General features: G+C 38.5%; 1 protein-coding gene across 5 annotated transcripts; it reads left to right on the plus strand.

Moving 5' to 3' along the window:
- The first annotated feature begins 832 nt into the window (after positions 1-832).
- On the plus strand, positions 833-46,829 carry PRRC1 (proline rich coiled-coil 1). Of its 5 annotated transcripts, none has more exons than XM_060093304.1 (9): positions 833-883; positions 8,447-8,582; positions 9,684-10,073; positions 12,350-12,510; positions 15,076-15,178; positions 18,159-18,322; positions 25,166-25,269; positions 32,339-32,441; positions 45,581-46,829. In XM_060093304.1, exons 2-9 carry the CDS (start codon positions 8,468-8,470, stop codon positions 45,788-45,790), a joined length of 1,350 nt encoding a protein of 449 aa, XP_059949287.1. In that variant the 5' UTR covers positions 833-883; positions 8,447-8,467; the 3' UTR covers positions 45,791-46,829. The 5 variants fall into 5 exon arrangements, with proteins under 5 accessions (XP_059949287.1, XP_059949290.1, XP_059949286.1 ...); XM_060093307.1 differs by having other exon boundaries at positions 846-865; XM_060093303.1 differs by lacking the exon at positions 833-883 and adding an exon at positions 1,140-1,205.
- Positions 46,830-72,089: the final 25,260 nt, after the last annotated feature.

Genomic DNA, 72,089 nt, shown 5'->3' on the forward strand with positions numbered 1-72,089 from the left:
AGGATAGAGATGGTAACTATTTTCAAAACCAACCCAAACAGCACTTTCTGGAGAGTAACCTAGATAGCCATCTACACACATTCTCAGTGGGTGGGATAAGAGTCACTGCCAAAGGGAACAACCCACTGCAGCTGCAAATCATTTTGTCTGAAGTTAGGGCATAGTTAAATAGTATTAACAGTTCAGTGAGGTATTGGTATTTTTAAATGCTTTCAGCTGTCAAGTCCGGGATATTATATTAATGCTAAATCTACAAATGAGTTCCTGAAGGAATTTGGGAACAACAAAAACAAGTTTTTCATGTGTTTACCGCTCAGTTTAAAAAGTGCTTTCCTATGTCTTATTTTAACTCTGTTACCTGCTTGATTAGAGATGGCAAACAATATTATTCCTATCTTACAGATGGAATATGGAGACTTAGGGAGAATAAGTGACCTATACAAGGTCCCATGACTGCTCAAGTGGCATTAGGGCACTCCTGGACCTAAACAGGACTTCTGATTGCAAATTCTTTATATTCCTCCATTGCACTCTATTCATTGATATATTTAGTGTACATTATTGAGCACCGACTTTCAGGAACTGTTTTAAGTGCAGCACGTAAGGTTAAGAAAGTGGATAATCTTTGGTTTTCCATTTAAAAAAAAAAAGAATGTGTAATACATGAACTTTGGGGGGGAAATCAGTATGGTAGCTGCCACCCTGCTATCTCTCTTTCTTGATGCAACCGCTATTATCTGGAAATCTTTGAAAATACATAGGATAAGTCTCCTGTTTCCGGAGCGAGGTCCTTCCTGGAGGCGGGGACTGGACTGGAAGACCCGGGCTGGTTCATCGTCATCCCCGCGGGCGGCCACGGGACAGAGTGAGCGAGCTACACCCGGTAACAAGGGTTCCGTTCTCGCGTACGGAGGTTGCGGCGTGAAAAGTTGGGCAGTCCTGCTGGAGAATGCTCCTAGAGCTGGGCAGCACCCAGCCCTGCGGGCAGGAGGATCTTTGGCCCCACGTACTCCTGCAGGTTTAATTTGAGGCCACGGGTCAGGGCTCAGGGCAAGCGAGACGGGGCGGGGCGCGGGGCGGGGCGCGGGGCGGGGCGCGGGGCGGGGCGGGGCGCGGGGCGGGGCGGGGCGGGGCGGGGCGCAGCATACGTGGCAGCGCAGGGACGTGCACCTACGGTGGCCATCTTGGAGGCGGGGGCGTGCGCGGTGAGTGCTTCTCTGCGTCTTGCTCGTTTTCTCGTAGTCGTAGTCCTACAGCTCAGCTTCCCTAGTCCCCACTTTTCACTGCCACGCAGACACTCTCTCCGGCCCGCAGGTGAGCGTCAGTCTGGCAGTAACGCGGGTGCGTGCGGGCGGCTGGGCTCCCAAACCGGCGCCCAGGGGCGCCGTAGTGCGAGGTGGGCGGGCCGGCAGGCGCCCCGAGAACGAGGGTAGTTTGGGAGTTCCGTCGTCGTGCAGTCCGGGCGCGGGCCGTGGGTGCATGCAGGGTTCAGGGTGCGCTTCGAGAGGCAAGCCGTTCCCGCCGCGGTTTACACGGTGGGTGCGGCCCGGGGGTCTTATCCAGCACTTTGCTCCAGTTCCGGGACCGACGCCGGCGCCCCGGGCTGTTTGGCTCCACCTTCCGCCGCGCTGGCCGGAGGGGAGATAACGAGGCAGGAGCCCATTGACCTTAGCTCGGCCCAGCCCGGCCTGGAGACGTGGCAGAGCTTGGGGGGAGGCTGTTACCGCCTGGGAGACTCCTAGGTCAACAAATGGGGGCGGGCAGTGGGATGTAGCTTCCTTTCCCGTGGGTTCCCCCATCGGTGCCTAGCGCCGCTCCAGAGGGCTTTTGCACTCTGCTGTCTCTTTGTTCGTTCCTGGGAACTGCTTCGGGCAAGTTTACCGGATAGCCTGTTCTCTAGATTGGCAGAATTTGTCTAATCCAAGAGAGTTTTTGTCATTCCAAGTAGTTATTTTAAGAGACAACATGTACATTTCTGCGAACGTGACACATTTTGGCATTCCAGTCTTTTCCCTGTACAGCTGCTATTTTGTCAGTGAACATTTATGGAAGTTATTTTGGGATAAGAAGTGGGAATGCAGAGACAAAACTCAGACCTTCCTGTAGCAGTGCTCACTAAAGGGTAGTAGAGGTTATCTTTTGAACCGGTAATCAACAATAATAACCGCTTTTAACGAGCTTTTACGTTTATCAAACCTTTCCTTGTATCTTTATAAGTAGCCACCTACTTTTTAACTGAAGAACCAAGACACAAGCAAATTGGAAGATCAGGGTCGGTCCAGAGACTGAGGACTCAATTTTCCAAGCCATTTCCATCACTTTTTCTTTAATGCTGATACATTAATATCCTTTTTGTGTCGAGAATGAGCACTAGAACCTTTACCAACTCTGACACTTTGCTGTTACTTTAATCACAGGAGCTTTTCTTTAGTAGAAGGTATTATGTTTATGCATCCAAAACTTACCCAATATTGTCATTAAGCCGATTCTCAAATAGTATGGCTTTTAAAGACAGAAAGAAATTGACCAATTATTCCATTTTCCGGGTTGTATTCATTGTTTAGGTTCTTTTGCAAATGCATTCATTAATATTTATCTTTAAATATGATTTCTACTAATTACTATGAGAATTGGTAGCATCTGTAGGAGGAAGATGAATAACCAGTGGAAAAATGAGATGAAGAAAAGAGGTAGCTTTGTCAGGGAGTAATAAAGTCCCCAGAAGGCCATTCTGTCCCTGATTATCTTCGTCTGTAGGTATTGAATGAAAGGATTTTGCTTCCCTGGATACCTGTTTTCTACTTACTGCCATAGATCTTTCCTCTACATTCACAACAGAACTTTTTGAAAGTGTTGTACATATTTGCTTCACCTCACACCTCAGTCCGGTTGAAATTGGCTTCTATCCCCACTCCTTTTGTTTTTTTTTTTTTTACATCTTTATTGGAGTATAATTGCTTAACTATGGTGTGTTAGTTTCTGCTTTATAACAAAGTGAATCAGTTATACATTGTTCCCATATCCCCTCCCTCTTGCGTCTCCCTCCCACCCTCCCTATCCCACCCCCCCAGGTGGTCACAAAGCACCCAGCTGATCTCCCTGTGCTATGCAGCTGCTTCCCTCTAGCTATCTACCTTACGTTTGGTAGTGTATGTATGTCCATGCCTCTCTTGCGCTTTGTCACAGCTTACCCTTCCCCCTCCCATATCCTCAAGTCCATTCTCTAGTAGGTCTGTGTCTTTATTCCTGTCTTACCCCTAAGTTCTTCTTTTTTTTTTTTTTTTTACAGCAAGAAAAATGGGGGTTATATCCAGATGAAAACATTAATTCATTCATCCAAGGTTCTTATTATCACAGTTTCTCACCTTCCCAAACTCAAGACCTCTAAGCAAAGTTTCTAGAATTATACCAAATAATCAAATGCTCCTTCTAGATTCTGTAAGCATTTTTTTTAAAGAAAGAATTTGTATTTCACTTCTATGAAGTGGAAGGAACTCTATGTATTTTTTTCTTTATTTTTTTTATTAGTTTCTGCTTTATAAGAAAGTGAATCAGTCATGCATATACATCTGTTCCCCCATCCCTTCCCTCTTGCGTCTCCCTCCCTCCCACCCTCCCTATCCCACCCCTCCAGGCGGTCACAGAGCTCCGAGCTGATCTCCCTGTGCTATGGGGCTGCTTCCCACTATCTATCTACATTACGTTTGGTACTGTATATATGTCCATGCCTCTCTTTCGCTTTGTCACAGCTTACCCTTCTCCCTCCCCATATCCTCAAGTCCATTCTCAAGTAGGTCTGTGTCTTTATTCCTGTTTTACCCCTAGGTTCTTCATGACATTTTTTTCTTCTTAAATTCCATACATACGTGTTAGCATACGGTATTTGTCTTTCTCTTTCTGACTTACTTCACTCTGTATGACAGACTCTAGGTGTATCCACCTCATTACAAATAGCTCAATTTCGTTTCTTTTTATGGCTGAGTAATATTCCATTGTATATATGTGCCACATCTTCTTTATCCATTCATCCGATGATGGACACTTCGGTTGTTTCCATCTCTGGGCTATTGTAAATAGGGCTTCAATGAACATTTTGGTACATGACGCTTTTTTTTTTTTTTTTTTTTTTAATGTATTTATTTATTTATTTTTGGGTGTGTTGGATCTTCGTTTCTGTGCGAGGGCTTTCTCTAGTTGCGGGGAGCGGGGGCTACTCTTCATCGCAGTGCGCGGGCCTCTCACTGTCGCAGCCTCTTGTTGCGGAGCACAGGCTCCAGATGCACAGGCTCAGTAGTTGTGGCTCACGGGCCTAGTCGCTCCGCGGCATGTGGGATCTTCCCAGACCAGGGCTCGAACCCATGTCCCCTGCACTGGCAGGCAGACTCTCAACCACTGCGCCACCAGGGAAGCCCACATGACTCTTTTTGAATTATGGTTTTCTCAGGGTATATGCCCAGTAGTGGGATTGCTGGGTCATATGGTAGTTCTATTTGTAGTTTCTTAAGGAACCTCCATACTGTTCTCCATAGTGGCTGTACCAATTCACATTCCCACCAGCAGTGCAAGAGTGTTCCCTTTTTTCCACACCCTCTCCAGCATTTATTGTTTGTAGATTTTTTGATGATGGCCATTCTGACTGGTGTGAGATGATATCTCATTGTAGTTTTGATTTGCATTTCTCTAATGATTAGTGATGTTGAGCATTCTTTCATATGTTTGTTGGCAATATGTATATCTTCTTTGGAGAAGTGTCTATTTAGGTCTTCTGCCCATTTTTGGATTGGGTTGTTTGTTTTTTTGTTATTGAGCTGCATGAGCTGCTTATATATTTTGGAGATTAATCCTTTGTCAGTTGCTTCATTTGCAAATATTTTCTCCCATTCTGCGGGTTGTCTTTTGTTCTTGTTTATGGTTTCCTTTGCTGTGCAAAAGCTTTTAAGTTTCATTAGGTCCCATTTGTTTATTTTTGTCTTTATTTCCATTTCTCTAGGAGGTGGGTCAACAAGGATCTTGCTGTGATTTATGTCATAGAGTGTTCTGCCTATGTTTTCCTCTAAGAGTTTGATAGTTTCTGGCCTTACATTTAGGTCTTTAATCCATTTTGAGCTTATTTTTGTGTATGGTGTTAGGGAATGATCTGAGCTCATAATTTTACATGTCCCTGTCCAGTTTTCCCAGCACCACTTATTGAAGAGGCTGTCCTTTCTCCACTGTACATTCCTGCCTCCTTTATCAAAGATAAGGTGACCATATGTGCGTGGGTTTATCTCTGGGCTTTCTATCCTGTTCCATTGATCTATCTTTCTGTTTTTGTGCCAGTACCATATTGTCTTGATTACTGTAGCTTTATAGTATAGTCTGAAGTCAGGGAGCCTGATTCCTCCAGCTCCATTTTTCGTTCTCAAGATTGCTTTGGCTATTCGGGGTCTTTTGTGTTTCCATACAAATTGTGAAATTTTTTGTTCTAGTTCTGTGAAAAATGCCAGTGGTAGTTGGATAGGGATTGCATTGAATCTGTAGATTGCTTTGGGTAGTATAGTCATTTTCACAATGTTGATTCTTCCAATCCAAGAACATGGTATATCTCTCCACCTATTTGTATCATCTCTAATTTCTTTCATCAGTGTCTTATTATCCCCACTCCTTCTGTGGAAACGGCTCTCACTAAGTTTTATCTCCAGTTTGGCAAATCTATTGACTTTTTCATATATCATCCTATTTGTCTTTTCTGTAGCATTTGATACTGTTGCCCATTCCTACCTTGAAACCCTCTTCTCTGGCTTTTGGACACCACAGCCTCCTGGTTTTCTTCCTGTCTTTCTGGTCTTTCATTCTTCTCTTCAGGCTTTTTTTTTTTCCTCCTGGGCTCTTCTTCAAGGGTTCGTTGGGCCATCTTCTTTTTTCTCTTGGTCTTCTCAGGTAATCTCTTTCCAGCACATGACTTTAGAGACTATCAGTAAGCTGATGAAGCCCACATTTATGTGGTTGCTGAGCTGCATACCAAGTCACCGGTACTTGGACGTTTCGAGGAGCTTGAACTTAGCATGTCCAGTATTAAATACTGCATAATCCCTCCTTTCCCAAGATGTCAGACATACACCTTGACCTCCTCCAGTGTTCCCTGTCTTACTGAATGGCACCACCATCTCTCCAGTTGTGCAAGTCATGCCTCTCCCCCTCCTGGACCCCATATCCAGTCTATCACTGAGTGTTAACCACCTAAACATTTCTTGAGCCTGTCCACTCTCTCCATCTCCACTATCATCACCTTAGTCTGGGGCCAGATAACTCTTTCTTGTGGGGCCCATCCTGTGCATTGTAGGATTTTTAGCAGTATTCCCAGCCTTTACCTACTAGATGCCAGTAATACCCCCTAGTTCTGACAACCAAATATGTCTCCAGACATTGCCAAATGACCCTTGCAGGGGAGAGGGGCAGAATCACCCTCCTCCACTCCCCATTTGAGAATCACTAACCTAGGGTGTTATTTGAACTACTTCTATAGCCTTCTTAATGGTCTCTCTGCATCTACTCTGACTGCCCTATGGCACAAACTGCATACTGTGGTCAGAGGAATTTTTCCAAAACACAAATATGAATTGCTAAAAGCTGGAACCAGCCTAAATGTCCTTCAACAAATAAATGGATAAACACAGTGGTACAACTATAAAATGGAATACTCTTCAGCAATAAAGAACCAACCATTGATATATCCAACAATTTGGATGGATCTTAAGAGCATTCTGTTGAGTGAAAAAAACCAATCTCAAAAAGTTGTGTGCTGTATGATTCTATTTACGTAACATTCATGAAATGAGAAAATGGTAGAGAACAGTTGGTTGCCAGAGCTTATGGTTGATGAGAGGGTGTGACCAAGGAGCAGCATGTGGGAGTTTCTTTGAGGGGGTGATGGAACAGTTCTGTGTCCTGATTGTGGTGGTAGCTACACGAGTCAGTGCATATGATGAAACTTCATAGAACTACACACACACACACACGTGAATGTAAAAACAGGTGAAATCCAAATAAGGTCTGTAGTTCAGTTACTCGCATTGTACCAATGTTAATTTCCTGGGTTTTATCACCGTAGTCTAGTTACATAGGATGCCATCGTTGGCAGAAACTGGGTTTAAGGTACTCATGAAGTCGGCTCTATTTTGGCATCTTCTTGTGAATCTGAAATTTCTTCAAAAAAGTGAGAAGACCCAATATGTCATTCCCAGTTTGAATGCCCCACAGTGACTTTCTGTTCTCAAAAGAGCCATCTCTTTAATTTGGCTTATACGTGTCAGCATGGTCTGAGCTCCTCTCCATGTCTCCAGTCCTCATTATTCCTTTCTGCTGCATGCGTTTTCTTGAATGTGTCAATGTCCCTCAACCTTCCAGGGCCTTTATACCTTCTCTGTATTCACTTTTTCTGGCATGTGCCCTCTTTAGCTCCTTTCCCTTGCCTAATTAAATTCTGATCGTCCCTCAGATCTCAGCTTATATGTGACTTCCTTGGGGAACCCTTTTCTGTTCACCAGTCAAAACCGTATTCCCAGCGAGCAGAATTGTTCTTGCTCTCAGAGCACATCATTCAGGCTGTGGTTCATTGTTATGTTGCTGTTATTGTTTGACTGTCTCCCGAACTGGACTTTAAGTATCCCATTTGTTTTGCTTACACTATATTTCTAGAGGCACCAGTACAGTGCTTGGCAAGTGGTTGACCGTCACTGACTGTTTGTTAAATGAGTAAAAACTTCAAAAACTTATTTGGTAGGTTTAGAAGTTTCGATTTTATACTTGAGGCAGGCTTGAAAATTTATAATTTTTAAGGAAGTTTTCCCACATTTTGTAACCCGTTTTTGACTGTTAGGTCGAAATGCTATCTAGTGGCATTTTTGCTACAGCTAACTTTTCTAAAACCTGAGACATATCATTTAGCCATTATGGGGCACATTTTAGAATGTAAACTAAGAAAACCTGGGAATCGAGCACAGTAAAAAATTTTTTTTTACTGTTAACAGGAGTAGCCCTCGTACACTGCTTAATGAGAGAGGAAGTGTTTCAAGAATACTTTAAATAATTTATTTTTATTTTAAAAGTAATAGTGACTGGAATCTAGATATAAATCTCCCATGCATTCATGTGGCAGAAATTAAATTAGTAATTTACTATTTGAAATATATTGGGTAATTAATTACTTAGTTAATGTAAAATTATTTCTCAGTAATGGAGTAGGTGTATGAAAATGTCTCAGATTGTTTGCACATTAAATATTCTCACAGACTATTTTCTTAGGAATTTTGACAAACCCTTCACCTGGAGATAAGTGGCATTATAAACAGTAAAGACAGACATCTGTCTGTTGATTATTTTAAAAAACTATTCTCTAACTATACAAGGTTTAAAAATATACTTTTTATTACTGTGTAATATTTATTACATTTTAATATTTTTACAGTTTTACCGTAATTGAAGAAAAATGATGGAAGAGAGTGGAATAGAGACAACACCACCTGGGACTCCTCCACCAAGTTCAGCGGAACTGGCTGTCGCTGCCACAGCGGCACAGCCGTCTTCCCCCCCAGCCCCTTTAGGTACGTGCAGTTGTCTAGCATCAGTATGTTTTGAGGATAGTCAAGATACTGTTATCTTTTCTCAGAGTCATTTAAAAAAAGCATAGAGGCATACCTCAGAGATACTGAGAGTTCAGTTCTAGACCACTACAGTAAAGTGAATATTGCAATAAAGTGAGTCACATGAATTTTTTTGTTTCCCAGTGCATATAAAAATTATGGTTACACTATACTGTAGTCTGTTAAGTTTGCAATGTATTACGTCTAAAAAAAGAATGTACGTACCTTAAGTAAAAACTTTGCTAAAGTATTGCTTAAAAATGCTGATCATCATCTGAGCTTTTAGCGAGTTGTCATCTTTTTGCATTAGTAACATCAAAGATCACGGATCACCATAACAAATACAATAATAATGAAAAAGTTTGAAATGTTGTGAGAGTTACCAAAATGTCACACAGAGACACGAAGAACAAATGCTGTTGGGAAAAATGGTGCTGATAGACTTGCTTAACACAAGGGTTGCCACAACCCTTCAATTTGTAAAGCGGAGCAAAATAAAATGAGGTGTTCCTGTATATTAAAAATTCTGTAATCTTTGCCAGGATGAAGGGAGATAGCCTTTTTTAATTTAAGCCTGAAGACAGAAAACATCTATGTTTTGCTTTATCTTAACTTTCGTTCTTTATGTTCATACTGACTAGAAATCATCTTTGTTATGACAGAGATATCCTAAAAAGTATGTATTAGCTTTGTCTAATGTTCTGTGACTGTGGTGATTAACGTTCTGACCTTCTGACTTTGAGCCTTAAATTGTGAGGTTTTATGCTCATATCAGCAGGGATGAAAAACGGCTTTATTTTATTAAAAGCACATCAAAACAAAAACACAAAGGTCTGCAATACCATAACTTAATTTTACATAGCTGCTGCTTTTACTGACGGGAGTTGAAAGTCATTTGCACTCAGTCATAGTCGTATAGTTCAAATCACACATTTAAAAATAACTCCTGGGATAGGGTCTGTTAAATTTTAAAATTTTCCAAGAAGACAGTAATGAGACACTTTGAAAACTAAGTGAAAAACATTTTACTGACGCATTTTTTTCGTGCCCTCCTTTTTCTAGCTGCAGCCAGCGCTTTCTCTTCTCCAAGCGTGTCCTCTGTGCATCCCCTGCCGCCACACACGTACTCCACCCCTCAGCAGTCCCTGCCTCCTGTGAGGCCTTCGCCACCCTTGCCCTTTGTGCCTCCTTCACCGGTTCCTTCTGGTCCTGCACTCATTACGTCTTTACCACCTCATGTTTCTCCACCAACTGCTGCTGCCTTCAGTAACCCTCCTTCATCCCACTTCCCACCTTCCACTTCTGCCCCAAACACTCTCTTATCTGCCCCTGCTTCGGGTCCTCCCACATCAGGATTCTCTGTCGGCTCAGCCTATGACATTACACGAGGACATGCAGGAAGAGCTCCCCAGACACCCCTGATGCCGTCTTTTTCTGCACCTCCGGTGACAGGTAATTCTGTCTCTCACTGATACTTTGAAACAAGTGGTTATGGTGAATGTTTTATTTATTTTTAAAGCAGCTTTATTGAGGTATAATTCACATACAATTCAACCCTTTCATGTGTACAGTTTAATAGTTATTACTGTATCAAGTTGTGCAGCCATCACCAAAATCAATTTTAGAACCTTTTAATCACCCCAAAAGAAACCCCATACCTATTAGCTGTCACTCCCTACTTCCTCCCAATCCTCATGGCCCTCAGAACCACTAATCTACTTTCTGCTTCTATGAATTTGCTTATTTTGAACAGTTCGTATAAATGGACTCATAATATGTGTCTTCTGTGACTTAGTGTAATATTTTCAAGATTCATCCATGTTGTAGAATGCGTCAGAACTTCCTTTTTAAGACTGAATAATATTCCATTGTATGGATATACCACATTTTGTTTATTCATTTCATCAGTTGATAAACTGTTGGGTTGTTTGCACTTTTTGCCTATTGTGAATACTGATTTTATGAACCTTTGTGTGCAAGGTTTTATGTGAACATGTTTTCATTTCTCTTGGGTTTATACCTAGGTGCAGAATTGCTGACTTTTTTTTTTCCTGGAGGGTTTTTTTTTTTTAATTGAAGTATAGCTGCTTTATAATATTGTGTTAGTTTCAGGTGTACAGCGTAGTTATTCAGTTATACATATATCTATATCTATTCTTTTTCAGATTCTTTTCCATTATAGGTTATTACAAGATATTGAGTAGAGTTCATGTGCTATACAGTAGGTCCTTGTTGTTTATCTGTTTTATATATAGTAGTGTGTATCTGTTAACCCCAACCTCCTAATTTATCCCCTCCTTCTCCTTTGAAAACCATAAGGTTTTTTTGTATGTCTGTGAGTCTATTTCTGTTTTGTAAATAAGTTCATTTGCACCATTTTTTAGATTCCACATATAAGTGATATCATATGATACTTGTCTTTGATTTACTTCACTTAGTATGATCATCTCTAGGTACATCCATGTTGCTGCAAATGGCATTATTTCATTCTTTTTTATGGCTGAGTAACGTTCCATTGTATATGTGTGTGTATATATATATATATATATATATATATATCCATTCATTTGTCGATGGACATTTAGGTTGCTTCCATGTCTTGGCTGTTGTAAATAGTGCTGTGCTGTGAACACTGGGGTGCATGTCAGAATTGCTGACTTTTGAACAACTACCAGACTATTTTCCAAAGCAGCTGCACCATTTTACTTTCTCACCAGCAGTGTATGAGGGGTCCGGTTACTGTGCATGAATGTTTCATTCCCTTTTCCTTGATCTCCAGAGCTTCCTATTTTCATTTAAATTATTAAAATAAAGCTGATGTTACTTAATATATGATTTTTATATGGTATAAAACTTAGTACATGATTAGTATGTGGAATGTCAGCCAGAATTAGAAAATTTTGTCCTAACATTTGTGCCGTTATAGAGAAACATCAAGGTGAAGTCTGAGAGTTTTTTTTAAAGCTTTACTTAAAAAATTATCAGGACTGAATGGTCCAAGGAGTAGTTTTATTTAGCCAGGTAAAAGTTCAAAAACAAATAAGTGTATGTGCCATAAGATGGTGGAATTGGACTATTTTATTTTCTAGGTCAGTTACACCTACTTTTTCGACTTCCCTGGAATGGTTATTGGATATCAATATCAAAACTTCATCCTGTCATATTCTGCCTATTGTTTCTCATTATAGGAAAAGAAACAATTTTGTTGTGATTTTATAATCCAACTTGGCTTGTCTACCTTAACAAATAAAATTTTTTCAAGAGTACAAGTATGACACCCATGTGTATGTATATGTGAATTTTTTTTTGAGTTAAAATAGGGTATATGGATATGTTTACTAATTTTTACATGTTTTTTGTATGATGGGCTTGAGTGCTCGTATCAGTTATTTTTATGCTTTAAAGAGATTCAAACTATAGCTGTCTGCATCCAAGTGCTCATAGGGCAAACATGAAGTACTTTTGGATGTATATTTTCTGTCTATTTTCAGGGCACTTGGTTGGTGTAAGCTTATGAAGAGGGAAAGAAATTTCTTCTTTGGAATTTTGTATATTTTATAAAGGTTTAGGTGATTCTTTGAGCTCATATCTCAGTGTTGAAATGCCTGAGTATATAGTTACATTATTAAAGCTGTTTTGAACTACTCATCTCATATGTTGTATCTTCTTTTTATAGGAAATAGTTTATGGAATAAATTACATATATTAACATTTTTGCCATTAACTAGGTATTTTGCCAACTCCCATTACTCAGCAAGCTGGTTTGACATCTCTGGCACAGGGAACTGGAACCACATCAGCCATAACTTTTCCAGAGGAGCAAGAAGATCCTAGAATTGTTAGAGGGCAGGATGAAGCATCTGCTGGTGGACTCTGGGGTTTTATTAAGGTAAGGGGTGTTTACTTTAAAAATCACGTTTAATTTTTTTAGTTATAAAACTAACATATTCATTAGAGAGAATTTTGAAAATAGAATAAGAGGTGTAAGGAAAAATTAAAATACCTTTTATTCTTATTACACTTTTTCTATAGTTCCTCTGTCTTTTGGATGCACATATCTGTGTAAATGTATCTCTTTTTTAGTGAAAAGCAAACTGGAGTAGTGACACATGGACACAATTTTGTGTCTTCTGTTTGTCTTTACCTAGCGTGTATCATGAACATCTTCCCAGCTATAATTCTTCAGGCTACTTTGCCCAACCTGTCATTGTATTTATTTCCCATGTTTTATTTCACTTACCTGTTATTGGCATTTTCTAATTGTAATTCTTATTAATTAAATTATTATGAGCACTCTTGTATGCCAATCTTTATGTGCATCTCTGTTTTATCAGAGTTAATTCTTGGTAAATGTCAGTGTGGACATTTTAAAAATTACTGATACATATTGCTCTCCAAGAAGGTTATATACCAAGATCACTGTCATAACATCATTCATTTGCCAGCAGTGATTTTATTAATTGAAATATAGTATTTTCTAATTTGATAGGCAAAAAAATAATACCTTGTTTAAATTTGCATTTCTTTGTTACTCAATTTGAATTTTTTTTAATGTGATTTTTGGCCATTTGTATTTTTATTTTGTTAAGTCTGTATTCATGTTCTTTGCTCAGTTTTGAATTGGGATGATTTTCTTTTTTAATGAATTGATAAAAACTCTTAATGTAAGAAGAATATTATATGCTATCATATGCTGCAGTAGCCTCCATTTTTATCTTACATTTCAATTTTATTATGCTTTATTGACACAAAGCCTTCTAAATTTTGGGGAGTCATTTCTATCAATTTTTTTTTCAATTTTTTTAAATGTTAAAAATGACATTTACCTACTGTATTATATGATAATTGTTTTTTTATGATTTCTTCTGATTTTCTTGTGGTTTCATTTTTTTTACTTCCCAAGTTGATATAGCTGATACTTACTTTACTATATTATATGAGATAGAAGTCAAATTTAATTTTTTTCCAACCACTTAATCAACTGTTCCAAAATCATATCCCAGTGATTTGATATGTTACCTTTACCTTAGTTACTAAATTGTGTGTTAACCTCAGTTTCTGCGCTCTGTATTTTATTTCACTGCTTTGCCTGTCCTTGCAACAGTACCACACTATTTTAATTATTATAACTTTATTACACTAATATTTATTGAAAGCCTACTCTGTGCTGAGGTGCGGATGAAGAGTATTCATAGATGAGTCAGATAGAAAAGTCAGTTCTGAGTCTCTGCATTCATAAAGGCAGATCAGCATTTGGTTGTGTAAGTTTGCTGTTTTCTCTTCAAAATTTTTCTTTGCTAGTCTTTTCTATTTAATTTTCTTAATGAATTTTAGAATCGCTTTGTCAAGTTCCCCTCAATATTCTGAGGGTTTGGCTGCAATTTAATTACATATTAAATGCATTTTTAAATTGGTAGCTGGTTAAACTGATTTACAGCGTTTGAGTTTTATGTATCAGAAAGATGGCATTTTTCTAAGCCTGCTTCTTTATATCACTTTGTGCTTTTTAAAGGTCTTCTTTATGTAGAGACTCACTTCTTTTCCTCCTTAAGAGCATGTGTCAGCATGTCAGTTACCAGTTGTAATACTCAGTTCAACCCTACAGATCTTGTAAATAACTCTTCTAATATTCAGCATAAGATGGGTGGACAGTCTTAAATATCAGTGTTATGAACTCATCTGTTTTTCTGAATCACCTTAGTTTAATGGTAGGTTGGGACAGGTGGAATCATGGCCTGTTAGCCAGATGCCATCTCTAAGTTTCTTCGACTGTGGGAGAAGCATAGATGGAAGGAAATACTCAGATCTGGTTCCTTCTGTCTAATAGTGTGGTTTTAGGAATTCAGAGGACTAGGTCTGGCTTTATTAAAAGGGAGAATTTGGGAACAAAACAAATAGGAAGTAGGAAAAAAGAAACTTTCATAGAACAGAGTATTATATATTAAGGTAATAAGTAACTGTTCTGGGAAATAAAGATAAAAATTTTTTAACTGTTTTTATTTTTATATTAGGGAACAAAATGTGAGTCTTCAGAGTCATCCAATTACAGTCTTTATTTGGGACCTTGATGGACAAGTTTTGCCTAGTCTTTTTTATAGATAAATAGTAATGAAATGAAATAAAAATATAGGTATACATAGAAATGAAATAAACATATATACATACACACATACATATATGTACAATAAACATACTTCCCAGGCCAGTGTTGCTCGAAGTGGGGTCAGTAGATTGCTGTCAATCTATGATGAGATGAGAAGAGAAATTGAGAGGAAGCATTTTGAAATTTCATAGCAATTTGACATCGCCATAACCTTAGTTTTCTTATATTTTACAAGAGTATAGGTCTGCAATGCATTGGAAACTTAAAAACAATTTTTTTTTCCTCACCATCCGGTAATCATGGTGTTCTTTGCTTAGAATGAGTATTTACATGTGAATTTGTTCTGTGCAGGGTGTGGCTGGGAACCCTATGGTGAAATCTGTGCTTGATAAAACAAAACATTCAGTAGAAAGCATGATTACAACGCTGGACCCTGGCATGGCTCCATATATCAGTATGTACTTAAAATAGAGCAGCATCTGCCATATAAAGTATGTGCTCGTGTCAGCCACTGAGTGTAATCCCACAGGTCTTGTAATTAGTGAAAATCCTCCTATATTCTTACATTGATTGTCAGTCTTGGTTTTGATACTTTTTTTTTTTTTTTTTTTTTTTTTTGCGGTATGCGGGCCTCTCACCGTTGTGGCCTCCCCCGTTGCGGAGCACAGGCTCCGGACGCGCAGGCTCCAGACGCGCAGGCTCAGCGGCCATGGCTCACGGGCCCAGCCGCCCCGCGGCATATGGGATCCTCCCAGACCGGGGCACGAACCCGTATCCCCTGCATCGGCAGGCGGACTCTCAACCACTTGCGCCACCAGGGAGGCCCGGTTTTGATACTTTTAATTCATCTTTTTCTTAGTCACCATTAAATAAATTTTGAAAACTTCCCAGATTGAACTTTGGAGGAGTAAAAATGATTTGAATTATTAGTATACTTACTGATTTTAATTATGAATATGGTTAGTATTGCTTTATATGAATTTTACCGTTCATTGTTGACATTTGAAGTGTTGCTTTGTTCATATTTGATTTTGACATTTCTCCAGTTATCTATTTTAATTAAATGTGTTTATGTGTAACTCAGGAATAAAATTTGTTTTTTGGGGGGTGGCGTACGCGGGCCTCTCACTGTTTTAGCCTCTCCCGCTGCGGAGCACAGGCTCCGGACGTGCAGGCTCAGCGGCCATGGCTCACAGGCCCAGCCGCTCCGCGGCATGTGGGATCTTCCTGGACCGGGGCACGAACCCATGTCTCCTCCATCGGCAGGTGGACTCTCAACCACTGCGCCACCAGGGAAGCCCAGAAATAAAATTTTTATAGGCTGTTAATCTGTTTACTAATAATACATCATTGCTAGATTTGTTGGGAAAGCTATTTTAATCACCTTTGAACCCTCATTACCAAGAATCCTCCAGACAGTTAACTGGAGGATTAATTTTTTATGTACATAGCCAGTAAGTGAAATAACATAATCTCTTAGCAGGATTTGTGACCAATTATTAGTAATTCTGTTAAAGATAACAATTTAGCGGCCATAGCTATGCACCAGGTACTTGAACAGATTTTCAGTAGCAATAAAAAGTCAGTAGCTTTCATGGGCTTCCCTGGTGGCGCAGTGGTTGAGAGTCCGCCTGCCGATGCAGGGGACACGGGTTCGTGCCCCGATCCCGGAGGATCCCACATGCCGCGGAGCGGCTGGGCCCGCGAGCCATGGCCGCGGAGCCTGTGTGTCCGGAGCCTGTGCTCCGCAATGGGAGAGGCCGCAGCAGTGAGAGGCCCGCGTACAACAACAACAACAACAACAACAACAAAAAAAAAAAAGTCAGTAGCTTTCATAAGTCTTGAGTCTGTTGGTAATTGTCTAGTAAATGTCAAAGGGCAAGACCTAATAATGATAATAAGTACCATTTATTAAACACTTGATCTGCCAGATACTAATTCCCGTAAGAGCTCTGCAAGCTAGGTGTTATTTTCCTCAGGTTTTAGATGAGGAACTTGTGTTCAGAGAGCTTTATTATTATCCTAGGTTACACAACTTGATGGAGCTAACACTTAGCTACTTTGCTTCCCTTTAAGTGCAAAATTGAATCAAAGAATTAACTCAGCTGAATTGTTCTCTGTGTTTGTAATTGCCAGGGTTTAGAAATTGGACCCTACCATATATACTGATTTCATATATTCATAATAATCAAGTTTGACATAATGAATGCAGTATATATGTTATTCTCTTCACAAGCTCTTATTTTTAGTGAGAAAAAGAAAGGAATTAGTATTTTTGGAGCTGTTGTTGTTTTAATGGATGTTGTGTTAGATGGTGAAATCAATTACCTTATTTAATCCTTAGAGCCAGCCCTGTGAGGTGGCAGGAATTTTTCTGTGAGGAAACAAGCTCCGTGACTCCCCCAAGGTAATGAGCTAGTAAGTGATAAAATCAGGATTCAAACCAAAGACTTTTCTCAGGCCAGTACTCTGCGTGACATCCAGATAAAGGAAAATAAAACGGGGAGAGAAAGATACAAAATGAAATTTCTATTATTAGAAGATATAATAACATATAATCTTAATCACCTATAAAAAGCAATAATAGTGTGAAAAAGCTATTGACAGGCAGCAAAAATGAGACCATTTGGATCTAACAAAACTAGTAAAACTTACCATGTTTTTATATAAATATTTTAGAAATCACCATAACAATTTCAAATGTATCAAGAAAGCACAAGAACTATTAGAAATGGACTTTAACACAGTTTCAACATTTTTTTGATTAGCTCTCCCTTTATAATCATTAAAAGTGGCCTGAGTCATCACAAAAAACTGAAAAGCTTTTTGAGCTGAAGCCTAATGGAACAGTACTTAGCTAGATAGGGTTAAGAGATATGTCCCACATGGAGGAAAAAAAAAAGAAAAACATATAGTCTTCCTCCTCTTTCCTATGGTAACCCTTGCTTTTAGGTTTTAATAATTTAAGAAATTCCAGTAAAGATGGGATCTGTGGAACATTGTTTCAATCAGGAAAAAAGAAATCCATAATAAAAAGCCTAAATATTTGGAAAATATTTTCAGCTGTTCCAAAAGATACTTAGGAAAAGCATTGTTTCTAGGGCAGAATATTTCACAGTACAAACAGCTCTCTTGAGAAATCTCAGAGTAAGATGCCATTAGATGACAGGGTGAAATGTGTCTGCTTGCATCAGGCAGTGTAGTGAAAAGATGCAGACCTAGATTTGAGTCCTGACATCATCGCTAAGTAGCTGTGTTACCTTGGGTGAGACCTTATCAGCCTCAGTTTCCTCAGCCAGTAAAAAGGTAATCTATAGCTTGCATTGTTTTGCCAGGTTAAGAGTAATTATGTAATAAAATGTTAGTGCATGGTAGTAATTATGATAATTTCATTATTTTAATTTGGAATTGAAATTTTCTTCTGGTCTTTGTAGAATCTGGAGGTGAACTGGACATTGTAGTGACGTCAAATAAAGAAGTAAAAGTTGCCGCTGTCCGAGATGCCTTCCAGGAGGTTTTTGGCTTAGCTGTGGTGATAGGGGAAGCTGGGCAGTCCAGCATTGCCCCACAACCAGTGGGCTATGCAGCTGGATTAAAAGTGAGTAATAGAGCATCTTTTTCAGGATATAGTAGCTGGCAGTTCATTTTTTTAAATTTCTGATGATAATCCTATGGTCTATATGGAGCTTTTGGGTTTTTACATACTGAAATATTGATTTGGTTTTTAATTAGACAATTCTGTAGTGTTAGGAAGATACAGTGAAGTTTTAATTTAAAGAAACCTAAAGTAGGTTTTGATTTTCGGGGGAGGGGAGGAACCACATGCCAAGAGCACAGAAAGAAGGCAGTTTTAGTCCTGAAAGAGATCTTCTTAACCCAGTATTAACGTTTAAATCCATTACTGAAATTATAATATCCCTTGAATCCTGTAAGCTTTTTATTACTATCACTATTAATAATACTTTACACTTTATGTATTTCTTCGTGGTTTATGGGATTCTCATATATTTGGAAGTTTCCAGAGTAGTAATGGGGTTCTAGTAAGCAGGTTGTAAACACACCTGGCAAAGTTCCCCTCTTCCCTTGTATTTTCCGTTACGGAAAAACCCGAACAAACTTTGGCTAACCCAGTACTTGGTGAGGGGACTTGGCACTCATCCAGAAAGTTTTCTTAACTTACTTTCTTTGAATATTCCCTTTCCCTGTCCTTTTAACTACCTTGCCTTAGAGACCCGACTAGCTGGCATGTTATAGGCACAAAGCCTGTATATAACCAGAGTGTGCCAAGGTCTCATCAGCATATAGAGACCTATTAAATTACATTACCAGTAGTAATGCACTTACCAAAGGAAGACACTGCCATAGTTTTTGGTGGTGAGGGAAGAAGAATTTGTGATTAAGTCTATAGATACCTATATAATCCCTACGTAATAGTGGCAGATAATAGAATGGCTTATTTTGAAAACAAATTTCACACACTTGCATACTCACACCACCACTTGAATATCGTATACTTTGTCTTCTGGACTGTTACCATTAAAAAATTTGTCACATACTCAAGCCAATCCCATTACCATAGTAGACCTGGCCCCCTCTTGCATGCTAAGTGGTAAAGTTCCAAGAGTTCTGCCCTTCCTGTCATACACTTTTTACCATCAGTATACAAACACGCAAAAACAAATGAACAGTTCATCGGCATGTAAACACTGCTCCCACCTTAAAAAACAAAAATAAACCAAAGAAAACCTTAACAAGTTTTTTTACCTTACTTTTCCCATCACCTCCAACCCTAGGTTTTCACTTCGTTTTGCAGCAAAACTTGCAAAGAGTTGCCAACACTTTTATCTCTAGTTCTTCTCTTCAGTCTCTTAAACCCACCCCAGCCAGGCTCTCACCCTCACCCCTCCACCGAGAATGCTTTCAAGGTCGCCAGTGTTGTGCATCTTGTTTGACCTACCACTGGCTTTGAGACTCCTCTGTAATGTCTTTTACGCTTGCCTTTGGGGATGCCACACTTGGTTTCTTCCCTGCCTCACTAATTCCTCTGTGCTTCCTTTGCTGGCTCCTCCTTTTCCCCCAACCTCCTGATGGTCTCCTTCCCTTCATCTAACCTTCACTCTCTCGGTGATCTCAACCAGTCTCACGGCTTTGAGCACCAGCTGTGTGCTGACAGTTCTAGTTTGTATCTCCAGCAGAGACCTCTCAACGTAAACTAGGTTAATATAAAAGTTGCCTTTTTTTTTTTTTTTTTTTTGTGGTACGCGGGCCTCTCACTGTTGTGGCCTCTCCCGTCGCGGAGCATGGGCTCCGGACGCGCAGGCTCTGCGGCATGTGGGATCTTCCCGGACCGGGGCACGAACCCGTGTCCCCTGCATCGGCCGGTGGACTCTCAACCACTGCGCCACCAGGGAAGCCCTAAAAGTTGCCTTTTTAATACCTTTACTTGAATGTCTCAAACTTATCATGTCTAGTATTCAAGTGCTTTTCTTTCCTTCCAACCTGTCCCCCGCCGCAGCTTTCTCCATCTCAATTGATGATGGCTCTGTCCTTCCATTTTCTCAGATGAGAAACCTTGGAGTCATCCTTGACTTCTCTCGTTATCCATGTCCAGTTCATCAAGAAATCTTGCTCACTGTACCTTCAGAATACATCCAGCATCTGACTGCTTGTCACTGTCTCCATTGCTCCCACCCTGGGTGAAGCCACCACAAAGCCTTGCTGGAATCTTGGGTTCACCTCCTAATAGGTCATCTCATTTCTACCCTTGTGGCCCTATATGTTATCCTCAACAGAGTAGCCTGGGTAATTCTTTCAGCACACAAGATCAAACCATTTCACTGTTCTTCTCAGAACTTTATATTTCACTGAGTGTAAAATCCAAATTCCTTACCAAGGCTTCCACAGCCCCACATGGCCTGGCTGAACTGGCCTTCTATTTTTTTTTTTTTTAATTGGAGTATAGTTGATTTTCATTGTTTCAGGTATACAGCAGAGTGATTCAGTTATACCATATATATATATACATATATGTGTATATATATATCCTTTCTCAGATTCTTTTGCTTTATAGGTTATTACAGGATACTGAGTGTAGTTCCTTGTGCTATACAGTAGGTCCTTGTTGTTTATCTTTTATATGTAGTAGTGTGTATCTGTTAATCTCAGATTCCTAATTTATCCCCCTACCCTTTTTCCTTTGGTAACTGTAAGTTTTCTATGTCTGTGAGTCTGTTTCTGTTTTGTAAATAAGTTCATTTGTACTATCTTTTTAGATCCCACATATAAGTAATATCATATAATATTTGTCTTTCTCTGATTTACTTCACTTAGTGTGATAATCTTTAGGTCCATCCATGTTGCTGCAAATGGCATGATTTCATTCTTTTTTATGGCTGAGTAATATTCCATCGTATATACACACCATATCTTCTTTATCCATTCATCTGTTGATGGACACTTAGGTTGCTTCCATGAGCTGACTATTGTAAATAGTGCTGCTGTGAACAGTGGGGTGCATGTATCTTTTCGGACTAGGGTTTTCATCTTTTCCAGGTATGTGCCCAGGAGTGGGACTGCTGGATCATATGGCAGCTCTATTTTTGGTTTTTAGGAAACCTCCATGCTGTTCTCAACAGTGGCTGCACCAGCGGCCTTCTGCTTTTCTCTGGTCTTCCCCCTTGCTCACTCCACGCCAGCCACATTGGCCTCCTTACAGGTCTTTGTACTTGTCTGACAGGCTGCTCTCTTCTCACAGCCTTTTCACAGCTCTCTCTGAGCCACTCTTTCCTCAGATATCTACTTGGTTGACTCTCTGACCTCCTTCAAGTCTTCACTAAAATCTTCCCTCCACAGTGGGGCCTGTCCTGACCGCCCTGTTCAATACTGCAGTCTGCACCTACCTGCCCTGCACTCCTGATCCCTCTAGCCCTCCTCTGATCTTTCTTCTATAGCAGCCAGCATCTCTTGATTTACCATATAATTTACATTTATGTTATTTTTATTTTTTAATGCTTTTTTCCCACTAGAATTAAGTTCTACAAGAGCAGAGATCTTTGTTTCGTTTATAGATATAAACCTTTAGAATAGTGCTTCATGTTCTTTAAAATGAATATCTAGCAGTCCTATTGAGATATCATGGTATAAAACCCCAAACAATAGAATTTAAAGTGCTAGGGTAAGCTTTTTAAATTAATAATTTATTTCCTCAAGTAAGCAGTCTAATTCAGAAGATGTTTTCACTCTGGGATCTGTTTTGAATTTTGGTTTAACAACATGTCAGCCATATGAGAATAGAGATTTTTCCCTTACCAGAGCTCTAGCTGCCCACCTGTTGCTATACTTTGATAGTACCTTTACCATCAAACAGTGGTCTTCAGACTTGTGTATAAGTACCTCTGGTGACATGCAAAGATTTTACAAGGTCCAGGTAGACCCAGATAGTTTTCAGGAACTCAGCTTCTTCTTCCTCAACTTCCATATGTATTCTTTCCTAAAATTTTCTGCCTGAATACATACTTGTAATGGATGCAACGTGCCATCTCCTTTCTCATCTCCTCTTCATAAGCTCTGACCTCTCCCATTAGAAAATAAAGATACACTGCTCACCCACTGATTGCCTCGGAACCTAAAATCCTCCTGAGTGTCATATGAAGGGACAATTCAAAATAATGTTTTAGATGTTAAGAATGCAAATGATGTAATGACTCGGTAAAATCTTCTTGCAAGTCCTGTGGTTTCTAATTGTTCTCAAAAAAACTGATAATAAAACTGATAGAGTTGTCATTCATAATTTCTGATGATAGATCACCACATTTTTGGAACATAACTCAGAATTTCATGGTTTTTAAAACATGAGTCTTAAATATTTTATGTTAAATATCATTGCATAAAAGATACTTCAGATCGGTATAAACTGAACTTGGAAGGCTGATGGAGATTTTTTTCTGTAAGAAATATCTTATTTTCTGAATATTAATAGTTCAGCTTATATTGTGATTTTATTAGTATTTGACAGATTTGTTTTAGTATTGGTTTTTGCCCTTCAAATTTAGAAAAGTGTTCCTTTTCCACAATCTTCAATACAAGCTTAAAATTAAAATTCATTGAAATTGATATATATATAGGAAAGTGATTTGTAATTTTCCCAGCTGTTTGTTTTTTTTTTTTTTCAGAAACAGTAGAGGGAACTAACAAAAAGAAAATAATGTAGAATATTAAATTTTCAACCCAGATTTTTTTCTCCCCATCAGATTTTATTTGAAGTGAATGTCTTTTTTGACTAAACTTAAGTTTTCCTTTAAACATATAAAATTGTTTAAGGAAATAAATCAGCTGTAGTTAAAGTTAGGAAGCTTCTGAAACTTCTCCAATGCCAAGTATTAATTTTACTGAAAAGCCGATTATATTTATGACCATCGTTTTATAGCTTATAGTCAAGAAAAATGTAGTTAATAGCTGTAAGAATTTATGAAGAAGCATGGAATTTTGATTATCTGAACCAAGTTGCTTAGTATAAGCTCTCAGAGTACAGTATAAGCTCTAGAGGCATTTCTGCATCTTACTTCAGTTCTGAGACAGTTACTTCAGTGTGGCCTCTAAACTACCTAATTTTTGATCCCCTACACTGCTGAAAAATAAAGTTAAAATTCCCTTCTCAAAACATTGGTAGTGACTAATGTCAAAGTGTCTCTGTGACGCCAAAAGATGCCACATTTAAGTAATGTTGTGGTCAGAGGAGCAAAGAGGCTGATTTACCCCCTCTTCATTTTCTCTTCTGGATTCCATAAAAACAAGCATTACACTTGTCTACCTAACTCATTATCCTATCTTTTATAGGTGCTAATTAATTTCAGTTCAATATTTTGTGAACCCTATGAAGTATCAAGCCCTGTGCTGTAGGATAGTAAAAAATGAACCAACTTAGTTTCTGTTTCCTGGGAGCATAAAATCTAGGAATATTTTGTTGTAGTGTGTAGCTGAGATAGCACCTTTGAAGAGTTGCGGATGAATCTCTAAACATCCCACTAATCCCCTAATAGTTTTTTACTGAATTAACATTTATTTAAACTTCTTTATAGTAAAAATTAGACATAACTACCTTTTGGGAGGAGGGAATTTTACTCCTCCCAAATTTCAGAGCAGATTTACATTATCCAGTACAAAGAATTAAGTTCATCTTAGCTATTGTATTTTCTTTCAGATTCAACAGTGTCCTCCTCATTCACTATTAGATTTGGTGATGCCATATTTACACTCTTTAGATTCCTAATATTAGCCATATAGGCCTTCAGAAGCCCTTAGTTTTTCCCTTGTTCACTTTTTCGTGTAGTAAGTTCTCACTGGCTGCCTATTAGGTTAGACACTACTCTAGGTACCAGAGATACAAGAGTAAGCAAAAATACAGCTTGATTTTATTGTAGTTTAACTCATATCTTCTTTCATCTTTCATGTTTCTAAGCTAATGACAAATTGGCCTACATGTTCTCATACAGTTGTCACTTCTTTATTTTACTTGTCTCTGAAATAAATTCAGTTGTCTCTAGAAGTATCCTAGCTTTCTTAATTTTCATTTGAAGAAGAATTGACCCCTTAATCTCATTCACTGCTTAGCTCTGCTGTTCATAATAAAAAATAGGGGTATTATCCATGACTAGTTTTATTCAGAAATAGTTTTATCTTGCTTTTTGAACACATTCTTATCATATCATTCATGATCACTTTTATGAAGTGATTCAAATAAAAGTAGTAAACAACAGCCTTGTCCTCATTAATCCAGCTTTTAGTTTTCTGCCATAAGTATATATTTAATTCATGATTTTGAGTTATCTATATAGTGTTCTCAGCCCCTCAATTTTGTTTCATAAATGGTAAGCTTTGATGTAATGCATACATTTGAAGTTAAAATAATGTCATTTTGGTGCAGACTTTAAAGGCTATATATAAAAGGAATCAGAAGAAAGAGAAAAAACATATTTGCTATTGATATGATTGCCTGCCTAGAAAAATTCGAGAGAATCAACTAAAAAACTACTAGAATTGATAAATGATTTTTATTTAGTAACATGGCCTCTTGCCAGATCAACATTAAAAAGCACATAGTTTCCTTATATTAGTAATAACCAATTAGAACATGTAATATAAAAATTATCCATTTCATGATAGCAACCAAAATAATAATGCATATAGGAATAATTTGGAAGATGCACTGCAGACTCTTAATACTGAGGGGAATACAGTGGGGCTTTTTCACTTTTTACTCTCTATGCTATATTGTTTTCATGTTTACAATGAGTATATATGTGTGCTTCTGTATTGTTTTCATGTTTACAGTGAGTATATATGTGTTTGTGTATAAATGTATATGCATATTACTTATACAGTCATAAGTTAGTATGTTTAAAACCAAATAATTTAAAATAGTTTCTAATGTACACTGTTTCAGGGTGCCCAGGAACGGATAGATAGCTTACGTCGAACTGGAGTGATCCATGAAAAACAAACTGCTGTATCAGTAGAAAACTTCATTGCAGAATTGCTTCCTGACAAGTAAGAGGATTTTTTTTAACATAGTTATAATTTTTTTAGAGAACTTACAAGACAAGATCTATTCTCTTAGCAACTTTCAAATGTACAAAAAGTATTATTAACTATAGTCACCATGCTGTACATTATATTCTCATGACTTACTTATTTTATAACTGGAAGTTTGTACCTTTTAATCCCCTTTATCCATTTTACTCCCCCTCCCACCCCTGCCTCTGCATCCACCAATCTGTCTCTTGTATCTGTGAGTTTGCTTTTCCCCCCACATGTGAGATCATACAGTATTTGTCTTTCTCTATTTGATGTACTTAGCTTAGCTTAATGACTTCAGTGTCCACACACGTTGCTGCAAATGGCAAGGTTTTCCTTCCTTTTCAATGGAATAATATTTCATTGTATATATACATATATATGTGTGACTGTGTGTATAAATCACATTTTCTTTATCATCAGCAGACATTTAAGTTGCTTCCATGCCTCGGTTGTTGGAAATAATGCTGTAGTGAACAGGGGGATGCATATGTCTTGTTGAGTTAGTATTTTTGTTTCCTTTGGATAAATACCCAGAAGTGAAATTTATGGATTATTTGGTAGTTCAGTTTGTGAGGAACCTCCATACTGTTTTCCATAGTGGTTGTACCAATTTACAGTCCCACCAACAGTGCACAAGGGTTCCCTTTTCTCCACCTCTTCGTCAACACTTGTTATTTCTTGTTTTTTGATAATAGCTGTTCTAACAGTGTGAGGTGCTATCTTATTGTGGTTTTGATTAGCATTTCCCTGGAGGATTAGTGATGTTGAGCACCTTTTCACATATGGCCATCTATATGTCATCTTTGGAAAAGGAGGCTAATCAGATCTTCTCCCCATTTTTTTATTGAATTGTTTGTTTTTTGCTGTTGATTAGTATGAGTTCTTTATATATTTTGGATATTAGCCCCATATCAGATATATGATTTGCAGGTATTGTCTGACATTTGGTAGGTTTCCTTTTCATTTTGTTGATAGTTTCCTTTGCTGTGCAGAAACTTTTTAGTTTGATGTAGTCCCACTTGTTTTTGATTTTGTTGCGTTTGCTTTCGGTGTCAAATCCAAAAAACATGATTGCCACAACAGATATCAAGGAGCTTACTGCTTATGTTTTCTTCTAGGAGTTTTTTATGGTTTCAGATGCTATGCTCAAGTATTTAATCCATTTTGGTTAATTTTTATGTCTGGTGTAAAATTGTGGTCCAGTTTTCCCAACACCTTTTATTGAAGAGACTGTCCTTTCCCCATTGCATATTCCTGGCTGTTTTGTCATAAATTAATTGGCCATAAATGCATGGGTTTATTTCTGGGCTCTATTGCATTGATCTATATTTTTGTTTTTTATGCAAGTACCATACTGTTTTGATTACTGTTGCTGTGTATTATAATTTGACATCAGGGAGCATGTTGCCTCCAGCTTTGCTCTGCTTTCTCAAGATTGCTTTGGCTATTCAGGGTCTTGTGGTTGCATACAAATTTTAGGATTGTTTGTTCTATTTCTGTGGAAAATATCATTGGAATTTTGATAGGGATTGCATTGAGTCTGTAGCTTCCTTTGGGTAATAGGAACATTTTAACAATGTTCATTCTGCTAGTCCATGAGTATGGAATATATTTCCATTTATTTGTGTCTTTAGTTTCTTTCATCAATGTCTTACAGTTTTCAGAGTAGACATCTTTCACCTGCTTGGTTAAATATATTCCTAACTATTTTATTCTTTTTGATGTAATTGTAAATGGTATTTAAAATTTTTTTCTTCTGATAGTTTGCTGTTAGTGTATAGAAATACAACAAATTTTGGGGTATTGAATTTGTATCTTGCAACTTTACTGAATTTACTAGTTTTAACAGTTTTTTGGTGGTAGCTTTAGGTTTTTCTATATATAGTATGTCATGTACAAATAGTGACAGTTTTACTTCTTCCTTTCTGATTTGGATGCATTTTTTTTCTTGCCTAATTACTCTGACTAGGACTTCCAATACCATGCTGAATAAAAGTGGGAAGAGTGGACATTCTTGTCTTGATCTTAGAGGTAAAGCTTTTTAGCTTTTCACTGTTGAGTATATTAGCTATGGGCTTGCCATATATGACTTTGATTATGTTGAGGTATGTTCCTTCTGTATCCACTCTGTTGAGAGTTTTTGTCATTAATGGGTGTTGAATTTTGTCCAATACTTTTTATAGCTCTGTTGACATGATCATATGATTTTATCTTTCATTTTGTTAATGTGGTGTATCACATTGATTGATTGGCACATTTTGAACCATCCTTGCATCCCTGGAGTAAATCCCACTTGATTATGGTATAGATCCTTTTAATGCATTGTAGAATTCGGTTTCCTAGTATTTCATTGAGGATTTTTACATCTCTGTTTTTCAGGGATATTGGGCCTTTAATTTTCTTCTGTGTAGTGTCCTTTTCTGGGCTTGGTATCAGGGTAATGCTGGCCTTGTAAAATGAGTTTGGAAGTGTGTCTCATCTTCTATTTTTTGGAAGCGTTTGAGAAAGATTGGTATTAATTCTTCTCTAAATCTTTGGTAGAATTCACCAGTGACACCATCTGGTTCTGGACTTTTGTGTGTTGGGAGGTTTTTGATTACTGAGTTGGTCTCCTTACAAGTAATCCATTTGTTTAGATTTTCTGTTTCTTTTGATTCAGTCTTAGTAGGTTGTGTGTTTTTAGGAATTTATGCATTTCTTCTAGGTTGTCCAGTTTGTTGGCGTATAATGGTTCAGTAAGAGGCTTATTATGTTTCTCTTAGGAGCAAAATATGATTGCTTACACTGAATATCTAGTAAAAAAAAATGTATCCTATTTTAGAACCAGAGAGAAAATTACGTTCTGATCTAGCTATGTGACCTGTGTAGCTCAGCTCACATTTCTACTCTTATTTCTCCTTTTTAATTATAAAATGGACATTGTATTCCCTGCATGCTAAGATTGTATTAATAATCAATTACATATGATACAGTGGTTTAGTTATTGGCTTGGATATTGACCTCCAGTAACAATCATTTACACAGTCATTCACAGTAATGGAAGGTATGGCAAGAGGGCCTGGAGGCAGTCACTAGGTTTGAGTTCTGTTGAACACTACCTCTCATCTATTTAGTTTGGAAAAAACCTCCAGCAACATAATTCATCATTTTTTAAAAAATATCTTTTCACACTGATTGATAGGTATCACCAAACACCTGTCAATAGAGGAACTTATTTTTTAAATTCTTGGCTGCATTGGGTCTTCGTTGCTGCACGTGGGCTGTACATAAAATGCTATGTGCATTTTCAGTGGAATTAACTTTATGTGGAGATAGTGTCAGATAAGAGTCGTGAATGATTGGGACTTGAGCTGAATTTTGAAGAGTAGGTAAAATTTGGTTAAGTAGAAAAGAATAGGTAGGACATTCTGCATGGAGGAAAAGTGTGAAGATGATTAAGATGTATTCTGGGGTCAGTGATTTTATCAGCTTGGCTGAACACTGTTGGATAGGAAATCAAAAAGTAGTTTGGGGACAGACTGAAGAACTTTGATTGCTAGGTTGGGAAGTTTGAACTTTCTGTGTAAGTACCAAGCAACCATCCAGTGATGATGAATATTAAAAGGTTAACAGGGGAAAAATGAAATATTCATTTAAGGGCTACCTTAGAGATTCCATTGTGCCTTTTTCCATGTATTATGTTTTAATAAAAACTATGACTTTTGATAATACTGAACTACTTTCAATACCATTTACCCCCTTCATCTTTTGCAGTATTGTTAAGTATCTTAATTGTGTATATATTTTAAACTCCTAAGATATTAGTATAGTTCTGTACACTCCATTCACTTACATTTATTCTCTGAATTCTTCCCTGCATTTTTGGTTTTTCTGTCTGGGATCATTTTCATTCTGCCTAAAGAGCATCCTTTGGTACTATATACATTGTGATGGAAGACTTTAGCCAGGAGTTCTCTCAGCTTTTGTCTGAAAGTGCCTTTAAGCACCTTTATTTTCACAGGGTGTTTTTTTCTGGATGTAGAAGTCTGGATCGGCAGATCTTTTCTTTCAGTACTTTAAAGATGCTGTTGTACTGTTTTCTGGCTTCCATCATTTCTGTTACATCAGCTATCCAGCTTGTTTCTGTGAAGAGAATGTATTGTTTAGCTGCATTTAGGATTTTTTCTGTCATTTTATTTTTGCAGTTTTATGGTATGTACAGGGGTATGTGCTTGCTTAGGTATTGAATTTTTGTGGATTCCCTGAGCTTGATTCTTTCTTTCATTGGATTTATGTCTTTCATCAGTTTTGGAAAGTTCTCGGCCATTCTATCTTCAGAATTGGCTTCTGGCCCATTTTTTCTCTTTCTAGGACTATAATTACATGCTTGTTCACCTTCTGACTGTGCCTCAGAGTTCTCATTTGGTCAGTCCCCTCTTTCCCCTACCTTCCTCACTCTGATTTTTCTTTCTGTTCTTTAGTTCGAGTATCTTCTGTTTACCTGTCTTCTGCTGTGTAGCCCATACATTGATTTTTTTAAAAAAGTAGATTTAATTTACTATTGAACACCTATATTTTCTATTTCAACTATCTTTACCTCTCTCTTTCCTTGAATATGAGTCATATTTATTTTAAGATCTTTGTCTACTGAATCCAGTGTGTGGGCCTCTTTTAGCCTCCTTTTGGTGTGATGATAAGGTGCTGTCTTTGTGGATGCCTCATAATCTTTGAAAGCCAGGCATTGTTTATAAGAAACTCGAGAGTCTTGAGGTAGTTTTGAGAAGGTTCACTCTTCCCTCTAATAAACAGAGTAGTGAGGTGTGTGGAAGGGGTAGTTTGGTGCACTTTAGATAGACTGACCTGAGTCCAGGTTGGGTTGTGCTCAGGGTCAGCTGAAAGTCTTCAGCATACCTTTGAAAGGTTGTCCCTGTCCAGAATGTTACTCCATTTTGTCTTCCTTGCTTCTACAGCTCTTGGATACCATTAGATATAACTTGTATACTCATCCAGCTTTTCATTGGGAGCATTGGTCTGCCATCAACTGCTCCATCATACCTAGATGTGGTATTTTTCCTACCTTTTTTTGAGCAGAAGACTAGCAAATAAGGAAGATTAGGAATAGTAAATGGTATTAGGAAAGTCTGTGGATGGTTTCCAGTACGGTTTAAGGAGGAGAGAGGATGAAAAGGCTGTAATATTAAGATACAGAAGGGGATTAGAGGAAGGACATGAGAACAAATAGCAAACCCATGACCCAAAACACTTGATAGTTTGCTTTGGCTACTTCTCTCTGTGGTGTTCCCATGAGAAATAAATGCACAGAAGATAAAGTCAGGGAAATACATGCTTATAACTGAGTCAAGAAAAGACCATTGGTGTTTGGCTCCTAATAGTAAAGCCAGACCTAGCTATTTGTGATAAACTTTGCATCAGTTCATGCTACATGAGGAAAATTAGCATGTTTTATACCAAAATGGAAAAATAACCTGTGTAAGCATGAATTGTCCTTATTCTGAGATTAACCTATCAAGTTCTAAAACCAAGGGTTATGTGTGAAATGGGTTAAAATGTCCTTTGTGAAGGGACCTGGTGGTAGTGGATGGTCTTTCTTTGATAAAATACAAATTGGCATACCTGTGTCAGCTCCTCAGGTGCTATTTTGATTTTTTTCTGCTACATGAAATCTAAATGTCTTGGAACCACCATTCTTAAGCCTTTTTTAAGTCCAAGTAGCTTCCATATAGGATTGGTCGAGTCTATCTTATTTCACCAACTGCATGGAGAGGGTGAGGAGGAGAGCATTCCTTAGCAATTGTCCTTGAGTGTGAACAGTGGAGACCAACACTCTTCCTCCTGATGGGTGGGGAGTGAGAGTGGGGTGGAAGGACAGGAGGAAGGAGGGAGAAGACAACGTTTCCTCAGCCAATAGCACTAGTTAGGGAAATGGAAGAGGTCTCGGTGGGCATGACAGTGACAGCAGTTGAGATGTGAGTTGAGAAGAATGGGATATGCAGGTTGACATGCTCGGGAGCGTGACAGTAGTTTGGAGAGGAAGGGGAGTTTTTCTCGTGTGTTCACCGGCAGTGTAGGGGAGACTGCTCGTACCTTCAGGGTTGCTGCTTTTCAGGACGTCCGTGCTGTGCCTGGAAGCTTAGTCACTACAAGTATTCTCTGCCGTCTGCATAATACACAAATCATGTAAAATAAAATACTGATTCATCATATACCAAATAAATTATTTAAAATAATGATTCATATAATAAATAAAATAACTAAGGTTCTTAATTTAAAGCAAAGTTTTAGGATGTGCATACTACAGACATTATAAACTGCCATTTTAACAAAGTTATTCTACATATTGTTTTGTTGTTTCTTTGAATATGTAAATAAGTTTCCTAATCATATAGTCATTGCACTTTAATCTGTATATTTTAAAATTTTATTGCTCTGTATCTTGTCATTTAAACTCATGATTTCCTGATTCTGGCTAGTTAAAATGCTAGTGATGTTACAGATGGCCTCACCTAAGTCAGTTTTTAACTGTATCACTTTTTACGTGTATCTTTAAATTGAAGAAAGTTTTCTTGATTTCATGAGGCTGTTTTCAAAGAGTGATTCGTTGTGAACAATTCAGAAATATTTTTATAGTAACTTTGCAACTTGGCTATATATTAATTAGAGTTGGTAATATAAAATTTCCCATATTTTAGCAAGTGACATTTTAAATTATGATGTTATTTGGATTTTCAAATGAGTAGATTTATCTGTTGCATATTTGAACACCCTTAATTGCCATTCTTTTCTCCAAATCTTAGCAAGAAAAGGAACTTTCCATGATGAGAAATTTTCAATTATTTTTTCTTTGTTGTTGTTTTTCCTTCTCTGAATTAAGCCAACAGGGTAATTTTATATGTTGTTTTATAGATTGTCCTGTTGAAAATTTCAAGGAAATATTTTTGTAATCAATCTGGTAATGTTTTATCTGAATGTTAGTACTTTATCTATTCACCATAACTCATTTAGCACATACACAACGTGAAACTCATACATTCTGTTGCAGATGGTTTGATATTGGCTGTCTGATAGTTGAAGACCCTGTGCATGGTATTCATCTAGAAGCATTTACACAAGCCACACCAGTACCCTTGGAATTTGTACAACAGGTTAGTTTTATCCTTTTCTTTTTCATTATGCTTCAGAGAAACCTGAAATACTGTTTTCAAAATAAGATTTTTCATTGGAAATATGGTATATTCTTGATTTTGCTTCACTCTTTTTCCTTTTAGCCTTTTCTCTTTGCCTTTCAATTTTCTATTCCTTCCATGTTGTTTCAGTACCTCCCTACTTTTGTTTTCCAGCGGTCTTTATCAAGGTAAGCCATTACATGGTTAATGCTCTTTTTCTCATTGTTTTCTCTCTTTTTATGATTGTGTTCACTACCTTGTGATCAGAAAAAAATTTACCTTTCTGGTTTTATGTTCACCTTTCATTAACTGTCTCCTTTATCTCACATTTTATTTTCCGCTGTTACTCTAGTTCTTTTTTCTTTGTCCTCATCTTCCTCTTTAGTTGTTTGTTCATCTGTAAAAACATGTAGAAACACATTTAGAAGTTTACAAACCTTGGATGAAAGTCACATGTCTTTTCGGTTTGTTGAAAAATGTTTACCTATCCACATAGTTACCAGAAGAATGTTAGCATTAATATAAAATGGTTTTCATTCCTTCTATATTTTTATGTACTTTTAATTCTTTCTTAAATGAAATAGAATGTAAGTTTGTTTACCTTGGAATCTTTGTACTCTGAAATGGTATTTTTCCTGTCTTCCATTTAATAGAATTTCCATCACATTTTTATGTATGTACCTTGTTAAATGTCATTTCAAAACTCTCTAAAGTTATTTGGGACTTTAGGTATTTGAGAATTTGCTAAAGCTACTGGGTTCTCCCCCAAGAGCATGCATGTATGCTGTATGCACTCGCATATAAATTTGGCTCACATGTTTACAGAGCCCCTGAAAGCAACCTGTGGCTAAGAATTTATGCTTGGAATTTTTAAGTTTATTGAACCTTTACTTATTTATACCATAATTTTACCAAAATTTCTCTTCAGAAGTTGAAGAAAACAATTTTATACATGGTACTGTTAAACTCACTCCAATGTGAAGGTGATTAGAAGATTGTATGCTGTTACACAATAATTTAGAAAAATTACAGAAAACGGTTGATTTTCTAGGAAAATATTCTTGAATCAACAATGGCAGTTTATAACCATTAGGTTGAACCATACAAAATTGCTCATTGAAGTCAAAACCAGTCAAATTTTGGCAGTTTCATAAGATTTAACCTAATTATCTTCGTGAAGCCTTTTGATGCAAGAGTTTCATCTAGCTCCAAAAACATCACTGTTTTAATGGTGGTATGAGGTCTACAAGGTATTCAAAGAATACATGATTCTCATGCATAGAGGTAGAAAGTTTTCCATTTTATTCTGTGAGACTAGCTTGTAACCTAACCAAAAAATAAATTATAATACAGTCAGTATCACTTAAGAAGTAAATGGTAAAACTAATAAAAGTTTGAAATGTATTTATTAGAACATTAAAAAGGGTTCTGAAATGAATTCCAGTGTGTGTGTGGATAGTTTCCCCCATGCCACCTAGCAGTTCTCCTATCAACTCAATTCTGACACCTTTCTGCCTAGAAATAGTGTCAGATCCCACAGGTTAAGGGCTCAGTCCTACAAGACTGCCTGCACCCCTCCTTTCCAGACACTTATCAATCACAAGTCCAGGTTGTTACCTGAACTTCTGACTGACTGGCTGTATATATCAGAGGAAATCAGAGATTCTCATAACCTGCTCTTGGGTTTGATTAATTTGCTAGAGTAGCTCACAGAATGCAGGAAACCCACTTCACCCTAGATGACAGGTTTATTATAAAAGGATATAAGTCCGCAGCAGCCAGATGGAAGAGATGCATAGGGCAAGCTATGGAGAAAGGAGGTGGAGCTTCCATACCCTCTCCTAGTGCTCCACTCTCTCCAAATCTCCACACCTTCACCAACCAAGAAACTGTCTAAACCCTATCCTTTTTAGGTTTTTATGGAGGCCTCATTAGATGGGCATGATGATTAAATCATTGGCTATTGGTGATTGATTCAAACCTCCAGTCCCCTCTTCAGAGGTGCAGGGGGCCTGCGGGGGAGGAATAAATAGGACTGAAATTTCCAACCCTCTTCCCTTGGCAACCAGCCAAGTTCCTAGGAGCTCTGTGCCAGAAACCAATGTTGAAGACCAGATAAATATTTTATAAATCAAAATATCACAATCCACTCCCTGGTCTTTGAACATGGATCCCTTATAGTAAAACATTCATAAATGATAAATGATACTGGCACATTACTGGCATCCCAGTTTCTCATTAACTATTTAGTACATTGTCATATCATGAGAATGTCTCCAAGCATGAGGGCACATGGGTTTGCAGATTTCAAAAGCAGGAGTGGAAATTGTTTTCTTAAGTTCTCAGAAAGAGAAATTAAGGAAGAAATTAATGAAACAATCCCATTTACCATTCACATCAAAATGAATAAGATACCTAGGGATCAACCTATGTAAGGAGGCATAAGACCTGTACTCCAAAAACTGTTTTAAGACTGATGAAAGAAATTGAAGATGACACAAACAAATGGAAAGATACCATGTAGAAGAATCAATATTGTTAAAATGACCATACTACCTAAGGCAATCTACAGATTCAGTGCAATCCCTATCAAATTAGCAATTGTATTTTTCACAGAACTACAACAAATAGTTTTAAAATTTGGCTGGAAACACAAAAGACCCCTAATAGCCAAAACAATCTTAAGAAGAATGAAGCTGGAGGAATCACACTCCCTGACTTCAGACTATGCCACAAAGCTAGTCATCAAAACATAGATTTAATGTAACAGGATAGAAAGTCTGGAAATTAATTGACCACAGGTGTGTCAGTTGATCTACAGCAAAGGAGGTAAGGATATACAATGGAGAAAAGATAGTGTCTTCAATAAGTGGTGCTGGAAAAAGTAGACAGCTACATGTAAAAGAACGAAATTCGAACATTCTCTAACACCATGTACAAAAATAAACTCAGAAGTGGATTAAAGATCTAAATGTAACACTGGATACTATAAAACTCTTAGAGGAACACATAGGCAGAATACTCTTTGACATAAATCACAGCAATATTTTTTTGGATCCGTCTCCCAGAGTAATGGAAATAAAACCAAAAATAAACAAATGGGACCTAATTAAACTTAAAAGCTTTTGCACAGCAAAGGAAACCATGAACAAAATGAAAAGACAACCTGCAGAGTGGGAGAAAATATTTGCAAAGGAAGCAACCAACAGGGATTAATCTCCAAAATATACAAACAGCTCATAAAACTCTACCACAAAAAAACAACCCAATCAAAAAATGGGCAGAAGACCCAAAGAGACATTTCTTCAAAGACGACATACAGATGACCAACAGGCACATGAAAAGATGCTCAACATCAATAATTATTAGAGAAATGCAAATCAAAACCACAATGAGGTTATCACCTCCCACCAGTCAGAATGCCCATCATCAAGAAGTATACAAATAATAAATGCTGGAGAGAGTGTAGAGAAAAGGGAACTCTCCTGCATTGTTGGTGGGAATGTAAATTGGTACAGCCATTATGGAGAACAGTATAGAGGGTCCATGAAAAACTAAAAATAGAGCTACCATATGATCCTGCAATCCAACTCCTGGGCATATACCTAGAAAAGACAAAAACTCTCATTTGAAAAGATATATGCACCCCTATGTTCACAGCAGCACTATTTACAATTGCCAAGACATGGAATCAACCTAAATGTTCATCAACAGATGACTGGATAAAGAAGATGTGGTGTACATATATACAATGGAATATTACTCAGCCATTAAAAAGAATGAAATAATGTCATTTTGAAGCAACATGGATGGATCTAGAGATTATCATACTAAGTGAAGTAAGTCAGACAGAGAAAGACAAATACATATCACTTCTATGTAAAAAACAAATGGTACAAATGAACTTACTTAGAAAACAGAAATAGACTCAGAGACATAGAAAGCAAACTTTTGGTTACCAAAGGGGATAGTGGGGGGGGGGTGGGGCAAGGAGATAAATCAGGGGTTTAGGGTTAACAGATACACACTACTATATAAAAAGTAGATAACAAGGACTTACAGTTTCCTGTGCCATACAGTATTCAATATCTTGTAGTAGTCTATAATGAAAAAGAATCCGAAAAATAGATCTGTACATACATATGTATAAATGAATCATTTTGCTGTATACCTGAAACTAACCCAACATTGTAAACCAACTATACTTCAAATTAAAAAAACAGCAGGAGGGGTGTCAGAGATACAGTATATGGCTTCACCCTTTCAGGCATGTGGTATAATAGAGCTAAGAGATGGTATCATCTCTTGCTCTGAGCCTTTTTTTTTTTTTCCTTTTTTCCTTTTCTCCTTTTTTCCTTTTCTCCATTCATACCCAAACTTTTCCACCTTTGGAAGGGACATTAGGTTCAGCGACTGTGCTGGTCTAGATTACAGACAGCAGTATTAGTCTAGCAGGTGCCTCCCTCTCATCCACTTCTATTCAGATAAGTTAAGGTTACATAGGTGCAGAACAGGTGGGCTGTCTTTACCACCAGCCCATGTAGCAGCAATCACTGTTAGCCCCATTTTTCCAGATGGAGTGAAGGCACATCTTGCCCTATAGGCCCTTAGGAATTGTAACAAAGATTTAAAACATGGTTAAAATAAAGGTGTTTAAAAAAACAACAACAAAAAAACATAGTGTGCTGAACCAGAAACTGTAACTGAGCATTTGCCTCTACCACTGGGTAAGAAAAGCCCCGCCTAGAGTCACTGTCTCTACCTGTGAAGAACCGTTTGTAGTCCCCCGAGGCTACCAACTAACTTGCTAGCTATGTTCAGGGCCTTCCTAACAGGAAATCTGCCACATAGCCATCTGCAGTCTGTCTTTTTTGCTGGTCGACAGAACAGTTTTTATTGGCATTTTGTGCCTCAGAGTGTACAGGAAGAATGTGTCTAGATTCAGCCCATCTCTGCATTGCTGCACTAACCCCATATTTACTCACTTCATGGACCCAGGTGGCCATCTTGAGAGCGAGCAGGGGGATATCTGCATGTTGATTGCATTCACCTTCCAAGCCTAGAAAGGAGTTCTGATGGGCATCAACATGTTCTACTTTAATACATCCCTCCAGTTCCCACAGTGATTTCCACAGGGTTGTGTGTCCCATATGGGCATCCTTTTAATAGGCCAGGTTTCCATTGCCCTCCTCCCTGACCATATGGCCAGGCCATTGACCACTGCCCATGACCCAGTAAAAACCAGAAGATAGGAGATTATATCACTGTTCAATTCTTTCATCACTGCTGGGAAAACAGTATGCAGTTCAGCCTTGCCCGTCTGATTTGTTATTACCTTCCTCAGTCAGAGCAGTGGACTTGCAAATAGTATGTTATCCATCCACCTTGGAACTGCTACCCATAAACCAAGCAGCTCTTGGTTGTTCAGTTAAGAGCTGTTCATAGGGCACTGTCTACATGGCAGTCGGTTCCAGCAGCTTCTCAGGTGACTCCAAAATCTGTCCTAGAGGAAAAGAGACACCGAGCTTGTTAGTCTCCTCCCTGTATTCCCCAGACAGCATGATCCTGTATAAACCGTTTCCATTATGGTGGAACTCGTCCGGACACTGCCATCCCTATTAGGGTGTTTCTCCATCATCCTAGACATTTCGGGTATTTCACATTTCAATATCATTTTATGTCCTTTAGTCATATGAGTAGCTTCAATTAATAATGTCCAGTGGCTAGGTAGTAAACACTCCTCAAATGGAAATTCTCTAGTTCGAAGTTCAGGTAGTCATTGCTGGGAGGCACTCACAGATTTTTGCCATAAGCCTCAGTCTGCGTTCCACATAGGGCTGTGGCGCAGAGCATTTTGTCCCTACCAGCACTCCAACTTCTATTCCACACTGCAGGACATTAACTGCATGTCCAGTTAATAATGCCTGAAGGGTGGCTTTCCATCTCTTCTGTTTTACAATACTAGATAAGGGAAACATTCTCCAGTGAGATACAGTGTCCATCCCCAAAATATAATCAGGTGAAAATAAAAAAGTCACTTCACATGAAACCAGTTCAAACACACCAAGTCTCCTACAAACTTATCATCACTTATGTTCCTCACTGTAGCCCCCATTGAGGCTTCATCAGTGGGTTTTGGTTTTGTAATACTAGGTAGGGGAAGTGTCCCCCAGCCAAATATCCATCCAGGTAAAGGAGACACACTTCTTTATGTTATACCTGCTTAAACATTCAACTTTCATAATCCTATCAACCATTACATTTTTACTTTCTTTCAGTCTAATTGTAGCACACATCAGGCCTTCACTAGTGGACTTTGGTAACACAGCTCAAGGGACTCCTGTTTCTACTCCTGGAAACTTCTCTTCTCCACTCCTGACCATTTTACTCACTTGTACAAAAGTCTCTGGGTGCCCAACTAGGGATTGAGCCAAGGGGTTTTGGCCCATTTGTCAGTCTTTATCTTGGTTAATCTGCCTGGTCACTGCCCCAATTGATTGCTGCTTAAATTTCTCATTGTCATTTCTACCTTCAGACTTTCAAAATTTCTCCTAACTAGGATAAATACAGCAGACTTATTTGGGGCCCTTCAATGTTGGGGAACCAGCAGGGAGTCCCACTCAACCTTTGGTAGTGCTGTGTTAAAACCTCTGTTTTAGTCCCACCTATGTCTGTTTTATTCATCCTGTTTCTTAATGGTCATCTGAAGATTTCCACCCTGCTGGGATAAGTTCTGTGAATCTCCTGTTTCCTCTGTTTCATCCCAATCAAAATTTACTTTATTCACCTATGTCTTCATAACTTTTTAAAATTTCCACCTTGTTGGGCAACTAGAGAAAGAACAACAACAGCAAAAAAAAAAAAACCCTAAATTAGCAAAAGGAAATAAATCATAAAGATCAGAGCAAAAATAAATATTGGGTTGGCCAAAAAGTTCATTCAATTAGTAAATACATTGTTCAATAAAATTCTTGGTGAAAATGAAAAGATGTGTCTTTTATTTTTACTCAAAACTGAATGAACTTTTTGGCCAACCCAATAAAATAGAGATGAAGAAAAAATAGAGAAGATCAATGAAACTAAAAGCTGGTTCTTTGAAAAGATAAACAAAACTGATAAATCTTTAGGCAGACTCATCAAGAAAAAAAGGGAGAAGACTCAAATCAATAGATTTAGAAATGAAAAAGGAGAAGTAACAACTGACACTGCAGAAATACAAAAGATCATGAGAGATTACTACAAGCAACTCTAGGCCAATAAAATGGACAACCTAGAAAAAATGGACAGATAAGAAAGGTATAACCTTCCAAGACTGAACCAGGAAGAAACAGAAAATATGACTCACAAGTACTGAAATTGAAACTGTGATTAAAAATCTAACAGCAAACAAAAGGCCAGGACCAGATGGCTTCACAGGTGAATTCTATCAAACATTCAGAGAAGAGTTGACATCTACCCTCTGACCAGACAAAGTTATCACAAAAAAAGAAAATTACAGGCCAATATCAGTGATGAACATAGATGCAAATATCCTAAACAAAATACTAGGAAACAGAATTGAACAACACATTAAAAGGATCATACACCATGATCAAGTGGGATTTATTCAGGGATGCAAGGTTTTTTCAATTTCCACAAATCAGTGTGATACACCACATTAACAAGCTGAAGAATAAAAAACATATGATCATCTCAATAGATGCAGAAAAGGCTTTTGACAAAATTTAACACCTGCTTATGATAAAAACTCCAGAAAGTAGGCATAGAGGGAACCTACCTCAACATAATAAAGGCCATATGCAACAAACCCACAGCAAACATCGTTCTCAATGGTGAAAAACTGAAAGCATTTCCTCTACGATCAGGAACAAGACAAGGATGTCCATTCTCACGACTGTTATTCAACATAGTTTTGGAAGTCCTAGCCACAGCAATCAGAGAAGTAAAAGAAATAAAAGGAATCCAAATTGGAAAAGAAGAATTAAAACTGTCACTTTTTGCAGATGACATGATACTATACATACAAAATCCTAAAGGTGCTACCAGAAAACTACTAGAGCTAGTTAATGAATTTGGTAAAGATGCAGGATAGAAAATTAATACACAGAAATCTCTTGTATTCCTATACACTAACAATGAAAGGTCAGAAAGAGAAATTAAGGAAACAACCCCATTTATCATCACATCAAAAAGAATAAAATACCTAGGAATAAACCTACCTAATGACATAAAAGACCTGTACTCAGAAAACAATAAGATACTGATGAAAGAAATCAAAGATTACACAAACAGGTGGAGAGATATACCATGTTCTTGGATTGGAAGAATCAATATTGTGAAAATGACTCTACTACCCAAAGCAATCTACAGATTTAATATAATCCCTATCAAATTACCAATGACATTTTTCACAGAATTAGAACAAAAAATTTTACAATTTGTGTGGAAACACAAAAGACCCCAAATAGGGCTTCCCTGGTGGCGCAGTGGTTGAGAGTCCGCCTGCCGATGCAGGGGACACGGGTTCGTGCCCCGATCCCGGAAGATCCCACATGCTGCGGAGCGGCTGGGCCCGTGAGCCATGACCGCGGAGCCTGTGTGTCCGGAGCCTGTGCTCTGCAACGGGAGAGGCCACAGCAGTGAGAGGCCCGCGTACAGAAAAAAAAAAGAAAAAAAAAAAAAAGAAAAAAAAAAAAAAAGACCCCAAATAGCCAAAGCAATCTCGAGAAAGAAAAATGGAGGTGGAGGAATCAGGCTTTCTGACTTCAGACTATACTACAAAGGTACAGTAATCAAGACAGTATGGTACTGGCACAAAAACAGAAATATAGATCAATGGAACAGGATAGAAAGCCCAGAGATAAACCCATGCACCTGTGGTCAACTAATCTATGACAAAGGAGGCAAGGATGGAGAAAAGACAGTCTCTTCAATAAGTGGTGCTGGGAAAACTGGACAGCTACATGTCAAAGAATAAAGTTAGAACATTCTCTAACACCATACACAAAAATAAACTCAAAATGGATTAAAGACCTAAATATAAGACCGTATACTATAAAACTCTTAGAGGAAAACAGGCAGAACACTCTTTGACATAAATCACAACAAGATCTTTTTAAGTCCACCTCCTAGAGTAATGGAAATAAAATCAAAAATAAACAAATGGGACCTAATTAAACTTAAAAGCTTTTGCACAGCAAAGGAAACCATAAACAAATGAAAAGACAGCCCTCAGAATGGGAGAAGGTATTTGTAAATGAAGCAGCTGACAAGGGATTAATCTCCAAAATATACAGACAGCTCATGCAGCTCAATATAAAAAAAACAACCCAATCAAAAAAATGGGCAGAAGACCCAAATAGACATTTCTACAAAGAAGACATACAGATGGCTAAAAAGCACATGAAAAGATGCTCAACATCATTAATCATTAGAGAGATGCAAATCAAAACTACAGTGAGGTTCCAACTCACACCGGTCAGAATGGCCATCATCAAAAAGTTTGCAAATAATAAATGCTGGAGCAGGTGTGGAGAAAAGGGAACCCTCCTACACTGTTGGTGGGAATGTAAATTATTACAGCCACATGGAGAATAGTGTGGAGGTTCCTTAGAAAACTAAAAATAGATCTACTATATGATCCAGAAATCCACTCTTGGGCATACATCCGGAAGCAAACCATAATTTGAAAAGATACATGCACCTCGATGTTCATTGCAGCACTATTTATAATAGCCAGGACATGGAAGCAACCTAAGTGTCCATCGATAGATGAATGGATAAAGAAGATGTGGTGCATGTATACAATGGAATATTATGCAGCCATAAAAAATGACAAAATAATGCCATTTGCAGCAACATGGCTGGACCTAGAGATTGTCATACTAAGTAAGACAGAGAAAGAAAAATATCATATGATATAGCTCATATGTGGAATATACAAAAAGGGTACAAATGAACTTATTTACAACAGAAACAGAGTCACAGATGTAGAAAACAAACTTATGGTTACCAAGGTGGGGGTAGGAGGGAAGGGATAAATTGGGAGATTGGGATTGACATATAAACAGTACTACATATGAAATAGATAACTAATAAGAACCTACTGTATACCACAGGGAACTCTATTCAGTACTCTCTAATGGCCTATAATGGAAAGGAATCTAAAAAAGAGTGGATACATGTATAACTGATTCACTTTGCTGTACACCTGAAACTAACAACATTGTAAATCAATTACACTCCAATAAAAATTTAAAAGAAAAAAAAATTATAACTGTGAATAACTCTTAGCTAATTAGGATTAGAAGGGTATGTGTATACTGGAAAGTCAAAGCAAAAATCAGATCTAATGGTAAAACATTAGGAACCTTGTAAAATTGTAAGGCTGCTTCTATCACTGTCATTCTTACATTGCTTGAAATCAGGGACTAGCACAAAAAAAAAAAAAAAAGAAAGAAAAAAGTCTTACAGCCAAATCTGGCCTGGCCCCTGTTTTTGTAAAGAAGGTTTTTTTTGTAAAGAACATACCTGGGCCCGTTTGTTTACATACTATTTACAGCTGCTTTTTTGCTACAGCAGGAGAATTGAGTAGTTACTATAGAGACTCTCTGGCCCACAAAGCCTAAGATATTTACTATGTGGCCCTTTTCAGAAAATGTTGGTGACTCTTTTGCTAGATGTCTGATCACTGCAAGGACAATTTTTATTCTGTTTTTAAAAATATATATTGGAAAGAAACAGACATTATGCTCAAGGAACAAAGCATCAAAAGTATATATACTGTATATACTAATATTCAAATTTGTCTATGACATTGCTAAGTGAAAATAAACTACATGTAGTATCCATATATATACACACAAATATACCCATATATACTTTAAAATGTATATAAATGAATAGGAAAAAAAGACCTGGAAAAGTACACACAGCCTCTTAATGTGGTTAACTGTGAACAGTGGTATTCAAAGAGTGTCGTTTGCTTTTTGTTTTGCCATTTTTGCTGTCATTTCATTTCTTTCACAAGGTACAAAGTTGAGATACAAAAGTATAGGTATTGAGATTCCTTCCTCTTATCCTTGCTCTTCAGTTCTACGCTGTTTCTTGTTTTATCCACTGCAAGATGTTCAATTCTGTGTTCCCTTGTAGTTGAAATTTTTTAAGAGAATTTAAGAGACTAGAAATCAGCCCTTAAGGGGATTATAATCAGCATGTATCAATATATTAGTGAAAATCAGGAAAAATTTTTATACAGTTTATGCTGGTTAAACAAATATAAATGATCCCTCCTCCCCCAATTAAAAACCCAGTTTCTGGATGTTTGCTGATAACGTCAAGTATTTTGATCCTCAAAAGTATGATCCTAGGTCTAGCATCATAATCATCACCTGGGAACTTGTTAAAAATGCACGCTTGAGGAAGGGTGGTAGGAGAAAGGTGGTCATAGGGTACAAACTTCCAGTTACGGGAGAAATAAGTACTGAGGATACAACGTATAGGATGGTGACTGTAGTTAACACTGTTGTATGATATATATGAAAGCTGTTAAGAGAGTAGATCCTAAGAGGTCTTGTCATAAAGAAAAAAGGTTTTCTTTTTTTGCTTCTTTTTATTGTATCTAAATATGGGGTGATTATCATGGTAATCATTTCACAATAAATGTAAGTGAAACCATTGTGGTGTACATCTTAAACTTAAATAGTGATATATGTCAATTTTATCTCAAAACTGGAAAAAAAGGATTTGTGCATTGCCCATTTAGTCTTAAAAAAAAAGTACTTGGGCCCTAACCTAAGGCTATGGAATTAGGATCTGCAACTTTAGAAGCTCCCCAGATGCTTCATGTGCACATTGCATTTGAGAAACACAGTTCTGAGGACCATAGTGGTTTATCTACTGTCTCTCTTTGAAACATAGTAGAATACTGATAGTGCAGTGTACCCTGCGGAAGGGAAGACAGAGCAGGCTCCCCAGCTGCTGGGCTGTCCACAGCAAATTTTGTCGGAAACTATTTTATAAGTATTGTGCTCTTTCTCTTGGAACCATCTGTGAGTTTCCAATTCATTGGTCTTAGGTGGAGCATGAAAACTGGTTTTGTTAAAAAAAAAATGCATCTCAGGTGATTGTAATATATAGCACATTTGGGAATCACTGCATGGATCCTTTCTACATATGGATATACTCCTCTGGACTATACTTAACACCCTAAAGCCAAAAAACTATATCATTCTTGGATATCAGGCAGTGAGTTTATTTTTTCATTCCTATGTAGGTGAATAAATGATTTCCATGGAGCAGATATAGGCTGGGTCAAGTACAAGTGATGGAACAGTGGTTGATGCTCTCTCCTGGACTGGATGTTATTTGATATATATTGGTACTAACTTATTCACACATAAATGAAGTTCAGGAATACTCTTCTGCAAATTAATTTAACAATTTTTTTCTGATAGGGTTGAAGCCTTAATATACAGTATTATCTCTCTTTCTGATAGGAATTTTATTACTGTAAAAAGATAAAAGTAACATTTCTATTTTAGCACTAATCTTATTATTAACCTAAAGTGACACTGAATATAGAACTGACACTTAGGCCCTCTGACACTGAGCTCCGTTAGATAGAGTCATTAGCTTTAAGACTTAGATTGTAGGGCTTCCCTGGTGGCGCAGTGGTTGAGAGTCTGCCTGCCGGTGCAGGGGACACGGGTTCGTGCCCCGGTCCGGGAAGATCCCACATGCCGTGGAGCGGCTGGGCCTGTGAGCCATGGCCGCTGAGCCTGCGTGTCCGGAGCCTGTGCTCCACAACGGGAGAGGCCACAACAGTGAGAGGCCCACGTACCACAAAAAAAAAAAAAAAAAAAGACTTAGATTGTATTTAAACAACAAAATGAGCTTAGTGTGGACATTGTAAATCAAGTCCATGTGTGCAATACTGTTTTGTTTTGTTTTTTTGTAGCCTTGTAACTTCATACATTTGGCAGCATAGCTGTGTTTCTCAGGGTCTGTCATAATCTCTATGAGAAGTAACCTGAGAGACTTTGAAATGTCACTTATGACATAACTACTTCCAATGATGTTTTTTAATGTATTAAAATATCAATTTCTTTTTTCCTTAGGCTCAAAGTCTAACTCCCCAGGACTACAGTCTGAGGTGGTCGGGCCTTTTGGTGACAGTGGGCGAAGTCCTGGAGAAGAGCTTACTCAATGTCAGCCGGACTGATTGGCATGTGACTTTCACTGGCATGTCTCGTCGGCAGATGATCTACAGTGCAGCCAAAGCAGTAGCAGGCATGTATAAACAGCGCCTTTCCCCCAGGACCATGTGAGAAGGCTGGTCTGGGATACTGACACTTGCTAACTTTGAGCTGCTGGTGGAGAAGAGACAGTCCCTTCTTAAACTGGACAACTTCAGTCAGTCCAGCTGTTTTGATCATTTTCCTGTAGGCTGCAGTTTTTTTCTTAGAAAGGCATGGTGTCATTCCAGTAGATGAAAAGAAACAGATCCTTTTTTCTGATTATATAATTGCACGTACCATAGTTCTCAAAAAATACATAAATATTTTAATAGGACAGTTTGATACACCAAATTTATAAGGTGCAAATTCATGTGCTAAGATATTTAACTTAATGATATGTACTTGATTATTTTGTTTTTTAAGAAATAGTTGACTAAAGAACATGTTTACCGAACACTGTTTAAAAGCATTGTTTCTTTTAATTCATGATTAATCTCTTCCCTGTCCGTCTTGGAAGCTTTTCGTGTGTCCATGTGATCACAGGTCTGATGCTAAGCCATGTGCTCAACAAGAGACTCTAAGACACTTATTTGTAGGGAGATGGTGCACTTGTCTATGCATATTTTTAACATAGGCCGGAGTAACAGAATCGATCATTTTCTTTTTGGTTATGTTATGCGCATAGCCTGAAAAAAAATTTTTTTTTTTAATGTTTCAGCATTTCACATTCATACTGTACGATGAACACTGGGATAATGCATTTTATTTTTTTCATTGCTCTATGACAACTAAGTGGCAAATGAGTCAAGCATATTTAAATTAGAAGCATTTGGGGTTTTTTGCATAATGGTATTCAGTGCTTCCAAGTAAACTCTGACAACAGCCATTATTTTTGCTTTAATTCATTTCTCCAACTGTAATAGAGAAATTTTTGAGAGGAAGTTACATTGTTGTTTATGGGATCATATGACTTACTTTAAGGTTACTTATTTAGTTTGCCTTAAACACTGCTTTTCTAACTTTGTGCCATTCTGCCTTTACTTTTTATGGAAGTTTTCCAAGAAACTATTTTATAGTGAATCTGGTTTATTTAGTCCATTATGTTTGTATTTAATGAAAGCTTTTTTTCCCCCAGATAATATATTTTACCATTTTGGGATTTATACAAATCAAAAATAAATAGTTCATCATATACTTTTGAACTCTGTATATGAAAGTTCAAATAACTTTTTGAAGATAGTTTCTTATATAAACGTAATTTCATTTTTATTTACTCTTCTATATAATTCTTTAGGTATAAAAGAATCAGCACAATCTTATAAAATCTTTTAAGGTATTGAAGCAGTTATCCTGTGCTGTCATTACATGTAATGTTTGCTTTGTATTAATATCATTTCAAGTACTTGTTTGATTTCTGCTATTTTTTTTACCTGAGGATGAGAAGATTAAGTACTAATTTTCCATCTGTGTTATGTGTTAATTTCTATGCACTGTATAGTTGTCATTCAGTGCAATTCAGACTTCTGTGTCATTAAAAGTAATGAGAGAAAGAAGAGAGATGTAGCCAGTTGCTATAGCATAATAGGGACACAGGAATACTTATTTTCCCTTTTTATTGGTATTTATGGAACACTTCGTCTATGTTTTCTCCGTCTTTCGTGAATAAGAGAAGCCTTTCTCTACCATTTGTTTTTATCCTTTATTTTAAAAAGCTACCCTTTATCATAGCATTGGCCTGATGACACATCACTGTTAGGAATGAAGGAACATATGTCTGTAGTTCATATTTCTGCTTTTTTCCCTATTATAGGGAAATTTTACAGATCCTAAAGATAAAATTTTCTTTTTATTTTATGAAGTCTCAAATATCTTAGTTGATGTTTTTGAGGGTGGTTTTCATAGAATCATTAACATTGACATCCCATTAGAGGACAATTTTCTTTGAAACCCCAAACAGCAATGGCAGAGTTATTCTGTGGTTTGGGTGCAGATGATTTCCCTGCACCTGGTAATTTGCACCCTCTGCTCTTTGCAAGTGGGTGAGGACTAGGGAAGGGCAGATGGAAAAGATAAATACATGAGCTTGTTCTGGCCCCTTATTCCTTTTTTGGCCTAGAGTTATCTTTGAAAGCCATCAGTGCATGACTGACTCCACAGTCAACTTTCCCAGCCTCTTGTTTACTTTTTTATTCTTGGATTTCCCTCTTGTACAAGGGGCGAGAAAAGTAACTCATTACCTCTCACACACCAGGGCAGTGTGAGCCGGGGGGTCTTTTACTGTTGGTATTTTGGCATGAGATATGCTGGTCATCAACCTAAGGCCACAGCTCCCTTCACCAGTCATCCAGCTGCCCTGTTCTTTTCTTGCTTATTTCCTTATAATTCTTGCACTAGCATTTTTTAGGGAGAGTTGAGCTGGGGACTTTTACCCTCAAGCATCTTGGGAAAACCTGTCTTTAACACAGTTCTTTGCCACTACTACTCTGGTCATATTTGTGTTATTTGTTTTTTCTTTTGAAGTGCTCCCAGAACTACTTACTGAATTTGATAAGTTTGTATACTTGTTTTTTTTTTTTTTTTTTTTTTGCGGTACGCGGGCCCCTCACCGCTGTGACCTCTCCCGTTGTGGAGCACAGGCTCCAGACGCGCAGGCTCAGTGGCCATGGCCCACGGACCCAGCTGCTCTGTGGCACGTGGGATCCTCCCAGACCAGGGCACGAACCCGTGTCCCCTGCATCGGCAGGCAGACTCTCAACCACTGCGCCACCAGGGAAGCCCAGTTTGTATACTTTTTAATTAAGTGTTGTGAAAGAGAATAGGAAGAAATGCAGGAAGAGTAATTTTACATCAGCCTCAATTGACAGAAGGCACTCAGATTACTCAGATGAATATCGTCTTGTTATTAAGTTTATCAGGTAACCCTGGACTTAGAGCTGGGCCCCAGACTTCTGGGTGGAAAAGTTTGAGCCAATACCTGTAGTTTTCTCCTCTGAATCTCTTATTATTACTTCCCCATTCTTTGTTCTTTCTCTCAAGGATTAATGAGGTAGAAAATTGAGGTGAATGGATATAGACAAAATGGTAGTATGATAAATATAAGTAGATAACAGTACAGATGAAAGTGTATTATATACATTAATTCAAATTATGCAAATTAGTAATATACTCAGGGTCAGCTAAATTAGTTTAAGATGTTGTTGAATTTGCTTTGTTCCTTGGCTAGAAAAAATTCTAAACAGGAATTTGTGTTCTGTGAAGCCAAATTGGTAATATTCTGTGTTCTAAAAGATGTTAGGTTATACATAAATTAAGAAACTTGGATTTTTACTCCCAGAATATGGTATTGTTTTTTAAGATACTATGCAGGATGATGTATTGGATAAAGCCAATTTTGTATGTATGTAAATATGTCATAAATAAAAAATACCTCGACTTATATCCCAAGTGATTTTTTTTAATGCTAATCATATTCATATTATATTAGAAGGACCCATATTTCTTTTTGTCTGAACTAGCTACTGGCTGCCAAGAATTATGTAATAGCAGCTTCAAACACCATCTTTCAAGTGGAACTGTAACATTCAAATACAGTTGACCCTTGAACAATGAGGGTTTAGGGGAGCTGACCCTCTGTACAGTCTCAAGTCCACGTACAACTTTACAGTTAGCCCTCCATATCCATAATTCCACATCAGAGATCAACCAACCACTGATTATGTAATACTGTTCTGCTTATTTATTGAAAAAAAAATATGTGTATAAGTGGACCTGCACAGTGCAAACCCATGTTGTTCAAGGGTCAACTGTATACCAGAGTTTAACTTCAGGGTTAAAGAACTCAGAATATTTGGGGGAGAGGATACATTGGCAGTAATAGGCAGGAAGTTAAGGCCTGTGTTCATAAGGAAACCTCTCCAGTGGGGAGTTTAATTTACCCTTGACCTGCAGGAGTATCTTATTGTAAAAAAAAAAAAAAAATTACTCATTACTCTTTGCTATTCTGAGCCTATGATCCCCGGATGAGGGATTTTTCTTTTGTTTTGGTGGGGGAAGGGATACATGCCAAAAGACAGGGTATTGATTTGGGGATTTATTTGCCAAAAGACAAGCTATTGTTTTCAAGAGACAAGAAAAACGCAGTTTAGGGCCCAGGAAAAGCCCTGTTAAATTTATACTTTGTTTCAGAATTAACTGGAAGAGGGAAAAAAATGGCAACAGAAACAAAATTGGCAAAGGTCATTATCAAGGAAATTAAAAAATTTAAGGATGAAGGAAATCTTCGGAACTATCCATAAAGTGAACTCATTTTAAGGATTTAAAGCAGTAAGAAAGGGAAGAGAAGCTAACATTTATGTGATAAGTACCTATTGTTAGTTAGGCAATGGAGTAGGCACTTATTTTTATAGATGACATAACCGAATCAGATTAAGCTGCTTATCCAGGATCATCCTGGCAAACAAGTTACAGAGATAGAAGTCAAATGGAATATATAACTTGGTAAACCATTCTCTTCCAAAACGTCCTGAATATTTGCTTCAGGAAATTATGGGTAAATCACATAATTATTTTTTGAATTTAACTGAATTCAAATAGTGGCATGAGGACTTTGCCCTAGTATACTTCTAATTTTACAATATTATGTTTAAGGGAAACTATTTTATGCCTTGTTTTTCATTTTAGTTTGAGAGGGCTGCTTTGGCTTTGCTGCTGGTATGAAAATATATTTGTGATAACTGGTTATTCTAACTCCCAAAATTGAGAAAGCATAAACTAGGTTTACCTTCTAGTATTTTTAGGATAAAAGCCAGAGGTGTCATTAGTGTTAAGCTAGTCTTCAAGCAAGGTACTGACCACATACGTTTTTAAATATAAAAGTACTTATGGCTGCTTCAGGGACCACACTTTGAAAACCACTGCTGTAATACAAATCCTGACTCATTCTGCATATACTAAGGTATTTTAGAGAGAGTGATGTCACCAAGACAGCAACATAGGTTGTTCCTGACTTTGCTCCGTCTCACAAGAAGACCAGCTAACAACTATTCATGGACAAGCCACCACTGAGGGAATTCCAGGCCATGGGGATGAGGCTTAAGCATCTCCCAGTGCCACAGAGACCAAGACAGACCACATTAGATGGTTAAGAGGAGCGGATACACACTGCACTGGCCCTCCCCCAGGTTGGAGTAGCACCTTGCTGTGAGCCTATCATGGAAAAAAAGAGGCGAGTGACACCCAGCACTGTAGGTTGCTTTGTGGGAGCTGCTATTCTGGTCTCCAATGGAGGGTGCAGGAGAATCTTCAGGGCTTGACCACTGGGAATCTGACTGTGATGGAGAAGGGGGAGAGGCTTACAATCACCAACATTCAGATCTTGAGAGATTGAGTTCATACCTGCAGTGCCCAAGTGCCAAGAGCAGCTTTGCTTATCTGCAGAAACAAGTCAGTGGAGCAATCTGACCAGGAACTTGGCAGGTACATGTCTATCTGATTCAGGCCCTCAGATGAAGAGCCTCAATAGTTGTGGAACCTGTTCTGCCCCAATCCAGGCAGGGGGGCTTAGCCACAGGCCAGCTGGCAGGTTGGGTGTAGCTCTTGGCCCTGCCTAACCGGAAAGGCTGGCATGAATGCCTGGAAGCTGCACAGCCCAGCAACACAAGTAGAGGATCAGTAGGCAGAGTTGACAGTCTGTAGAGCAATCCAGTGGCCCTGTTCAGCCAGAGAACTTGGGGCACAGGATGACTTGAGTCAAGACTGCAAAGAGACTTACTGGCCTTGCAGTTGGGTCTCCTGCTCTGCCCCAACAAGGAAACATTTGCAGCCCCACCAATTCCTGAATACAGCCTTCAGCCTACCCAAAGGGAACCTAACTAGAGCACACGGAAGCTGTAGAGCCCATCCAACAGCCATGCTTGCCATGGAGCTTGACACAGAGAGCACAACCCATGGCTCTTGCAGAATAAAACCACTGGCCCCTCCTGACCAGGGAATTCAGTACATAGTCACCTGATTCGGGTCTCCAGAAAACAAGCTGTGCAGGCCCTTAGATCAGTCCTGCTATCCTGCCGGAGCAGGGAAGCTAATTCATAGGTCCACCTTTGCTGTGTATAGTACCCAATCCTGACTGCCTAGTAAGCCCGACCAGAGAACCCAGGTAACTGCAGAGCCCATCCTCTAGCCTCACTTGAGCAGAGAATCAAGCCAGCAGTTTTATGCAACTGTTTTCAGCCAGTGGCACCCGCCCCCCGAACCTCAGAGCTTGGCAGCGGCCACACCCGAAAATATACCAAGATAGCAAGCACCACCTGCCCAAGAATATCACCAGCAGACATGTCCAGCAGCCCAGACTGAGCTGACCAGAGATTAACTTTTCTCTGAGAGTGGGAACCTGTAAAGTCTGGAAGAGAGGCCCACTTACTCAAATGCACAGATTCCAATGTAAGGAATCAAGGATCACAGAAAAGGAGGTAGACATGACACCACCAAAGGAAACTAATACAGATCCAAAAGTTAACCCTAAAGAAATGAAGGTCTAGGAACAATCAGACAAATAATTCAAACTAACCCTCAAAGAAGTTCAGTGAACTACAAAAACAGACAGCTAAACCAAGTTAGGAAAACAATGCATGAACAAATGAGAAGTTCAACAAAGACATGCAAACCATTAAAAACAATCCAGGGCTTCCCTGGTGGCGCAGTGGTTAAGAATCCGCCTGCCAATGCAGGGGACATGGGTTTGAGCCCTGGTCTGGGAAGATCCCACGTGCCGCGGAGCAACTAAGCCCACATGCCACAACTACTGAGCCTGCGCTCTAGAGCCCGCGAGCCACAATTACTGAAGCCTGTGCACGTAGAGGCCGTGCTCCACAACAAGAGAAGCCACTGTAATGAGAAGCCTGCACACCTCAACAAAGAGTAGCCCCCACTCAATGCAACTAAAGAAAGCCCACGTGCAGCAACAAAGACCCAAGGCAGCCAAACATAAATAAATAAAAATTTTTAAAAAATCCAGAAATCTTAGAGCAGGAAAATACTATAACTGAACTGAGCAATTAAATTGAGAGGTTCATAAGCAGACTTGACCAAGCAGAATAATCCGTGATCTAGAAGGCAAGACATTGAAATTATTGAGTTGGGAAGGGGGAAGGAATGAAAAAAACCTTCAGGAATTATGGGACACCATCAAAAGAAACAATATCTGCATGATGGCAGAAGGAAATTTCAGAAGGAAAAGAGAAAGGGACAGGAATTATATTTAAAGCAGTAATGGTCAAAAACTTCCCAAACCTGGGGAAAGAAATGGACATCCAGATCTGTGAGTCACAAAGGACCCCAAAGTGGTTGAACCTGAATAAGGCTACACTACAACACATTATCATTAAATTGGCAGAAGTTAAAGAAAATTTTGAGAATGGCAAGAGAAAGAGAGAAGTTACATACAAGGGAATCCCCATAAGGTAACAGGCAGATTTCTCAACAGAAAAATTTCAGGCCTAGAGACAGTGGGATGGTATGTTCAAAATACTGAACTCAGGGCCTCCCTGGTGGCGCAGTGGTTAAGAGTCCGCCTGCCGATGCAGGGGATACGGGTTCGTGCCCCGGTCTGGGAGGATCCCATATGCCGCGGAGCGGCTGGGCCCGTGAGCCATGGCCGCTGGGCCTGCGCATCCGGAGCGCATCCGGAGAGGCCCACATACCGCAAAAAAGAAAAAGAAAAAAAAAAAAAAAAAAACTGAACTCAAAAACCTGATCAACTTAGAATCCTACACCTGATAAAACTGTCCTTCAGAAATGAAGAAGATAAAGACTTTCCCAAACAAACATAAGTGGAGGGAGTTTGTCACCACTAGACCTGCTTACAAGAAATGCTAAAGGGAGTTCCCTGAACAGAAGTAAAAGGTGGCCAATTAATGTCATAAAAAAATAAGAAGGTAGTGTAAAACTAACTGAAATGGTAAGTATATAGTCAAAGTTAGATTCTGTAACAATGAAAAAGAGCTGCTTAACGCACTTAAACTCTAGTTTAAAAGTTAAAATAGTGAAAATAACCATAACTCAATAATCACAACTCAAATAACAATTACTACAATAATTTGTTGTTATTAACAGAAAAGAAAAAATATGTAAACTGTAACATCAATGACCTAAAGTGTGGAGGGGAGGAGAAAGTGTAAAGTTTAGGAATGCTATTAAAGTTAAGTTGTTACCAGTTTAAAATAAGCTGTTATAATTTTAAGATATTTTATGTAAGATTCACTGTAACCAAAAGGGAGAAACCTATAGTAACTGCACAAAAGAACATGATAAAGAGGTCAAGCATACGGATTCCAAAAGACATCAGAAAAAAACAGTCAACAGGATAAGAAACCAGGAACGAGTCTACACAACAGCAATAAAAAATTAAGGAAATGGCAATAGTAAGTCCTTTCCAATCAATAATGACTTTAAATGTACATGGATTAAATTCTCCAATCAAAAGACATTAAATAGCTGAATGGATTAAAAAACTAGGTAAAATGATATGCTGCCAATAAGAGATTTATATTTTCTTTAAAGACATATGGAGACTGTGAGGGAAGAGATGGAAAAAGTTATTTCAAGCAAATGGTAACCAAAAAAAACAAAAACAAAAAGAATACAACAGCAGGAATAGCTATACATCAGCAGCTATAACTAACATTTAAAGAAGACTCAATGCAAATTCTAACTGAACTCTTCCAAAAAATCTTACATACAATGAACACTACCAAACTCATATTGTGAAACCAGCATTACACTGATACCAAAGCCAGACAGGGATGCTACCAGAAATGTACAGGCCAACATCCCCGATGAATATAGCTGAAAATTGCTTACTTAAATATGAGCAAACTGAATTCAGCAGCACGTTAAAAGGGTCGTTCACCATGATCCATTGGGATTTATCCCTGGGATACAAGGACAGTTCTGCATACACAAAAATAAGCCAATATGCTATATTACATTAATAGAATGGAAGGGGAAAAAAAGCACATGATCTAAAAAAACTGACAAGATCCAACAACTGTTCATGATTTTTAAAAAACTCCAGAAAATTAAAAAAAAAAAAACTCTGGAAAATTCAGTATAGAAGGAACACACCTCAACATAAAGGCCCTATATGACAACTCCATATGTAATATCATACACAGTGGTGAAAGGATGAAAGCTTTTCTTCTAAAATCAAGCACAAGAAAAGGATGTTTCCTCACCACTTGTATTTAACACAGTATTGGAAGTCCTAGTCAGAGAAATAAGGCTATAGACAGAAATAAAAGGCCTTGGAATTGGAAAGAAGGACAACTGTCTCTATTTGTAGATGACAGTATTTTACATATAGAAAATCCGAAAAATTCTTAGATCTAATCATCCACCTGAGTTAAATGGCAGGACACAAAATTAACAAACAAAATTCAGTAATGCGTCCATGCACTAACAATGATTATCTGAAGAAGAAATGAAGAAAATGATTCCGTTCACAACAGCACCCCCATGTTCACAGCAGCATTATTCGTAATAGCCAAGACAGGGAACAACTGAAGCATCCACGGATGGGTGAATGCATAAAGAAGATGTAGTGTATCTACCAATGGAATTTTACTCCATTTAAAAGGAAGAAAAATCTTGCCATTTCCAACAACATGGATGGACCTTGTGGGCATGATGCTAAATTATACAAGTCAGAGAAAGAGAAATACTGTATGATCTCACTTATACATGGAACCACAAAACAACAACAGCAACTGCCAAACTCCTCATAGAAAAGGAGATGAGATTTGTGGTAACCACAGACGGGGGTTAGGGGAAGGGGAAGCTTGATCAAAGTGGTCAAAAGGGACAAATTTCTGGTTATAAGATAAATATGTACTAAGGATACAATGTAAAGGAAGGAAACTATAGTTAACACATTTGGGTGATATATATAAAAGTTGTTAAGAACAGTATATCCTAAAGAGTTATCATAAGAAAAAAAACAGTATATGTTTTTTTTTTTTGCTTCCTCTTCTTAATTGTTTCTTTTTTTTTTCTTTTTTTTTTCTTTTTTTTTTTTTTGCGTTACGCAGGCCTCTCACTGTTGTGGTCTCTCCCGTTGCAGAGCACAGGCTCCGGACACGCAGGCTCAGCGGCCATGGCTCACGGGCCCAGCCGCTCTGCGGCATGTGGGATCTTCCTGGACAGGGGCATGAACCCGTGTCCCCTGCATCGGCAGGCAGACTCTCAACCACTGCGCCACCAGGGAAGCCCCTTAACTGTTTCTTAATGAGATGAGGGATGCTAACTAAATTTACTGTTGTGTTCATTTCACAATATAGGTAAGTCCAAATATTGTAATGGTGTATACCTTAAATGTACATAGTGGTGTATGTTAATTTTACCTCAATAAAACTGGAAAAAAATTAACAAGTGTTGGCCAGGAGGTGGAGAGAAGGAACACCTGTGCACTGTTGATGGGAATGCAAATTGCTGTAAGGCACTGTGGCAAACACTATCGAGGTTCCCCCCAAGTTTAAAAATAGAACTACCTCCTGATCATAAATGGGAGTTTAATACCCCATTCTCAACAATGCTTAGGTCATCCAGACAGTGAGTCAATAAGCAAAGAGAGCATCTGAACAACACTAGAGACCAAAGTTACCTAGGAGACATATATAGAACATTCTATCCAACAGCATCAGAATACACATCCTTCTCAAGAGCTCATGAAACATTGTTTTGGGATAGATCATGTGTGAGACCACATTAGCAAATTTATGAAGAAATAAATCACACCAGCTATCTTCTCTGACTTCCATGGTATGAAACTAGAGATCAATAACTGGAAGAAAATGGGAAAATTCACAAATGCATGGATATGAACACTCTTCTGAGCAACCAATGGATCAAAGAAGAAATTAAAGGAGAAATAAATGTCTAGAGACAAATGGAAATAGAAACAGAACATACCGGCCCAGAAGGGAGCCCACGTTTCCGCAGAGCTGGAACTCCTGGCTCGGGGTCTCTTCCCTCCGCTGCCAGGGAACTGCCCCGGAGCCCGAGGGGAGGGCAGTCTCACTGAGGCTGCCAGCTCTGGAGGGGCCCCAGAAGCCGAAGCCGCAACAGTTGTGCTGACGGCGGGCCAGATATACCAGAAATACATCTACAAGTGGAACAACTCCTACAGAACACCTAATGAATGTTGGCAGAGGACCTCAGACCTCCCAAAAGGCAAGAAACTCCCCCACGTACCTGGGTAGGGCAAAAAAAAAAGAATAAACAGAGACAAAAGAATAGGGACGGGACCTGCACCAGTGGCAGGGAGCTGTGAAGGAGGAAAGGTTTCCATACATTAGAAGCCCCTTCGCGGGTGGAGAATGCACGGGGTGGAGGGGGGGAGCTTCGGAGCCATGGAGGAGAGCGCAGCCACAGGGGTGCAGAGGGCAAAGCAGAGAGATTCCCACACAGAGGATCGGTGCCGACTGGCACTCACCAGCCCGAGAGGCTTGTCTGCTCACCCGCCGGGGCGGGCTGGGGCTGGGAGCTGAGGCTCGGGCTTCGGTTGGAGCGCAGGGAGAGGACTGGGGTTGGCGGCGTGAACACAGCCTGAAGGGGGTTAGTGTGCCACAGCTAGCTGGGAGGGAGTCCGGGGAAAAGTCTGGACCTGCTGAAGAGGCAAGAGACTTTTTCTTCCCTCTTTGTTTCCTGGTGCGCGAGGAGAGGGGATTAACAGCGCTGCTTAAAGGAGATCCAGAGACGGGCGTGAGCCGTGGCTGAAAGCGCGGACGCCAGAGACGGGCGTGGGACGCTGGGGCTGCTGCTGCCGCCGCCAAGAAGCCTGTGTGCGAGCGCAGGTCACTGTCCACATCCCCCTTGCGGGGAGCCTGTGCAGCCCGCCACTGCCAGAGTCCCGTGATCCAGGGACAACTTCCCCGGGAGAACACATGGCGCGCCTCAGGCTGGTGCAACGTCACGCTGGCCTCTGCTGCCGCAGGCTCGGCCCGCACTCCGTACCCCTCCCTCCCCGACAGCCTGAGTGAGCCAGAGTCCCCTGAGAGGCTGCTCCTTTAACCCCGTCCTGTCTGAGCGAAGAACAGACGTCCTCCGGTGACCTACACACAGAGGCAGGGCCAATTCCAAAGCTGAGCCCCAGGAGCTGTGAGAACAAAGAAGAGAAAGGGAAATCTCTCCCAGCAGCCTCAGAAGCAGCAGATTAAAGCTCCACAATCAACTTGATGTACTCTGCATCTGTGGAATACCTGAATAGACAACGAATCATCCCAAATTGAGGAGGTGGACTTTGAGAGCAAGATTTATAATTTTTTCTCCTTTTCCTATTTTTGTGAGTGTGTATGTGTATGCTTCTGTGTGAGATTTTGTCTGTAGAGCTTTGCTGTCACCATTTGTCCTAGGGTTCTATCCGTCCGTTTTTTTTTTGTTCTTTTTTTTTTTTTTTTTTTTTTGCGATACGTGGGCTTCTCACTGCTGTGGCCTCTCCTGTTGTGGAGCACAGGCTCCGGACGCGCAGGCTCAGCGGCCATGGCTCACGGGCCCAGCCGCTCCACGGCATGTGGGATCTTCCCGGACCGGGGCACAAACCTGTGTCCCCTGCATCGGCAGGAGGACTCTCAACCACTGCGCCACCAGGGAAGCCCTGTTTTTTCTTTGAAAAAATTTTTTTCTTAATAATTATTTTTTATTTTAATAACTTTATTTTATTTTACCTTACTTTATTTTATTTTTTCCACTTTCTTTCTTTTCTTCCTTCCTTCCTTCCTACTTTTTCTGCCTTTTATACTGAGCCATGTGGATGAAAAGCTCTTGGTGCTCCAGCCAGGAGTCAGTGCTGTGCCTCTGAGGTGGGAGAGCCACGTTCAGGACACTGGTCCACAAGAGACCTCCCAGCTCCACATAATATCAAATGGCAAAAATCTCCCAGAGATCTCCATCTCAACACCAACACCCAGCTTCACGCAACAACCAGCAATCTACAGTGCTGGACACCCTATGCCAAACAACTAGCAAGACAGGAACACAACCCCACCCATTAGCAGAGAGGCTGCCTAAAATCATAATAAGGCCACAGAAACCCCAAAACACACCACCAGACGTGGACCTGCCCACCAGAAAGACAAGATCCAGCCTCATCCACCAGAACACAGGCACTAGTCCCCTCCACCAGGAAGCCTACACAACCCACTGAAAGAACTTTAGCCACTGGGGACAGACACCAAGAACAACGGGAACTACGAACCTGCAGCCTGCAAAAAGGAGAACCGAAACACAGTAAGATAAGCAAAATGAGAAGAAAGAAAAACACACAGCAGTTGAAGGAGCAAGACAGAAACCCACCAGACCTAATAAATGAAGAGGAAATAGGCAGACTACCTGAGAAAGAATTCAGAATAACGATAGTAAAGATGATCCAAAATCTTGGAAATAGAATAGAGAAAATGCAAGAAACATTTAACAAGGACATAGAAATACTGAAGATGAAACAAGCAATGATGAACAACACAATAAATGAAATTAAAAACACTCTAGATGGGATCAATAACAGAATAACTGAGGCAGAGGAACAGATAAGCGACCGGGAGGATAAAATAGTGGAAATAACTACTACAGAGCACAGTCTCAGAGGACAGTCTCAGAGACCTCTGGGACAACATTAAACGCACCAACATTTGAATTATAGGGGTTCCAGAAGAAGAAGAGAAAAAGAAAGGGACTGAGAAAATATTTGAAGAGATTATAGTTGAAAACTTCCCTAATATGGGAAAGGAAATAGTTAATCAAGTCCAGGAAGCAGAGAGAGTCCCATACAGGATAAATCCAAGAGAAACACACAGACACACGTTAATCAAACTGTCAAAAATTAAATGCAAAGAAAACATATTAAAAGCAGCAAGGGAAAAACAACAAATAACACACAAGGGAATCCCCATAAGGTTAACAGCTGAACTTTCAGCAGAAACTCTGCAAGCCAGAACGGACTGGCAGGACATAATTAAACTGATGAAGGAGAAAAACATATAAGCAAGATTACTCTACCCAGCAAGGATCTCATTCAGATTTGATGGAGAAATTAAAACGTTTACAGACAAGCAAAAACTGAGAGTTCAGCACCACCAAACCAGCTTTACAACAAATGCTAAAGGACCTTCTCTAGGCAAGAAAAACAAGAGAAGAAAAAGACCTACAATAACAAACCCAAAATAATTAGAGAAAATGGGAATAGGAACATACATATCGATAATTACCTTAAATGTAAATGGATTAAAGGCTCCAAGCAAATGACACAGACTGGCTCAATGGATATGAAAACAAGACCCATATATATGCTGTCTACAAGAGACCCACCTCAGACCTAGGGACACATACAGACTGAAAGTGAGGGGATGGAAAAAGATATTCCATGCAAATGGAAGTCAAAAGAAAGTTGGAGTAACAATACTCATATCAGACAAAATAGACTTTAAAATAAAGACTATTATAAGAGACAAGGAAGGACAGTACATAATGATCAAGGGATCAATCCAAGAAGAAGATATAATAACTGTAAATATTTATGCATCCAACTTAGGAGCACCTCAATACATAAGGCAAAGGCTAACAGCCATAAAAGGGGAAATCGATAGTAACACAATAATAGTAGGGGACTTCTACACCTCACTTAACCAATGGACAGATCATCCAAACAGACAATAAATAAGGAAACACAAGCTTTAAATGATACATTAAACAAGATGGACTTAATGATATTTATAGGACATTCCATCCAAAAACAACAGAATACACATTTTTCTCAAGTGCTCATGGAATATTCTCCAGAATAGATCATATCTTGGGTCACAAATCAAGCCCTGGTAAATTTAAGAAAATTGAAATTGTATCAAGTGTCTTTTCTGACCACAACGCTATGAGACTAGATATCAATTACAGGAAAAGATCTGTAAAAAATAAAAACACATGGAGGCTAAACAATGCACTACTTAATAACAAAGTAATCACTGAAGAAATCAAAGAGAAAATGAGAAAATACCTAGAAACAAATGACAATGGAGACACGATGACCCAAAACCTATGAGATGCAGCAAAAGCAGTTCTAAGAGAGAAGTTTACAGCAATACAATCCCACCTTAAGAAACAGGAAACATCTCGAGTAAACAACCTGACATTGCACCTAAAGCAATTAGAGAAAAAAGAACAAACCCCCCCAAAGTTAGCAGAAGGAAATAAATTATAAAAAGCAGATCAGAAATAAATGAAAAAGAAATGAAGGAAATGATAGCAAAGATCAATAAAACTAAAAGCTGGTTCTTTGAGAAGATAAACAAACTTGATAAACCATTAGCCAGACTCATCAAGAAAAAAAGGGAGAAGACTCAAATCAATAGAATTAGAAATGAAAAAGGAGAAGTAACAACTGACACTGCAGAAATACAAAAGATCATGAGAGATTACTACAAACAACTCTATGCCAATAAAATGGACAACCTGGAAGAAATGGACAAATTCTTGGAAAAGCACAACCGGCCAAGACTGAATCAGGAAGAAATAGAAAATATGAATAGACCAATCACAAGCACTGAAATTGAAACTGTGATTAAAAATCTTCCAACAAACAAAAGCCCAGGACCAAATGGCTTCATAGGCAAATTCTATCAAACATTTAGAGAAGAGCTAACAGCTATCCTTCTCAAATTCTTCCAAAATATAGCAGAGGGAGGAACACTCCCAAACTTATTCTATGAGGCCACCATCACCTTGATACCAAAACCAGACAAGGATGTCACAAAGAAAGAAAACTACAGGCCAGTATCACTGATGAACATAGATGCAAAAATCCTCAACAAAATACTAGCAAACAGAACCTAACAGCACATTAAAAGGATCATACACCATGATCAACTGGGGTTTATTCCAGGAATGCAAGGATCCTTCAATATATGCAAATCAATCAACGTGATACACCATATTAACAAATTGAAGGAGAAAAACCATACGATCTTCTCAATAGATGCAGAGAAAGCTTTCAACAAAATTCAACACCCATTTATGATAAAAACACTATAGAAAGTAGGCATAGAGGGAACTTTCCTCAACATAATAAAGACCATATATGACAAATCCACAGCCAACATCGTCCTCAATGATGAAAAACTGAAACCATTTCCACTAAGATCAGGAAGAAGACAAGGTTGCCCACTCTCACCACTCTTATTCAACATACTTTTGGAAGTTTTAGCCACAGCAATCAGAGAAGAAAAGGAAATAAAAGGAATCTAAATCGGAAAAGAAGTAAAGCTGTCACTGTTTGCAGATGACATGATAGTATACACAGAGAATCCTAAAGATGCTACCAGAAATCTACTAGAGCTAATCAATAAATTTGCTAAAGGAGCTGGATAAAAAAATTAATGCACAGAAATCTCTGGCACTCCTATAAACTAATAATGAAAAATCTGAAAGTGAAATCAAGAAAACACTCCCATTTACCATTGCAACAAAAAGAATAAAATATCTAGGAATAAACCTACTTACGGAGAGAAAAGCCCTGTATGCAGAAAATTATAAGACACTGATAAAAGAAATTAAAGATGATACAAATAGATGGAGAGACATACCATTTTCTTGGATTGGAAGAATCAACATTGTGAAAATGACTCAACTACCCAAAGCAATCTACAGATTCAATGCAATCCCTATCAAACTACCACTGGCATTTTTCACAGAACTAGAACAAAAAATTTCACAATTTGTATGGAAACACAAAAGACCCCGAATAGACAAGCAATCTTGAGAATGAAAAACGGAGCTGGAGGAATCAGGCTCCCTGACTTCAGACTATACTACAAAGCTACAGTAATCAAGACAGTATGGTACTGGCACAAAAACAGAAATATAGATCCATGGAACAGGATAGAAGGCCCAGAGATAAACCCACGCACATATGGTCACCTTATCTTTGATAAATGAGGCAGGAATGTACAGTGGAGAAAGGATAGCCTCTTCAATAAGTGGTGCTGGGAAAACTAGACAGCTACATGTAAAAGTATGAGATTAGATCACTCCCTAACACCATACACAAAAATAAGCTCAAAATGGATTAAAGACCTAAATGTAAGGCCAGAAACTATCAAACTCTTAGAGGAAAACATAGGTAGAACACTCTATGACATAAATCACAGCAAGATCCTTTTTGACCCACCTCCTAGAAAAATGGAAATAAAAACAAAGATTAACAAATGGGACCTAATGAAACTTAAAAGCTTTTGCACAGCAAAGGAAACCATAAACAAGGCAAAAGACAACCCTCAGAATGGGAGAAAATATTTGCAAATGAAGCAACTGACAAAGGATTAATCTCCAAAATTTATAAGCGCTCATGCAGCTCAATAACAAAAAAACAAACAACCCAATCCAAAAATGGGCAGAAGACCTAAATAGACATTTCTCCACAGAAGATATACAGACTGCCAACAAACACATGAAAGAATGCTCAACATCATTAATCATTAGAGAAATGAAAATCAAAACTACAATAAGATATCATCTCACACCAGTCAGAATGGCCATCATCAAAAAATCTAGAAACAATAAATGCTGGAGAGGGTGTGGAGAAAAGGGAACACTCTTGCACTGCTGGTGGGAATGTGAATTGGTGCAACCACTATGGAGAACAGTATGGAGGTTCCTTAAGAAACTACAAATAGAACTACCATACAACCCAGCAATCCCACTACTGGGCATATACCCTGAGAGAACCATAATTCAGAAAGAGTCATGTACCAAAATGTTCATTGCAGCTCTATTTACAATAGCCAGGAAATGGAAACAACCTAAGTGCCCATCATCGGATGAATGGATAAAGAAGATGTGGCACATATATACAATGGAATATTACTCAGCCATAAAAAGAAACGAAATTGAGCTATTTGTAATGAGGTGGATAGACCTAGAGTCTGTCATACAGAGTGAAGTAAGTCAGAAAGAGAAAGACAAATACCGTATGCTAACACATATATATATGGAATTTAAGAAAAAACAATGTCATGAAGAACCTAGGTGTAAGACAGGAATAAAGACACAGACCCACTAGAGAATGGAGTTGAGGATATGGGGAGGGAGAAGGGTAAGCTGTGACAAAGTGAGAGAGTGGCATGGACATATATACATTACCAAACGTAAAATAGATAGCTAGTGGGAAGCAGCTGCATAGCACTGGGAGATCAGCTCGGTGCTTTGTGACTGCCTAGAGGTGTGGGATAGGGAGGGTGAGAGGGAGGGAGACACAAGAGGGAAGAGATATGGGAACATATGTATATGTATAACTGATTCACTTTGATGTAAAGCAGAAACTAGCACACCATTGTAAAGCAATTATCCTCCAATAAAGATGGAAAAAAACAAAAAACAAAAGAAACAGAACATACCAAAATTTACGAAATAATGCAGAAGCAGATCGAATAGAGAATTTTAGAGAAACAAATGCCTACTTTAAGAACAAAAGATCTCAAAAAAACACCCTAACTCCTGCCTTAAGGAAGTAGAAAAAGTAGTATAAACTGAGCCCAAAATTAGCACAAGGAAGGACATAATAAATATTACAGCAGAATTAAGTGAAATAGAGAATGAGAAAACAATAGAAAAAATAAAGAAAACTAAGAGTTCATTCTTCGAGAAGGTAAGCAAAATGGACAAACTATTAGCTAGACTAACCAAGGAAAAAAGAGGATCTAAATCAACAAAATTAGAAATGAAAAATGAGACATTACAACTGATACCACAAAAATACAAAGAAACCTAACAGGCTACTATGAGCCATTGTATACCAACAAACTGGCCATCTGGAAGAAAAGAAGATATTCATAGAAGGATAGAACCTACCAAGACAGAATCATGAAGAAACAGAACATCTAAACAGACCAGGAAGCAGATCGAATCAGCAATGAAGAACCTCTGAATGAAGAAAAGCCCAGGACCAGATGTCTTTACTGGCAATTGTTACCTAACATTGAAAGACGATGCAATGCCAATTCTTCTCAAACTGTTCCAAAAGATCTTAGAAGGAACACTACCAAACTCATGCTTTTAGGCCAGCATTGCCCCGATACCAAAGCCAGACAGGGATGCTACCAGAAATGTACAGGCCAATATCCCCAATGAATATAGGTACAAAAATGCTTACTTAAATACTAGCAAACTGAATTCATCAGCACATTAAAAGGATCATTCTCCATGATCCATTGGGATTTATTCCTGGGATGCTAGGATGGTTCAGCATACACAAAAATCAATCAATGTGCTACAATACATTAATAAAATGGAAGGGAAAAAAAGCACATGATCATCTAAAAAATTGACAAAAGTCAACATCTCTTCATGATAAAAAAAAAACCTCTGGAAAATTCAATATAGAAGGAACATACATCAACATAAAGGCCATATATGACAAGTCGATATGTAGTATCATACTCAGTAGTGAACATCTGAAAGCTTTTCCTCTAAAACCAGGCACAAGAAAAGGATGCTCCCTCACCACTTGTATTTAACATAGTGTTGGGAGTCCTAGCCAGAGAAAAAAGGGTACAGAAAGAAATAAAAGTCTTGGAATTGGAAAGGAAGGACAAGTGTCTCTATTTGCAGGTGACAGTATTTTACATATAGAAAATTCAAAAAATTCTTAGATCATCCACCTGAATTAAGTGGCAAGACCCAAAATTAACATACAGAATTGAATAATGTGTCCATGCACTAACAATGATTATCTGAAAAAGAAATGAAAAATATTATTCTGTTTACAACAGCACCTCCGTGTTCATAGAAGTATTATTCATAATAGCCAAGACATGGAACAACTGAAGCATCCATGGATGAATGAATGGATAAAGAAGATGTGGTGTATATACGCAAATGGAAAATTATTCCATTGAAATAGAAGGAAACTCTTCCCATTTGCAGCAACATGCATGGACCTTGAGGATATTAGGCTAAATAATACAAGTCAGAGAAATAGAAATACTGTATGATCTCACTTATATATGGAACCACAAAACTACCACCACCACCATCACAACAGCAATAGTAACCACCAAACTCCTCATAGATAAAGAGATGTGATTTGTGGTTACCAAAGAAAGGGGGTTGGGTGAAGGGGGAACTGGATCTAAGTGGTCAAAAGTGACAAAATTCCATTATAAGGTAAATATATGTACTAGGGATATGATGTACAGGAATGTGACTATAGTTAACACTGTATATATATACTGTGTGTGTGTGTGTGTGTGTGTGTATATATATATATATAAAACTTGTTCAGAAATTATATCCTAAAGAGTTACAATAAGGAAAAAGAAACAGTTTTTTTTTCTTTTTTGCTTCCTCTTTTTATTGTTTCTTAATGAGATGAGGGATGCTAACTAAATTTACTGCAGTGTTTATTTCACAATATAGGTAAGTCAAACCACTGTAGTAGTGTACACCTTAAATGTATATAGTGGTGTATGTCAATTATACCTCAACAAAACTGGAAAAAAATTAACAAGTGTTGGCAAGGATGTAGAGAGAAGGGAATCCTTGTGCCCTTTAGATGGAATGCAAATTGCTGTAGGCATTGTGGCAAACAGTATGGAGGTTTCCCCCCAAATTTAAAAATAGAACTATTTCATGGATACATCTGTTCCACTACTGAGTATTTATCCAAAGGAAACAAATACACTAACGCAAAATGCTGTCTGCACCCTCACATTCTTCACATCATTATTTACAATTGCCAAGACATGGAAGCAACCTAGGTGCCCACTGATAAAGAGGAAGTGGTGTATATATATATATATATATATATATATATATATATACATACACACACACACACACACACACATACAGTGGAGTATTATTCAGTCATAAAAATGAAATATTTTCATTTGCAACAATACAGATGGACCTCGAGGGTATTATGCTAAGTGAAAGTCAAATACAGGGAAATACAAATACTTTATGATCTCATTTACATGTGGAATCTGAAAAAAAGTACCCCAAGAAGTCAAACTCATAGATGAAGAGAACTTAATGGTGGTTTCCAGTGTTGGGATGTGGGAAGCAGGTGAAATGCGTGAAGTAAAAGGTTAAAACTTCCAGTTATAATATGTAAGGACTTGGGACCTAATATACAGCATGATGACTATAGTCCATAATACTGTATTTTACATGTGCAAATTACTAAGAAAATAGATCTTTGTTCTCACCACAAGAAGAAAATTTAGCTCTGTGGTAATGGATATTAGCTAGACTTATTGTGGTAATCATTTCACAATATACACAAGTTTTTAATCATTATGTGGTACACCTGAAATCATATGATGTTTATTAAGTGTCAATTATATATAATATATATGTCAATTATATCTTAATTTAAAAATGGTGGAGGTAGCTTGATGGAAAGAGAGGGGACTAATAAAGGGTTGAAGAGGCTGAGTTCTGGAAAAAGGACAAAATACAGAATGGTCAGGGAGAACAATGCAATAAGCTCTTCCAAATCAGAGCAAGGGTCTCATCTAAGCCAAAGAGAAAAACATTTGCTTAAGTGGAAACCAGTGTAGTACACTCCAGAGATTCCTTTTTTCACCTCTGTTTGTGATTTTACATTTAGGTGCTATTGCTTATTTCCATGAACCAATAAGACTTCTAGTTTACACAGACAACATGGACCCATTCACCAATTTTGTTTACGCTAATTGTTACAGAAATGTGGATGGTAGCAGAATAGACTGAACTTAATATTTGCTTTGTTATCTTCAGAAGTTTTAGGGGCTGAATTGTGCCCCTCCAAAATCTTATGTTCTTAGAACCTGGAGGCAGAGTTAAGATGGCAGAGGAGGAGGAGGACGTGGAGTTCATCTCTCTCCACGGATGCATCAGGAATACATCTACAGCTGCAACAATTCTCACAGAACACCAGCTGAACACTAGAAGAAGACCTTGGACATTGGAAAGGATTATAAAGATCCCTGGGTAACTGAGTAGGCTGAAAAAAGAAGGGAGAAGGAGGAGGAGAGGAAGTGGGACAGGACGTGCACCCCAGGGCAGGGGAGCCGAAGCAAAGGAGAGATTCCCGAATTCGGGGAAACCCCCTCTCTGATGGGGAAATCGACTGGGACAGAAGGGAAGCATTTGATGCTGTCGGAAGTGGGTGAAGTGGCCGATCTGCGGCAGACGGGACAGAGTGAGAACTACACAGACAGTCCATACCATGGCCCTATATGCCCCGGACTGGGAAGTGTGTTCACAGGTGTGCAAGGGGGCTGGGAACTGGAGCATGGGGATTAGAGAACAGACCTAGGGTGAGAACTGCTATTGGCTGTGGGGACATGGACTGAGGGGATGGGAGGGAGGAAATCTGCAGCAGGGAAGCAGGGCACTGCTGCTTAGTCACACACAGGGGGAGGAGCCACTATTGTAGCCTCTCTCTCCCCACATGCCGGCGCCTGCTGACAGGCAATAAAAGAAGCCCTCTCAGGTCTGGCTCTCATGCGCTGGCTGCAGAGCAATAGAAGAAGCCCCCTCAGGGCTGGCCCTCATGTGTCTGCTGCTGGGCAGCAGAAAAGCCCAGCCAGTGCTGGCCCTCACATGCCTTATGCTGGGCACCAGGAAAGGACCTTACTAGGGCCATATCTCTTATGCCCGTGACCGCTGGCTTCCCTGTGCATTTGACGTTGCCAGGGCTCCTGTGATCCAAGCAGTCGTACCACCTCTGTGCTTTGTCCTCAGTGGGGCAGACCCAAGAGCTCCAAGGCAACCTCAGGACCAGATTCCTGTGGGTGGACCACATGCAGAGGTGGGGATAAAACCAAAGCTGAACCCCGGGGAAGAGTGACTAAGGAAGAGGATCAAAAATCTTTCTATCAGCCCCACAAGCTGCAGATTAAATCCCTGCAATCAGCTAGGTAGACCCTGTGTCTATGGAATATCTGAGTAGACAGTGAGTGTTCCCACAAATGAAAATGGTCTAGCTCTGGCAGCTGTGGACTTTGGGGGCAACACACGCAGGAACTGGGCAAGATCAGAATCTGAGTGGTCCCCACAGGACTCACAGGAGGTCCAAAGACCAGCCCAGAGGCAGAGAAGGGCCTTGTGGGGAGGCGGAGGTGGGCTGTGTCTCACAGTGTGTGCAAGGACACTTACAGCTGAGACCCCAGGGAAACAAAATTATTACTAATATTTTTATTATGTTTTGATTCATTCTGTTGTTGGTTCTGGCTTTTTGTTTTTGTTTGTCTGTTGTTATTTGTTGTATTTTTTTTAATTTGGTCTTTTGGGATCTTCATGTTTTATAACATTTTAAATTTTTATTATTTTATATATTTCTATTTTTACTATGCTTTTCTGTTGTTCTGTGTTCTTTTCCCTTATTTGTTTCTTCTTTTTTTCTTTAATATATTTTTAATTTTTGTATATTTCCATTTATACTTTGCCTTTCAGTTGTTCTGTGTTTTTTCCCCCTTTTTAAAAAATCATGTTTATTTGTTTGCTTTGTCTCTTTGCTTTATTTTTCAGTTGGCACAATGCTTTGGTTTTGTTTTTAGGTTTTGTGTTTTTGTTAGTTTTGATTCTAATTGTTTGATTTTGTTTTGGGGTACTTCTGTTTGTCTGGTTGTTCTTGTGCTTTTTGTTTTACTTGGTTCTGTTTTTATTTCCTTTGTGTGTGTGTGTGTGTGTGTGTGTTTCCTCATTTCTGTCTTTGTTTGTTTGATTTTCCTTTTTACCATTTGTCCGGGGTTTTGTTAGTCTTTTCTTTCTTTCTTTCTTTTTTTTTTTAATCCCCTTCATTGCTGGGACAAGCAACTTGCGAGGTCTCAGTTCCCTGACTGGAAGTAGGCCTGAGGCTCTGGGGTGGCAGCATTGAGGCCAGGACACTGGACCACTAGAGAATTCCCAGCCCCAGGGAAGATTAATCGCCAAGATGTCTCACAGAGGCCTCTATCTGAATCCAAGACCCAGCTCCACCCAACTGCCTGCAGCTCCCAGCACTAGATGCCTCACAGCAAACAACAAACAAGAGAGGAACACAAAACCACCCATCAGCACACAGACTACCTAAAGTCATACTAAGCTCACAGACACCCCAAAACAAACCACCTTACATGGCCCTGCTCACCAGAGGTAGAAGACTCAGCTCCATCCACCAAAACGCAGGAGCCAGTCCCTCCTATCAGGAAGCCTACACAAGCCACTGGATGAACCTCACCACCAGGGGCAGAGAACAGAAGCAAGAAGAATTACGACCCTGCAGCCTAGGGAAAGGAGACCTCAAATACTGTACATTAGACAAAATGAGAAGACAGAAAAATATCTTACAGAAAAAGGAGCAAGATAAAAGCCAATAGGAACAAATAAATGAAGAGGGTATAGGCAAACTACCTGAAAAAGAATTCAGAGTAATGATAGTAAGGATGATCCATAATCTCAGAAATGGAGAAAATAAATGTTTAACAAGGACTAGAAGAACTAAAGAGCAATCAAACAGTAATGAACAACACAAAAAGTGAAATTAAAAATACCCTAGAAGGAATCAATAGCAGAATAACTGAGGCAGAAGAATGGATAAGTGAGCTGGAAGATGGAATGGTGGAAATAACTGCCACAGAGCAAAATAAAGAAAAAAGAATGAAAAGAATTGAGGACAGTTTCAGAGACCTCTGGGACAACATTAAACACAACATTTGAATTATAGGGGAGGGGTCCCAGAAGAAGAAGAAAAAAAGAAAGGGTCTGAGAAAATATTTGAAAAGATTATAGTCGAAAACTTCCTCAACATGGGAAAGGAAATAGTCAATCAAGTCCAGGAAGTGCAGAGAGTTCCATACAGGATAAACCCAAGGAGAAACACAACAAGACACATAATAATCAAACTAACAAAAATTAAACACAAAGAAAAAATATTAAAAGCAGCAAGGGAAAAACCACAAATAACATACAAGGGAATCCCCATAAAGTTAACAGCTGACCTTTCAGCAGAAACTCTTCAGGCCAGAAGGGAGTGGCAGGATATATTTAAAGTGATGAAAGGGAAAAACCTACAACCAAGATTACTCTACCCAGCAAGGATCTCATTCAGATTTGACAGAGAAATCACAAGCTTTACAGATAAGCAAAAGTTAAGAGAATTCAGCACCACCAAACCATCTTTACAACAAATGCTAAAGGAACTTCTCTAGGCAGGAAATACAAAAGAAGGAAAAGACCCACAAAAACAAACCCAAAACAATTAAGAAAATGGTAATAGGAACATACATACTGATAATTACCTTAAATGTAAATGGATTTAAGGCTTCAACCAAAAGACACAGACTGGCTGGATGGATACAAAAACAAAACCCATATATATGCTGTCTACAAGAGACCCACCTCAGACCTAGGGACACATACAGACTGAAAGTGAGGGGATGGAAAAAGATATTCCATGCAAATGGAAATCAAAAGAAAGTTGGAGTAGCAATACTCATATCAGACAAAATAGACTTTAAAATAAAGACTATTATAAGAGACAAGGAAGGACACTACATAATGATCAAGGGATCAATCCAAGAAGAAGATATAACAATTGTAAATATTTATGCATCCAACTTAGGAGCACCTCAATACATAAGGCAAAGGCTAACAGCCATAAAAGGGGAAATCGATAGTAACACAACAATAGTAGGCAACTTCTACACCCTACTTACACCAATAGACAAATCATCCAAACAGAAAATAAATATGGAAACACAAGCTGTAAATAACACATTAGACTAGATGGACTTAATTGATATTTACAGGACATTCCACCCAAATACAACAGAATACATGTTCTTCTCATGCACATGGAACATTCTGCAGGATAGATCACATCTTGGGTCACAAATCACGCCTCAGTAAATTTAAGAATATTGAAATCGTATCATGCATCCTTTCTAACTACAACGCTATGAAACTGGACATCAATTACAGGAAAAATACTGTAAAAAATACAAACACATGGAGGCTAAACAATATGCTACTAAATAACCAAGAGATCATTGAAGACATCAAAGAGGAAATCAAAAAACAGAAACAAATGACAATGAAAACACCATGACGCAAAACCTATGGGATGCAGCAAAAACAATTCTAAGAGGGAATTTTGTAGCAATAAAATCCTACCTCAAGAAACAAGAAACATCTCAAATAAACAACCTAAACTTACACCTAAAACAATTAGAGAAAGAAGAAGAACAACAATAAAAAACCCAAAGGTAGCAGAAGGAAAGAAATCATAAAGCTCAGATCAGAAATAAATGAAAAACAAATAAAGGAAACAATAGCAAAGATCAATAAAACTAAAAGCTGGTTCTTTGAGAAGATAAACAAAATTGAT

Source organism: Mesoplodon densirostris, chromosome 3, assembly GCF_025265405.1.
Source record: "Mesoplodon densirostris isolate mMesDen1 chromosome 3, mMesDen1 primary haplotype, whole genome shotgun sequence".
NCBI classification, from domain to species: Eukaryota; Metazoa; Chordata; class Mammalia; order Artiodactyla; family Ziphiidae; genus Mesoplodon; species Mesoplodon densirostris.

Bases quoted from the DNA above. Each gene is read 5' to 3' on its own strand.
- PRRC1 (XM_060093304.1), top strand. From the start codon at position 8,468: ATGATGGAAGAGAGTGGAATAGAGACAACACCACCTGGGACTCCTCCA. The intron at 12,511-15,075 runs GTAAGGGGTGTT...TGTTCTGTGCAG, and splicing joins GACTCTGGGGTTTTATTAAG to GGTGTGGCTGGGAACCCTAT. The intron at 25,270-32,338 runs GTAAGAGGATTT...ATTCTGTTGCAG, and splicing joins GCAGAATTGCTTCCTGACAA to ATGGTTTGATATTGGCTGTC.